At 39.7% G+C, this 71,761-nt stretch overlaps 4 protein-coding genes across 9 annotated transcripts; all 4 read right to left on the bottom strand.

Annotated features, from left to right (window-relative positions):
- Positions 1-371: 371 nt before the first annotated feature.
- Positions 372-4,585, bottom strand: LOC146312897 (progranulin-like). 2 transcript variants are annotated; one of them, XM_084738462.1, is made up of 6 exons: positions 4,504-4,585; positions 4,096-4,242; positions 3,669-3,971; positions 2,447-2,620; positions 1,319-1,465; positions 372-1,160 (listed from the first exon to the last, which is right to left on the bottom strand). In XM_084738462.1, exons 2-6 carry the CDS (start codon positions 4,240-4,242, stop codon positions 1,032-1,034), a joined length of 900 nt encoding a protein of 299 aa, XP_084594588.1. In that variant the 5' UTR covers positions 4,504-4,585; the 3' UTR covers positions 372-1,031. The 2 variants fall into 2 exon arrangements, with proteins under 2 accessions (XP_084594588.1, XP_084594589.1); XM_084738463.1 differs by having other exon boundaries at positions 1,319-1,462.
- Positions 4,586-5,186: 601 nt separating this feature from the next.
- LOC146312896 (progranulin-like) lies at positions 5,187-8,104 on the bottom strand. The gene is made up of 6 exons (XM_084738469.1): positions 7,958-8,104; positions 7,496-7,645; positions 7,105-7,398; positions 6,821-6,994; positions 6,034-6,180; positions 5,187-5,752 (listed from the first exon to the last, which is right to left on the bottom strand). Exons 2-6 carry the CDS (start codon positions 7,643-7,645, stop codon positions 5,624-5,626), a joined length of 894 nt encoding a protein of 297 aa, XP_084594595.1. The 5' UTR covers positions 7,958-8,104; the 3' UTR covers positions 5,187-5,623.
- A 1,852-nt stretch (positions 8,105-9,956) lies between these two features.
- fam133b (family with sequence similarity 133 member B) lies at positions 9,957-19,549 on the bottom strand. Of its 4 annotated transcripts, none has more exons than XM_084738464.1 (11): positions 19,392-19,549; positions 18,151-18,248; positions 16,923-17,001; positions 16,580-16,699; positions 16,460-16,492; positions 16,202-16,273; positions 14,980-15,078; positions 14,788-14,829; positions 14,492-14,584; positions 11,334-11,384; positions 9,957-10,688 (listed from the first exon to the last, which is right to left on the bottom strand). In XM_084738464.1, the coding sequence occupies exons 1-11, from the start codon at positions 19,413-19,415 to the stop codon at positions 10,593-10,595; spliced, it is 807 nt and encodes a 268-aa protein (XP_084594590.1). In that variant the 5' UTR covers positions 19,416-19,549; the 3' UTR covers positions 9,957-10,592. The 4 variants fall into 4 exon arrangements, with proteins under 4 accessions (XP_084594590.1, XP_084594593.1, XP_084594592.1 ...); XM_084738467.1 differs by having other exon boundaries at positions 14,495-14,584; XM_084738466.1 differs by having other exon boundaries at positions 14,788-14,826.
- A 4,881-nt stretch (positions 19,550-24,430) lies between these two features.
- Positions 24,431-71,321, bottom strand: cdk6 (cyclin dependent kinase 6). 2 transcript variants are annotated; one of them, XM_084738441.1, is made up of 8 exons: positions 70,108-71,321; positions 68,929-69,464; positions 62,660-62,795; positions 54,408-54,575; positions 34,766-34,875; positions 25,416-25,466; positions 24,754-24,889; positions 24,431-24,646 (listed from the first exon to the last, which is right to left on the bottom strand). In XM_084738441.1, the coding sequence occupies exons 2-8, from the start codon at positions 69,150-69,152 to the stop codon at positions 24,494-24,496; spliced, it is 978 nt and encodes a 325-aa protein (XP_084594567.1). In that variant the 5' UTR covers positions 69,153-69,464; positions 70,108-71,321; the 3' UTR covers positions 24,431-24,493. The 2 variants fall into 2 exon arrangements, with proteins under 2 accessions (XP_084594567.1, XP_084594566.1); XM_084738440.1 differs by having other exon boundaries at positions 68,929-69,284.
- Between the last annotated feature and the right edge of the window lie 440 nt (positions 71,322-71,761).

The raw sequence follows: 71,761 nt of genomic DNA, 5'->3' as shown, positions 1-71,761 counted from the left end.
AAATGCTATCAGAACAAAATTCTTAACATTCACAATTCATCCTAAATATAAAGAAAAACATTTTAAAACTATAAATGAAATATACCTTTCAAATAAATTCATTAAAAAAGATTAAAATTTGATATAGATAACTGTCATCTGTGGAACATAAATGAAGAAACTATCAAATACCTATTTAATACTTACTTACATTCCAAATCCATAAACAGATTTCTTTTCCTACAAAGATATCCAGATAGGAGTAGTCTTAAACAATTTTTAAAAAATGAATTTCAAATTAACAACATCATCGTCATTACCAAATTTTATATACACAAATGTCGATATGCAAAATCAGTTCAGGCAGCATGATAAAACAGAAAACAACACACTCACATTTTCATATGTTTTATTTAAAGGTGTCTGTATGCAGGGTTGGGTCAGATTACTTTGAAATGTAGTCAGTTAATGAATACAAATTACATGGCAATTTTCATAATTAATGAAATAATTAATTGGATTACAAAAAATGTAATCAAATCTGAATACCTTTGGATTACTTAATAATCAAACATATATTGCACCATATGCTAAAAAAAAAAGTGGACACAAGCATTCCTTAATGAATGTAACTAATCACACATTTTTCAAATATAATCTGGGTTGATTATATGTTCCTTATTTTTGTAATCTGATTATGTAATCCCAATTAGAAAAACATACAGAGATACAGAACAATTAATCTGGAATAGAAATCAATAGCTTGTTTTAATTTTCTGTATTGAGGCTGTGATGCAGTGTTATCAGAAATACATACCAAAATAAAAAAAGATGTCACAGTACACAAATTTAAGGATGATCTCAGTCTGTTTTGGTACATTCCTGTGTTCCTGAGGTGATTTTCGGCTTCATTGGAAAACAAATTAATAAAACATATCATTCTGAAAAACACTGTCAACTGCTCACTACACTAGTGCAATAGATGCAAACTTGCACTGTCATCTGAAATATGTTCCAAAATAATAAAAAAGCACAAATTTAATAACACATCCTCAGTTTGTTCTAGCACGTTCCTGTGTTCCTGAGGGAATCTGAGAGTATCCCTTTCTGCATGACAAGGAGGTGGAATCACAGACATATCCATACTCACAACAGTGCTGACCATCCGAACAACACTGGCCCTGAAAGTAAAGACGATAAGCAAGTTAATTTCAAGGTAAGTATGGTTAGAACAACGACACTCACAACTATGTCAGCTCCATCAGTTTTTTTAAATTGTGCATAACAGCCTCTATATTCATTTCTTGATTTATTTTTATGTTTGATGTACAATCCATACCAGTGGGAAGGGACAGCAGCTCAACTGGCCCTTGGCTCCTTTGCAGCAAGTTGACCCTGCTGAGCAGTAAAACTTGGAATCACAGCGAATGACTCCAGCTTCACGGTTGTTGCTCCTGGCCTCTGTTAGTGCTGTCATTGGTTTCTGCTAAAGGTTAACACAAAATGATCATTGCCTTGGCTATTATCTATTATTTTTCAAATAATAGATCTTTAGGCCCCATAAAACCTGATTTTATTTCTCGACAAAATTAAATATTCCTAACAAACTACACAACAATCAAAGTAGAATCTGCTATAACTGAGATTTCTAGCCATCTGTGGGTAGTATTAAAGCATTGTGAACACAATACTGACATATTATTACCTTTTAATTTGATATAGCTAAAGTGTTAACAAACTGCTGCCTGTTTACACATCCAGCAGATCCGGACCAACATTAGCATTCATTTGGAGTCGTGTGTTTGGCCATCTAATGAATGTTTGTCAAATATTCATCTCAACCAACTCCTGTGAGAAATATCTGTCTCTTTACTTACTAACTATTTGCTAACTGTGTCACTTCATAGAGTTTAGTGGAACAGATTAGGGTGTAACATTTCAGTAAGTTTGTTAGTACACATGAAACATTTCACATATATGTAGTCATTTGATCCATCGTAATATAAAAATATGGATTTTATTCTAAAACTATGGAAAAGACATCCTTGGGCATTATTCATCAATTGTTTTATTTATTATGAGTTTAACAATCAAAAACACAGCTAATCTGCTTCACCGGGACTTTTTACATGGTTAGATTTGATTGACAGTGGCCTGCCGACATGAACAAACCTGCAACGCCAGAGAAAAATCGCCACCATGTGAGAAAAGGTGAATTGTGATTCAGATTAATGCTAAATCCTGACTGGTGCACAGAGGCATCTCACATCACCCTTTTCCAAGTTAGCCCCCCACTTCAAACCAGTGAAAAAAGCCAGGACAAAAACCCAAAATGTAGAAAACTCACAGGTTCTGACTTTCTAAAAAAAACAAACTGTGTATTCATGTATGTTCCATCACATCAAGAGGCTAATCAAGAAAATGCATACCCCACATACAAAGGAACATTTACTGTGATATGTCCTACCTCCTGCACGGTGTTTTCCTCCTCTAAAGCTGAAATGAGAGCAGCAGGGACTGAAGACAGAGCTTGTCTGAGGATGAAAGGATATTCCAGGCCTTGCCTCACACAGTGTGTGTAAGTGTAGTCACAGTCGTAGCCATATGGACAACAGTGGTAGCCATCCAGACAACATCTGCCCTACAAGGCACACATTTTATATAAAAATCAACACAAAGTAACACCGGTGATACTTGATTTGAAGGGTTGCCTGTCATAACACTGTCATAACCATGTCATGATACCTGTCATGTACATGGAGGAGTTTTTTTAGTGTTTATGACTGTTGTCATTTGGTCAGTTATGTTGCTGAAAGTTTCCATTCTTTGATTTGTCTTTGTTATGACAATTTGACATTATCAGACTTGAAGAAGCTGTTCATGTTTATGTTTTAACATGACATTAGCTGCACAGCTAACCAAGCTAACTAGTTAATGCCATCTACAAATAACAGCAGACAGTGGTTAGCCTACTTCAGCAACAAATAAACTAGTTAACTGCTATCTGTCGAGTGAACATCATCAACATCAGACTACCAGGACCAACAGTCTGTCAGGTTAATCTGTAAGCTTAATAACCTTGGTACTGTGCTGTCATCAAACTGGCCTTATAGCTATTAATGACATCTTTATGATAAGTCCAAATGGTACTGCTTCACTTGAAGCAGAGGAAACTGCTTGTGACACCCCTAAATAGCGTACTAAAACTTAATAACATCTTAATGACAAGTACAAAATGTACCCCTTTACTTGAGGTCAAGGAAAATATTCATGACACACTTTAATGGTCTTGTGACTGTCAGTGTCAAAACCAACCACATATGACAGTTTAATGTCATGTTAAAGCATAAAGCTTAACTGTTTCTTTAAGTTGTGGTTATGTTTTCTTGGTTAATGTTAAAGTTTTAATAACAAGGTAATCTCAAATAATGTCAGCTTTGCATTAAAAATCATGCAATTGACCAATGACACTTAAGGACAACAGTCATGTTCATGATAGGTGGTTATGACAGTGTAATGACTACATGCACAACCCTTAAAATAAGGTGATACCATAACACCAACACTATTCAAGATTATAAACACTGACATATGAGTTGTGTAAGCTTTGAGTTAATGTCAGCAGTAGATAAAAAGAAGTTTATCACAGTCACATGTCTTATTGCACAAGGGTATCTGGGTCAACTCACTGGAGAGTAAAGGCAACAGAACCAGGCGCCTTTTGGGTGTCTGCAGCAGGTAGTGTGATCGGGACAGGTGTAATAGTTGTCACAGTGGACAACTGAACTCTTCTGTTGGTCTGAGATATGGTTGTCTTCCTCCTCCTGATAGGGAGACACAGGCAGAACAGGAATGATTGGTTCCTCTGCAGCCTCCTTCTTCACCATAGGTATATTAATCCAAGGCTGGTTTTCTTTCTCACACATGTGGGTGATCAGGTTACAACGAAACCCTGAAGGGCAGCAGTGGGCCAAGTCAGCGCAACACACAGCCTGAAGATGCATGAATACAGACACACAAAGAGATCAAGGAAGAAATATTCCCAGTCTTCCACACCAAAATGTTAGTTAATAACTTGAGGTCATGTTACTTTGGGTGCTGATACATGTGACTTACCTTTGGATATGGACAGCAGCTATATCCACGCTTAGTCAAACAGCAGGTGGCTAAATCAGGACAGACATTCCCATCAGGACATTTGATGGAGGACGCAAACCCCCACAAAAACGCTCCCACCAGCAAGCACAGGGTTATCCTCAACATCTGTACAAGAGTGTATTTATAGGAAGTTTAATTTGAATGAGATAAAGGTGATACAATGTTTTATCAAATAAAATCATAACTATTTTCTTTTTTTCTGTCCATGAGAATTTCTTCCCATGTTGCTGTAACTCTGCTTAATTTTAATTTGTACTAAGATCTTCCTAACAATTGAACAGTAATAATAGATAGAAGTGACAGATTATAAAGCACTATACTGACAGAGATTATACAGATTCATGGATTATTATGTATTTAACTCACCTTCTGCAGATGATGTGACTCAGCAGGTCTCACATTTAATCTAAACTGAACCACAGACACTCTTTATAAGGAAGGTTAGACCCTCCCACCGAACAGAGATTAAACTTTATAACACACCCCTGTGTCCTGTGACTACAAGCTCACAGTTGTTGACCATACTTGGAATTTAATAGGAGTGTTCAATCATTGTTTGATGCGCTCGGCTCAAAGACTAAACACAATTTCATGAGCCACACTAACCTTTGATACCACTACAGTGCTCCAGTCACAAGATCTGCCTGTAAAACCTCATTCAATGTTGTTGTTTTGTTTTTTTTTTAAAAAAAAAAGACAGTCTGAATGTTTCAAACTTTATTGTCACATTTATTTTAAAGCCACAGTGAGTGAGAAAAACAACATTTTTTTCAAGAAATCAGCTGAGGCTCCCACAAGCCTGGGAAATTTTGAGCATCAAACACTTAATTTCCTCCATTCAAGGGAATTTTTATTAACCAGTTTGTGCTTTTTCTGCATTAATCTGGTGGGAATGTCTTTATTTATGTAAAGGAAAACACAAAATTCATGCATCTGACAATTTAAAATAAAATGGAATACAGCCTGCAGTAGGGCAGTGGGGTATTTTACTTGATTTGTTTCATTTTCTGCCATTTTCCATTTTCCATTTTCTATTCCAATACATTTTCTATTCCTCTGCATTTATAGTTACTTTGCAGATAAAAGATTCTACATACAAAACAGTTGGCTCACTGTGACTTTTCCCTTTTTCCCGCCACTTCTCAAATTCTGGGAAACACAGGCGAGTGGTCTATCACCTGTTGGCATATTCACTCCAGGTTGCATGAGAAAACAGGAGAGATGAAAACAAAAATCACTCACATATTTATATTTTTTTTATTAAAAGATCTTCATATGTTTGCATGTATTCAATTTTCTGTTTCTTTGAGGAAAAAAACATTAAAAAAATTCAAATATATTAAAAAAAAATCATTCTAAAAAACATTTTTAACATACTTACTACACTAGTGCAATAGATACAAACTTTTGCAGAAGTTGAAGTTGGTTACTGAAATTTATGGGATGTCACTAAGCTGTCATGGTGCACAAACTTAAGAACATGTCCTTAGCCTGATTTGGCACGTTCCTGTGTTCCTGAGGGGATCTGAGAGAACCAGTTTCTGCATGTCGAGGAGCTGGGGTCGCAGGTATAGCCGTACTCACAGCAGTGCTGTCCATCTGAACAACACTGGCCCTGAATCAGAACAAGTCTTAGTGTTAGAAAAAATACAGCACTGATGAGTAATTTACTTCAGTTAAGACGATAAGCAGTTTAGTTTTAAAGTCTAAATATGGACATTCACACCTACATCAGCTGCATTCGTGGCACTCATGATGCAGGCAGACACATTTATTGTTCTGTGCATTAAACCATCTATGTTCCTATTTGTCTGAATACTTGAACCAAATTGTTTCCCTTCAGATCACTGCAGCATTATTTCCTGATGGCTTTAAAATCTGAAGTACAATCCATACCAGTGGGTAGGGACAGCAGCTCCACTGGCCCTTGGTTCCTTTGCAGCAAGTTGACCCTGGTGAGCAGTAAAACTTGGCATCACAGCGAATGACTCCAGCTTCACGGTTGTTGCTCCTGGCCTCTGTTAGTGCTGTCATTGGTGTCTGCTAAAGGAAAACACAAAATGATCAACACCATGGGGCCAGGATTTCAAAATCTTTAATCTAGATCAGAATTATCCTTATAGGAATAAATCAAAACCAGAAGATTTGGATCCTACAAAATCAGGAAACGGATTTGGATTAAATTTGGTGTTGAAAACTCTGTTTCTGCTTTTTTTGCTATGATAATCAATTTGTAATTTTGATATATTATTATTATTATTATTATTATTATTATTATTATTATTACTACTAATAATAATAATAATAATAAGAAGAAGAAGAAGAAGAAGAAGAAAAAGAAGAAGAAGAAGAAGAAGACTTCCCAACATTTTCACATGCATGTGTTAAAGAAATGTTACTTTGACCAACAGATGTAGGACTGTCCAAAGATTGCATTTTTTTCTATAACCCTAATCTTGCAGTATCTAAAAATCTTTTGAACACCAACACAAAACCTACAAGATCAGTTTTATCTGGGATAGCAAAATAAAGCAATTCCAAAATCTGGATAATTCTAACCCAGTTTAAAGGTTTTGAAATGCCAGCCCCTGACTATTATCCCAGCAGATAAGACCATAGCAAGAAACTAAATGAGAAACTACACCACTTAAAAAAAAGGTACATTTACTGTGGTATGTCCTACCTCTTGCAAAGAGCTTTCCTCCGCTACAGTTGAAATGAGAACCGCGGGGACTGAAGACGGAGCTCGCCTGGGAGCAAAAGGATATGGCAGGCCCTGCCTCAAACAGTGTGTGTAAGTGTAGTCACAGTCGTAGCCATATGGACAACAGTGGCTGCCATCCAAACAACACCTGGCCTACAAGGCACACATTTTACATGACAATCAGTATAGAATAGCACCAATTATAAGACTGAAAATTGAGTTGCAAGCGTTTTTATTGCACAGTGGTGTCCAGGTGAACTCACTGGAGAGTACTGGCAACACCACCAGGCTCCAGATAGGTGTCTGCAGCAGCTAGTGCCATCGGGACAGGCGTAATAGTTGTCACAGTGGACAATTGGACTCTTCTGTTGGTCTGAGATGTGGTTGTTTTCCAGCTCCAGACCGGGAGACACGGGTGTGCTTGGTTCCTCTGCAGCCTCCTTCTTCACCATGGGTATGTTCACCCATGGTTGGTTTTCTTTCTCACACAAGTGGGTGACCAGGTTACAACGAAACCCTGGAGGGCAGCAGTGGGCCAAGTCAGCGCAACACACAGCCTGAAGATGCATGAATACAGACGCACAGATTAAGGCAGAAATATTCCCATCAGTCTTCCAGATCAAAATCAGTTGTTACTAGACATATGTGACCTACCTTTGGATATGGACAGCAGCTGTATCCTCCTATAGTCAAACAGCAGGTGGCAAAATCAGAGCAGACATTCCCATCAGGACATGTGATGGAGCAGGACGCAAACTCCCACGCAAACACTCCCACCAGCAAGCACAGAGTTATCCTCAGCATCTGTAGAAGAGTGTTTTCAAATTAAGTTTAGTTTGAATGAGTTAAAGGTGATACATTATGCGCTGTTCAAAAAAAACACCATAAAGACTGCAAATTCTTTTCAGTTTACAAGTCAGATTTTGTGAATCAAAGGTGAAACTTACTGCCACTTTGTTCGTCTTGCTTTAACTTTCAGTTTCATTTCAGCTCACTGACTCACTCAAAACAACCTCACTGAACAGTGCAGTAAAACTGACTGTTTATAAAGTATCACACAAAGAGTTATACCAAGAAAGGATTTCATTGCTCTAATTTATTTATTTTTTTACTTACCTTCAGCCAGAGAAGTGATTCAACTGCTTACTGTCACACGTCTCACACTTCCTCTTAAGTTCACCACAGATGCACTGCTCTTTATATGGCAGGGTAGAACCTCCCTCTGAACGAAATGTGGATTATCACACCGCATTGGGATGGTAAGTGTTTCTGTAAATAGTTCATACTAGTTGACCACATTTGGATAACAGTTTGAGTCAACACTGTCTACAAACACACAGCTTCCTACAAGATTAAACATGGAAGACATAACAAAAATAAGTTCATCCTAGTCTTTGATATAGTTACATTCTTCCAATCACACAATCTTCAATCTTCAGAAAACTGTTCGGAACATTACACAGGTGGATTTATAACATGTTAAGTATCATGTTTGTGTATGAAAGGGGGATCATCAAAAGGTTCAGTCGTTCATAAGCTAGGACAGAAAGAGGTTCAACACTTTGTGGAAAAACTGCATGGGCATATAGTGGAACAGTTTAAGAACTAAACTGTCATCTTTTTCAGAGACGGCCCTGCTTTTTTCTGCAAGACAATTCTAGGACGCATTCTGCATGAGTTAGGACAGTGTGGCTTAGTAGTAAGAGTTCGGGTACTAGACTGGCCTTCCTGCAGTCCAGATCTGCCTCCCACTGAAACTGGGTGGTGCACTGTGAAGGGAAAAATATGTTGAACCCTTGAACTGTTGAGCAACTTGAGTTGTTTATCAAGTAAGAATAAGAAAGAATTTCGCTGTCAAGAACTAAATAATTTGTAAGTTCTCAAACACACACTAAAAGAAAAGGTGATTTATTACAGTTGTAAAATCCTGTCCCAATTTTCTTTGAAAGGTGTTGCAGGTGTCAATTTCAGAGAATGTATATCTACAAATAAAAAAAAGTCAGTTTAAACATTAGATATCTTGTCTTTGTATGGTATTCAATTGAATATGGGTTAAGAAAGGATTTGCAAGTCATTTCATTTTCTTGAGTTTTTCCATTTTCTGCTACTTTCTACTCCACTACATTTTAGAGGAAAATACTGTACTTTTTATTTCACTACATTTATAGTTACTTTGCAGAAGGGTATAAAATAATGTCAGCAAAATGCTGATAAAATATGCAAGTGGCTGGTAAATTTGCTTCACTCACAAGACAAAAAGTAATGTTAATCTATAGAGCAGCTGGTAAACTTTGAACATTCAATAGTTTAAGAAAAAAATTTGCACCCTGGTTTACAGATAAGATTTTAACTTACATAAGTTAAGATTGGCTCCACCACAACCAGCTTCACTAAAATTTTTCTTGCATGTTATGCGTGAGGAAAAAATACAACTAGATAATAATCTGCCTAGTGAGTGCCATTTTTCAATACTTAAGTATATTTATTACATAGCTTCATTAAATACACAATCATGATTTGTCAATCACTGCGATCTAAGGTCTGTTATTTCCAAATAACAAACCTTTGGATGAAATTGATTTCTTTTAAAGTAAGTAGTCAAGTAATAAGCAGGATAATGTACAGTGAGCTGGTCATTATTGTGAAATAAACCTCAACAGGAGGGTGCATTACCACAATGACCCACTCACTGTTCATAATCCATTACTTTGATGACACTTTTTCTTAACTTTTGATGCAAGACTTACTTGCCAATATATATATATTTGCAATATTCCTATTATTTTAGTGATTCAAGTACATTTACAACTAATTCATGGATTTTTTTTTTAAATTATTAGCAGTAATGGTTCCCTCTTAAGTCAGAAATAACAACATGTGGCATCTTACAGGTGGGTTGGGTATCTCGTTGGTTTGATGCCATGTACTTTTTTTGCAGTACTGCTTCCCTCAATTTTAAGTTTTAAGGAAGTAAAAGTGCAGAAACAGATGTATAACGGTTTCATATAAAAAGAGGGTAACAATAAAAATGAATCCAGTGTGTGACTGTAATTGGAGCATACCAATGTGTGGTTTGAAATAAACATCTGACAATAAAGGTTGCAACTAACAGCAATAAAGGCTAAAACAATACTTTATTAATGAATTCCCATCATTTATACATTTACACTGCAGTGTAAGAATTCTGAACAATTATCCCTTGTATAAACGTTGACTGCGTAACTGACATTTCATATCATAAGTCCAACTTCAATATGAGGCTGGCGAGACATCAGGTCATCAGATCTACATGCATGACGCAGGCACTAGCATAACAGCCTCATCTAGCAACTAGAGATGCAAGATGTCAGGTTTGAAGCCGAGAGAGTAACTCCGAGAGGGCCAGCATACTGAAGGTGAAAGCAGGTGCCGCTCACACTGAAATCTCCAAGATGAGGATTTAAAAAAAAAAAAAAGAAGAAGGGGGAATTCACTTCAGTCCTGTTGTTGAGTGGAACTCAAAGAACAATCATCTACAAAAAGCATGGTGATAAAAGTCAACGGAAGATATGTACCAGTAGTTGCCACTGAGAGGGATGGGTGCCCCCCTCTATTCCACTTCACTCACAGGACCCCAGCATTGCAAGTCTGTAGGTCTCTTGCTCAAGCGTGATGACCGGAGCTGGATGGGAGAAGTTTTTAGAAGTCAAAGGCAAAAATAACACTACTAGTAAACTGTCGGGAGGATGAGACAACCGTAAAGCTACGGTTGTTAATCGAGCTCCGAGTCTGACTGAGAGGCCGCCTTCTTTTTCTTTTTTCTGCCGTGTTTCTTGTGCTTCTTTTTCCTCTTCTTCTTGGCTTTATCCTGTGAACATAAACATTTGACATTTGGTACTTTTTGCTGAAATTAAGCATTACATTTACAGCTGGATGAACAATATAAACACATGAAGTTGGTATGTGGTGTAGCTGTCAGGAGTTGTAATGTGTCACATGTGCAAGTCACAAACAAGTCTGAAGCAATCTTAAGTTACTGTGGTGAGAATCAAGCAAACTGAGTCCCTGCTATGAGACAAGTCATTATTATTTTTGGATTCGCCCCCTCCACAACTGATGCCTTGTGCATTTGCCTCTGCTAGTCTTCCGCGTCCTAGGATTTTGCCAGGTTTGTGCGCACTGCACTGAAAATCCTCCAATCATGTTTCAAAAACAAAACATACCTGATCAATATTTAGAAAATTGAAAATATTTAATAGCTCAAGTCATTTGTAGTCATCTGTCCCAAGTCTAAGTCAAGACTTAGAGACTCTAATTTTTTAATACTGTCTTATGTGTAATTTGTACGTAAAACTAATTGTTTTTTATTTTATCTAATTGTCCTGTTTTGTATTATTGTCTTATTTGTGACTCACTGATTATGAGGAAGCCCCATGTGGACAATGAAGTTCTGAAAAACAATTTCTTCTTTGTGTACCGTAACACTAAAAAAGAAGTTAATTAAATGGCTCACTGTGATTTTCTCCTTTTCCTCGCTACTTCTTTTTTTCTTCTTGGCTTCAGCCTGTTAGAGGGAAAAGTTGAAATGAGGCCACAGAAAAAGGAAGTACTGGTTATACCATATTCTAAAAAGCCCGTTTTAATGCAACAATCATGTGTCACAATTATCTGCAACAGCAAAAGTAGTTAGGTTTTCAACAGAATTTTAACTTCCAAAACAAGTTCATATGGTCATTTGGTTCTGAGCCAAAGTGCTGTCTTCTAAACTGTTGAGCACAAATGGTTAGCATGACCAGTTTCTCTCTCCTTTCACTTCAAGTTTTAAAGCTTTTTGCTCAGACTGGCACAGGAACATTTTAGTATTAGTATCGGCCAAAAAAACAAATCATAGGCAAGCTATTTTTGCAAGAAGATATGACAGTAATAAGACAAAAAACATTAACAGAAACTGATGAAATTACTTCATATCGTTCATGAAAAAAAAAAAAAATTAAAACTGAATTTGAAATCTCCATGTTGCTGATGATTTTAAAAGACATAATGATAGATGAGTTCAGATTTTTTTTTTGATAAAACTGAAGTTACTGAGTTATGAGTTGAGACAATTCTCCTATTTCTTAAGCCAAACAAACCATTTACAAAACCACAAGATCATCTGAAAAATCCACTGACAGAAAGCTGAAAACATGGCTGTTTTTCTTAGCTCCTGAAATGATGACATTTTTGAGATAAGTGGTTTTTCACTGGACAGCGACGATAAGAAAGGGCCCAGTGCTACCAACTGACTGACTCGATGTTTCCATGCTCAATAACGTTTTTCTCCTGCCCCTTCCCGGTGATGGCTTAATTTCACCAGGCGTGGCTGCTTTGTGTTAGAACTGCATCACATCAGCCAAAGCTGATTGCTGCCATTCTACACAACGCCAGCAGCGCCTTAGCGCATCCCAGTAGTGGCTCTCTGCTCCACTCTGCCTCATACGTACGTACGTACATACATACATACATACATACATACATACGTACATACGTACATACATACATACATACATACATACATACATACATACATACATACATACATACATACATACATATATATATATATATATATATATATATTTGAAGCGTCAATCAGCACGGAGCAGATCAAACAGACAGGAAGTCAGACACAGTAAAAGCAGAAACAGTTTAAGATAAAACACCCAATGCAGACTTGTGATCAGAGACAGACAAGAATGAACTACATAACCCACAAAGCAAGGAGAGCAGGCCAAATCAAGAAAATCTGAGCCAATAGACAAGATCAAGTAGGTAAAACACTCGGCTGCTGAAACACTTCTGTCGGCACAGAAGTGGCCAGCGGAATCAACATGCAAGTGTTCACTGTTCAGACGCCACATAATGGCTTGATAGTGGCTACATTTTTAGATGGTGTTGGTTCATGTATTTTAAGACTATTCTACTTATTGATATTCTAACATCTTCTTGACCTGCTCTCTCTCTCTGTTTCTCTCTCGCTCTCACTGACTCCAGTGCAGTGTGCACTCTGCCTCACCAGTGAGGTGAACTCTTTTGCTGTCAATCTAAATGGGCCAAGCTGGAGTCACGACCCTCTTCCTGATTTAGGTTGAATGGAGGTAAAACACTGCCAGCCATTCATAAATAGATGTTTTTAAATTAGATATATATAAAAATATATATACTGCCATTCAAATCATTTATCCGACTCCACATGAAGAGATGGACAGGAAGCTTGTGGTACCAGTGTACAGTAGGAAGTAAAACTAAAACTTAAGAGCATTTTTCAACTGTGTCATGTAAGTGTGTGAAAGTTCAGGGAACTATACTGTACAGCCTCCTGTAACAGTGACAGCCAGAGGTCAATCTATGCCCCCTTGACTCCTATGAATGTGTCCAACTCAGGTTGGATATCTCCTCAGTAGACCCACATGATCTGGGTCTTCTGAAAGGGCTATCACTGCACTGATCCTGTTGTTCGTTTGGACAGAAAACAGAATGATGCTGGTTTGTATCATTTCCCTGACATTTTCATTTTTGTTACAGATCCTTACAAACCAAACCAACCTCAAAAAACTAGAGCTGATTTTTAGCACTGTGTGAGAGCTGAAGAAAAGTCTGGCAGAAATGTTATTATTATGGCATAGGGGGGAAAAAATACTCTTGTTTGTACTTATTTAAACCAATCACAATCACTGTGGGCAGCGCTAAGCCCAGGATTCAGTGATGGTGTAGAATATTTGCACATGGGGAGGCAACCCCTGGCATTAAAATAGCTAAATCTCTGCAAAATAAAGGGCACATGAACCAGTAAAACATATGTTGATGATGTTATACGACTTTTACTGATAAGAAAGACAAACATAACTTAAGCATTTCACTGCAAAACTAATAAAGAGATATTTTATCATCAGTGAAGAAGGGCAGCACAGTGAATCAAAACATTATTGAAACTGCAGTGATGAGTCAAATATCAAATCAAAGAAGCTGCATTTGGCTGACCACAGCTGATAAAAGCTGTGTGTAGCTGAATGTAGCAGAACTTTATTAAACCATTATCAAAGAAGCTTGTGGAGAGTCAATATCAGCGGTACATCATTGCTAGAGCAAAAAGATGCACAACACTAAAGCAAAGTATAGCTAGCTTGGAGGTTGGTATTGCTTCATGCTGCCATGGGGATTTAGAAAACAGCAGAAGGGTAGGAGAATTCAACAAAAATAGTCACACGATGGCAGGCTTATACCAACAGCCTACTTCCTATGAGTCAGACTAAAGGACAGCTGGCATACATGTGATTTCTGTTCCTGTGTGAAAGGCACACTCATGATACTAGTTTGTATTCTTGAGAAAACAAAACAGCTATAAAACAAAACAATCTAGCCAATCATTAATACACCGTTGTGAGTCTGATTTAACCGTTTTAACAGATGCAAATAAATTAATACTGTGAGATTTTCATGTCAGCATAAGTATCACATCCATTTGATACTGCTTCACCTGTGGTGTCTTCCTTAACCCCAAATTTAAATTAAAAGAGGAACAAAGAGGCAAAAGAGGAACAAAGAAGTGATAACATGGCTTAATTATTAATGGTATGTTTGTCTGTGAATAACATTTGTCACGTAGCATCATCATATGAGAATAATACTTACTACCTCCTCCCCCTCGGAGTCCACAGAGGAGTCTGATGATGAATCTTTATAACTTCGGTCAGCCTTCCTTTTTCTTTTACGGCTCTTGTCATCCTGACAGACACAAGAGTTACAGCACAATTATGAAGCTTTTTATAACACCTGGCTTTCGACTGACCTTGACTGGTAAGAACATGGTAGAAGAAGTGCAATAACTTTACAGTTGAAAGCATCACATCTGTGGAAATACCCACATGTCAGCAAAGCAAACACATCAAAAAGTTAGTTAATTGAGTGTGTGAATATGAGTTATTCACCTTTTCTTTGTCCCCTTCTTCCTTGATTCTTTTCTTTTTCTTCTTGGGAAGAAAAAAAACAGTATTTAGATTAAACTCTGGTCATTTAAATAACTTGTAGGACAACTGACAGCACATTTTCAACACCATAACCTGATTGTACATGCTCAAACAAATTAAGCTAACAGTGCTATTAAAAAATAATAGAAAAACCTTGCTTTCAGCATCAGATTCTTCCTCTGAGCTGTCTGATGCTCTCTTGGCTGATGACTTCTTTCTCTTCCGTTTTTTCTTCACACTCTTCTTTTCATCCTGAACACACAAATAGAAACAGTTTAACAGTGTAGTGCTGCATTACCAGTGAAAGCTGCAGCCTTTTTAAGTGATCAGTCTGAGCTTTATACTGCAAAGTCCTATTTATTTCTGACCATTTATTTAAGCCACTGGAAACCCAAATCCACAACAGCCTTCTAACCATGTAATTTAAGGTCTTGTGTAGAAACTGGTGAGCATCTAGAAGTATTAGAAATAGGTTTTAATCCATCGTTTGTGCTTTTTTCCCCCAAAAAATTGAGCAATTAATTCCATGAAACAAGCATTAAAAAAAAATCCAAACCAGCTGTCCTGCTCAAACGGATGCAACCTCTCTGCTCCCACTTATTCCACCTCAAAGCCTGCTTGCTGGACTATCACTGCCTCAATCCACAGCAAGTAACATTAATTTAGTTCTGAACTAATGTGTTGAAAAAAAAAAAAAAAACAAAGTGACAAAATAAAGCAAACTAACTAACTGATTGAGGCAGCAATAGTTCAGCAAATCCTGTGTTCTGCAATGTATAATCACTAGATGGTGGCTTCAGTTTCCCATCGGAAAAGGCCGTTTGACAGAAAACTAAAGTGGTGAATATATTCTAAATATAGCATACACTTAAACTAATATATATATTTTTTGGTAGCTAAAATGTATTTTGCTGCTGACCGTGTCTACGGCAGTTCACTGCTTAGCTTCTGTGCTGGTACTCCTGAGGGAGATATCAATCACACATGACCTGCCTACAGTCTTGAGAAACAGTTTCTACAGCAAAATGAGATATTTTTAAAAAATAATTTGACCCAGTGGCAGGCATCAAGAATAACTATATAGAAATAGGCAGTCTTTTTATGTAGGTCACATAGAGGCAACAGTAATAAACTGAGAATGTTTCATAACCAGTTAAAAATGTCTTGTTGTAGCTTTAAATTTCCTGAGGTTTTACCACACAGAAATCCATAACAGAACATCACAAGCGTACAGTAACAAACACTTATTATCAATCGGTGTTTGCAGCTTTGGATGTTTGTCTCTATTTCAGAAGCACTATGCTTCTTTATTACAGCAGCTGGCTTAAAGGTTGACAATATCTGGTAGTGCACATTGAAGTCTGTAATGTCTTACCTCGTCTTCAGATTCTGAGGAGGAGCTGCTGGAAGAATCAGAACTCGATGAGGAGGAGGAAGATGAAGAATGCTTGACCAAAACACAATGAAAGCAGGGTTCATTAGACTTGAGGTTATTCGCTTGTTTGGAAATGAGAACACAACAGTAAGAGGATTAAATAGGAGACCATCTGAAAGGACAGGCAGTGGACATGTGTGAGTGTGTGCGTGTACTGTGGCACAGCTGGCCATCAAAATACTGGAGGTCTCTCCTCACCCTATTAGATTTCTTCTTCTCTTTCTTCTTTTTCTAAACACAAAGGAAAAACCAAAATGAGTAAAAGCAAGTTTTAAGAGTAGGGTAATCCAAATGTCTGATAAAGGAGGAATATCATGCCTCTTTTTTCTCTTTCTTCTCCTCTTTTTCCTTGTCCGTCGTCTTTTTGTCTTTCTCTTTGTCTTTATCACTTCCACCCAACAACTTCTCTCGATTTTTTGCCAACTCTTTCCTCCATTTCTGTGGGGAAAAAAAATAGTTGTAAATAATCCAAAAAAGTATCCATCTGCCACAGTGTATTGCTCAGTGTTCTCCATATGCAGCTACACCTTCATCCAAATGAAAACGGTTTTGTATTACAGTTTTTAGACTGACATATCTGGACACTATGGCTATAGACTGTCATAAATGTGAAGAAACTGGTGATGACCATTAAATGTCAGACTACACAATACAAACATACATCATTCATTTTGTCCTCAAAGTCAGCCAGGGCTCGGGAGCCCTTCTTCTTCTTCTCCAGCTGTTCTTTCAACTCCTCCCTAATGAAGACACAATAAATCAGTTGAAATACACAACAGAACATTGTGTTGACAGATCTTGGTATTTTGTCTCCCCTGTACTTCTTTTAAAATTTAGGAGAACTGAAATCACATTGCTCTTAGCATATTGCAAAAGGGAACTGTCATGCTGGCAGCAGAGTGTAGCAGCTAATTAAATAAATGTGCCCCCTGGTGGTTAAGATTGGAATACAATTCATTTAGACTTAATACTCTGAATTTTATTAGATATGAGATTTTATGCAATAAGATTTGACATATCCATGTCCTTGTAAAACAGTGGAATGAAAGGATCAGAAAACTCAAAAGGCAAAAAGAAAATCAATATTTTTTCTCATCAATCTCAATTTTAATTTCTATAAGATGACTGGAAGCTCTTTACTTGCAGGTAGCAAAATTATTTATGCACTCCACTTTTTCATGCTCCCAGATACATTTTGAATATTTCATGTGAGGACCAATAAATGTAAATACACAAGTAAAAGGGTTAGATGATGAGGCTGACAGCCCAATCTGCATAATTTATAACTGACGCATTGGAGCAATGAATGAAAGCAGACCTCCAGCAGTATGGCGAGAGTACCCTGTTCTGGAATAAAGCTTATGTTGCAACTATATCTACTCAGATTCATTGGTTAAAACACTATTAAGAGAGAAAATGGACACATTTTTGCTGCAGTGACATTGAATTTGAAGAAGCCAATGTTAATCAAAATCTCTATGTAGGAAGAAGGATGCATTAAGTACCACAATGTCTTCAAACTGAGCCAATGAGAGCAAGTGTTATTACATCACAGCCAGATAAAAAATCATGTATGTCAATCAATCTGAAATAATTTATGTCCATGAGAGCCCAAACCAATGAGCTGTGGATAATTTAACTTTCACTTTAAATGTTTCTTTATTTATCTTAGCCAAGAAGATGAGTGTGAGTTCTGGCTCTTGATAGGGAGAGCCATGAACTAGAAAAACTTAACATCCTCCCAGCATTACCTGCTTAAAGTGCTATATCTAGCTGTGATATTGAGCAACATGGATGCAACATAATACTCAGAAGACAGTACAATGCAACTGTGAGAAAGACATTAATCTCTTTTAGTAGGCCAGTGAGGAGGTCTGCCCATTACTTACCATGTGGGTCGAGGTCTGCTTAAATAATCCTGGATGGTTGGTCCAGAGTTCTGTGCCGGTCCCCTGGCTCGTGCAGCAGCAATGGGGTTAATGTAAGCCTGGAAAACAGAGAAAAAGATTTTCAACATGGAGGTTATTACAATACACAGACTCCACATATTGAGAGCATAAATACCCAGTTATGCATTTTAACAGTATAAAGGCTACAACTAAAAATTATTTTCATTATCCATTAATCTGTCCATTGTGTTCGCGATAAATCGATTAATTGTTTGGTCTATAAAACATCAGATCATTGTGAAAAAAGCTGATCCCAGTTATCCAAAGCCAAGCTCGTCTACAACCCAATGGTATTCAGTTGACTGATATAGAGTATCAACAAAACAAGAAAATATTCACATTTCAGAAGCTGGAATCGGAGATGTTTGACTTTTACTGAAACAGATTATTCAATATCACAATTATTGGCATTTTATTTACTAGTTGACAAACAATCAATTAATCACTGGAGCTTTTAACAGATGAAAACATCTCTCTAAAACAGCTCATACAAAAACCCCATTGCACATTTTTATTTGAAGTTCAGGGTCTACAGCAGGGCGTTTGTATAAGACTACCACAGCTTGTAGTTAAGACTATCTAATAAACTGTTGTTTGTACCAAATACTTGGAGTATAGCTCCAATCAACCTAATTAGCCATAGTACCAGTACACTGAACATGCAATGTTGGCAAGAGAAAATATGCAGCAGTTATAAGGTGGTTAAAAGGGCATTAGTGAACTATAACTAAACTACTGGACTAACGCTGAGAAGTTTAGTTAACCATTTATGCTATTAATGTAATTGTTGTCTGCTAGTCTTTCAAGGCTGTGTAAAACACTGCGCAACATCACCACGTCAAAACATTGTCCAAAATGTTGGGAGCTAAAGTTAGCATCTTTAGCTTAGCGCTAGTACAATCGAGCTTAAGACTCGCATTTCCATGTTAGCTACAACAAGATATATCAAGCAATTCGAACCTAAAAAATGTTGAAACCAATTGAAAGACATTATTTTGAATTTTCAGTGTGACATGTTAAGACACCATTGTCTCGGCCTAGCATCAGTGTAGCGGAGACGTTACAAGCAAGTGCTAGTTACTGTGCTTACGCTAAAAGCTCTGCTAATGTTTAGCCTGGCTGGCTTATAAAATCTAACCGACCGTGCAATACTTTTTGTGTAAATGTGTAAAATAACTCACCACTCGATTGTCTCTTTTGCCCATGTCGAGTTAGCAATGAAAAAAATATCCAAAAGAGAAAACAACCATTAGTGTTACCTAGCTAGCATTGACCTAGCCACACATTAGACTTTAATAGGACCTGACTCTTCTTCTTCTTCTGTTGATGTTGGATGGTGCATTACTGCCACCAACTGGCATGGAGTGTAAGCACCTAACACTAGTACAATACAAGATAAACAAACAAACAAATAACTAAAATAGCTATCAGCACGAACTTATCATAGCTTTTCAGTCAGGTTCAAACAGATAATGCAACAAAATAAAATAAAAATCATACAATTCATAAAATAAAATTAATCTCCTGCAAAATATCACATTAATCAAAGTTTAATTTGACGTCTCTGGGGCTCAAGTCTCTTCTCTCAACCACTGTCCCTTCTATTTATCTCATTAAATTACACTTTTCATTTCTTACTAAACTCAACTGCTCTATCAGTTATCCACATTTTTGTGGCTCATTTACAAATTTATGTGATTCATTTCCTTTGATTCCATTGTGTATGTCTGTTGTAATTCTCTTGAAATGTCTGTTGTAACCCCAACTATTAATATCACAAAAAATTTGTGTGCACTCTTAATGAAATGACTCTGACCTCTTCAGTTTACATGCTCAGTACACATTTTATAATGAAACAGACTGGTGACATAAATTCAATTACATATTTTTTAGTTTTTAGTTTTTATAGTATTCTCATACTGGTATGACGCAGAAGCATAGTTTTGAGAAGAGACTGTGTCAGATTGCAAGTATTCTAACAAACTATACTGCATCCAACATTCCCTCAGTCTAAAAAGCAATACATATTATTAAAATACACTCAATAGAACAATTCATTAATTTGTCATAAATGAGTCCAAAACAACATTCACAAAAAGCTGCTTTTTATTCTGGTGCAACACAATAATAAGACACCAATGCCATGATTGTGTTTTTCCTAGTCTCCATTTCCATATGCTAAAAACAAAATGTGACACAGGAACATATGTGTAATCTGATTTATATGATGGACCAAACTATGTTGGTTTCAAAACAGTGAAACAAGCTCAACAGTGGATTTCAGTTTTATGTTATGAGATTGAAATGTATTCAAACTGGTTAATTTATGAAAAAGCAGACAGTGATTGTATCAAGTGTAATGAGACTAAAGCAGTCATTACTTAAATTGTAAACGTCTATGTCTAAAGTGTTTGGAGCTTTCATTGCATTGTATGCACCACTGATACCAGATATGAGTTGCTGTCATATAGAAAATTCACACAGTGCTTAGTTGAGCAGACAATTATACATGGGTCTACATTGCGTTCGCCATCTAGCAATTAACAGTTGGCAAAAAACAGTTCATACAGGCAGTTTTTTCAGACAGTAATGACTACAGTAACATATATTTGATAAATAAGAATGACAGTAGACTATAATGATCAATGGCATGATCGTGGAACAGCTTGAAAGAAAACCTGAAGGAGTTGTGATGTGGTCAGTTAGTAGCCCAGGGATGTGCAAACTGTGCCCGAAAGGTTCGGACGTCCATAACAAGAACCTGAGAAAGTTAAAGAGTGTGTCTGTGTTTGTGTGCTAGCAGCACTACCTGTTAAGAAAACGTAAACCAGTGTTAAAATATGTTACTGTTCTGCAAGAACTACGAAATACATAGAAAAATACAACTCTGCATAACTTGCTTTTTCCTTGCTGGTAAAAACTGGACTTGAATACAAAGGGACATGACTGTAAAATAAAGCAACAATTGTACACAAAATATTTGTGCATTATTTCATTATCAAAACCACTGTAAAATTCTTACGTCACTCTCAATCCAAAGCAAATGAAATACAACAAGCACCCACAGAGCCCACCCAACATTTTACTTGACAAAATACTCTGCCGTACGACATTCCACTGACCCTCGCTAACTCTACATCTATCCATTTTTAACGACATATCTATGGGCTGACGATGCACGTATCAAAAGTTTTCTATCATTACAGCTTGTATTTAGCGCCCTATACTGTACAGTACCAATGCCTATCCTTTATACATTCCTCACACTGTCAAACTATTCTTACACAGTTCTATAATCATCTAAACAGTTGGTGTAATTCACCATATTCACGCCGCGGCCATTTTCCTCTGATGTCACTTTTAAAAGGATAATGTTGTGCTGCTGTGTTTCAGGTTGTAAATCATATAAATGTACAATATTTGACAAATTGCTTCCGGATTGATCAATAACTGAAAAGACAATGAATAGTGAAAATTCAAAGGGACACTGGACCATATTTCAAACTTAAACAAAATATTTGATAATCCACTAGCTTACAGCTAACATTAGCACTAACAACCTCCTAGCTAATATCATTTGATAGTATTACATGATAAAATAGGCCAGATATAAATTAATTCTAGAATTATTTTAAGCCTTTGCTATTATATCATGTAAGACTTTTAAAAGGTAATGTTAGCTAGGATGTGGTTAATGCTAACATTTCTATTGTTAGCTAATGGATTATCAAATATGTTGTTTTACTTTGAAATAAGTACCAGTGTCCTTCTGGACACTCTCCATTATCTTTTCAGTTGCTCATCAACTGGGAAGTGGGGACGATTTGTCAGATCTGGTATATTTACACAACATAAAATCTGAAACACAGCAGTAAACAATCGTTTTGACAAGAAGGAAAAATGAGTGCGTGAATATGGTGAATTGGTGTAAGAATATTGTATGCCCCAGCATCTTAAAAAAAAAAATCAAGTAACAACTTGATGAAAACAAGTATATAAGACTTGTCAATAAAATTAAACTTAAATACAGAATATTGGCGACACTATTCTGTGCCAAATGTATTCATGTTGAATAGTGCTGGTGGCACTTTTTCCACCTATTGCAAGCCTGTGCATTACTGTATCATTTGAATAGTAAATAATAATTGTATTTTCTAATGATAATAGCCCATGATGGCAGACTAGAAGCAAGTCATAAACATCGAGTGAGTGGCAGGAACATTTCTATTCTTTTATCATTGTCTCAGCACTGCTATCAGCCCATTACGACGATGAGTTCCTTGAAGAGTGCAGAAACCATTAGAATCCCGCTACTGGTCTGCAGTTACTCATGACATCCTCAAGGTGGCAGTAATATAATACACACAGAACTGGAATGATAACGACATGGCAGTGAGTGGCTGGCTTGTGATGCCTTGTAATGTTTCAGTAAGGTGGTGTGTACATGAGCGTGCTATATGTCAGTGGTAGTGCACACACTAAATGTTGCGTACATGTCTGTGAGTGTGCTTGTACTGTGTGTCTGCTCACTGCATGCATACATCCACAGTGAGTGTAAAGGCAGGTCCACGCTGTCCACCCAGGCGCCGGTGTGGTCCGCTCCCCGAGCCACGGGGTCCTTACGAGGCCTCCGTTTCATGGCCTCTACAGTCCGTCTGCCCACTACTACCAGTCAATCTGAGATGCAGGTCTCTTTTTTTGCATTGTTAACAGTCAATCATCAACATTTAACAACCTAAAAGCAGCAATTACAATCCATCAGTTCATGGAAGGAGGATAGCTTTTGTGCATTTTTTTCAGGGGGTGAGAACGTCGGTGTCATCCTTCTCGACACAGTCTTCACCCTCTCTTCAGGAGTACTTTTCTGGACCTTTGTACACCGACTATAAAAAGTATTATTTTGCAACCTTGGTCGAGTTCATGTCTTGTTTTTGTGTACAACACAGAATCACGGGTTGATTAAGCTTTTTTGACACTGATATTCAGACAAAATGCCTCTTTTAAAGTCAAAGAGAAACAAAACTCTACAAATCGATCTACAGAAGTATTACCCCTCTTAACAACAACACACTTCATTTATCACTGGTGCAGCTGACTGTTTAAGTAAGTTGAATAGTGAGCAGAATGAGTTTGATCTGTATGCAGTCAAGATGTGATTTTAGCTAAATGCACATTTGGCATAAACTATACTAAGAAAACAAAATGAAAACCAATCTATAGCAAGGTTATTGAAAAGTACTAATCAGTAAAAAGATACCAGTAAAGTATGAAGGCACTGATTACGAAGCACGTGTCTACAGCAGGTCATCCTCAATGCATTGCTGAGGAAGACAACTATGAGGTCTGTTGCCTGGGTGTGTTTCTCTCTCTCTGAGTAACTGGCAAAGACAAAGCCACTGTTGAAATACCTCATGACATTTCAGCTTGCATTTGCCCAAAGGAATGTGGGAATAAGAGAAGGCTCCACAAGGGGATGACACCAAATCAAGCTTTATGATGTACTATTATACTATACCATCCTATTTAGTGTGCCACAAAAAGATTTAGTTATGTCCCATTTTGCAGTATGCAAGCCAGCATGCCTTTCTGGATATTCTGACCCACAATTCTTTGCAAAGCGGAAGATGCATCATATTGACTGAGCAGCCAAGAGAGCACAACGGATGACAGCTCATTGATGCAGATTTCAAAATCATGTAATTTTTCTTTTACTTAGAATTTTGTGCTCTGGACTGTGACAGATAGATGAGCAAGAGCAAGAGCTCAAGGCACATTATTGTTATGAAGTAGGATGTCTTCATTTTATGCATACTATATGCAGTTCAGTATGCAGTACAGTATGTACTTTGTAAGGGTAGCTGCAGTATGAACCAAGAGACAAAAAGAGGAGGGAAAAAGAAAAAGTATGAGATTTGGAACACAGCTTAAATGCTTTGCCAAGCTGGCGTTGGTAGCATCATTCTGCAGCAACTGATCTTTGCAGCAGAAAAGCTGATTACGGATTTAACCACACAGACTCAAGGCTGTAAATGATGCCACAGGTGCATCTACTAAATATTTACCAGAGGTGGTGAATACTTCTGTATCAATAACTTTTTGTTTTTAAAGATTTGTTTTCACTTTGACTTTTAAGATTTATCTGTAGATCAGTGTCAAAAAAGGTTAATTAACACAGACTGATTTAACACTGTAAAAACAATAAAACATGACTAACACCAAGGAGGGGTATGCAGAACACTTTTTATAGACACTGTATGGGATGATTAAGGGTGAAGGAGGACGGTCAGGCAGTCCTCTCCTCCATAGTGGGCTTGTTGCTGGGGATGGGCTGGGCTGCGTACACACTTCTACTGTGGCTGTCCACGCTCTGAAAGTAAGGGTGGCTCAACGCGGCAAAGGCCGATATCCTCCTGGAGGGGTTGAAGGCGAGGAATTGCTGCAAAGGAGACAGAGGATGAGATGATTAAGTAGAAATAAAGTATATATGGTTAGACACCGCATGATGAATTTGGACTGGTTTGGACAGAGGCCCGTAGTACCCACCATTAAGAGGGCCCGTCCTTGCTCGTCCATGTCTGGAACCAAGTTTTCTATTGGCTTAGGGGGCCGGGGTGTGAAGGCACTTTGTGGTAGGGCCACTTCCTGGGGCCAGTCTTCTGCTGAAGGTACCCCAACAACACTGTGGGATGATAACGGTCGTCAGTGCCTTTGCCAGCAGTAATAGGCAGCATTCATTGCATTTCAAGTTCAAATCTTTGCTAAAATGATCCTAAGGTTGGTAATGATATCCATTCTTGCAGAGCAGTAGAATCTACTCAGAGAGGTTCTTCATTAACTACAGAAAGGTAGTGGTGTGCACATCCTTTTCTATCGTTAGGCTACACAGTATGCAGCTATGGATCCCAACCTTTTTCCTTAAGGAACCTCTTATAGTGACCCAAAATTGGGGTCGGGACCCCAAGGTTGGAAATGATATGTCAGATGACAGGTTAAATGATGGCGAAATAGAGACTATCTACACACTGGATTTAAGTTGACAAATTTTGACTTGCTTCTGATGGATTGATTTCTATGTTAAGTCCAACAGAGGTTTGAGAGCTCTCTATTTTCCATGGTTGTGCACTTATTGTCAAGAAAATATAACATATAGGACTACACATAGGTCTCACAGGAGCTGTGAGAGAAGTATAGCCAATAATACTCACTCAAAAATCTTTCCCAGCTGATCAACATCTGAGTTTCCTCGAAATAGCGGTCTGGAAAAGAGAAAATAAACACAGTTTAGTTTGATGTCTTCATATTGCTGCTCAAAAACCACTTAGATATAAAGAAAAGTTCAAATGCATTTTGGTTTAAAGTGTAAAGCATTTATTATGGTCTTAGTGACCTACTTTAGAAACACTGCAGATGAACAGGCCTAAGATATAAGCTATTGGCTCGAGGCGAGGAGGAATGTGTGACTCTGATGTGAGCGTCTGAAGTAGCCACACACTCGCAGCTACATCTCATGTTGTTGGGATTGCGAAGCAGTGTTGGTAGTACCACTGAGGAGGGGAGGAGGGAGGGATGAAAGGAGGGAGGAAAGCGGTAGCAGGGCTGCTCCTGGTTCCTGTGGCTTTGGGCCGTCTATGGATGTCCGTGGGCGGCCATGCCTGCCCTGGCACCCACACAAATTCCAGTAGTCATCATCAGCACAAGCCTGCCGGCTGCCACACAGTACAGAAAAAGCCTATTTATCCCTTGTGTGTGTGTGTGTGTGTGTGTGTGTGTGTGTGTGTGTGTGTGTGTGTGTGTGTGTCTGCTTTTGCTCTCTCTCTGTGTGAATGTGTGTAGGAAAGTGGGCGGGAGAGGCGTGTGAAAGAAAAGTTTGATTATTCTAACAGAGAAAGAAAGAGGTATGGGAACTAGACCTTCCTGCTGAAGTTCCTCTGAAAGGAAATGAGGAGGTTCTGCTGTCAAAGAGATGATTTTCTCCTCTGAATGTGTCACGTCCAAAACATAGACTGTATGTTAAATAGTCGATGGAGCTTCTGGGTCTCAAAAGTGAAGCCAACACAGAAGTGCCCTACACCTGCATTATTTCTAATGGCCAACAGGGGGCAACTCCACTGGTTGCAAAAAGAAGTTGGACTGTATGTATTCTTATGGCAAAATGACCCAAATTCTTACTTAATTTATAACCTCAATAAACAATTTCCTTATGAGTTTATGGTCTCAGTCGCTAGCTTCAAGTTTCAAAAGCTGAGAAAACTCCTCAAAAATCTTGTATTTCAAATCTTTCAAAGCAAACTCAGTGAGTAAATAATGCCAATTTAATATTTTCAATTTAACCACTTAATTTTCAGGTTAATACATAATGACAAATTGGGTTCACAGTTCACAATTGTTTTTGAAATACTGACTTTTTGGGGTTTCTAAAACTCAAAGATTCAAGTTTATCTGAAGAAAAACAGTAAATTATCTCAACAAAAGATTATAGGCCAGCAAAGCTTTCTTTTAAAGTGTATAACATGATGTTCATTTTGCAAATTGCGGTTCTCGTTGGAGCAAAATAGACAATAAAGCAGGGTATGATTTTGGATGAGGCCATGCTGGTCAAATATCAATCATGATTTTGTTCCTGCATTGCCTAGAACTGTCAAATTAAGCAGTGTTGATCGAATTTGGATCAGTATTCTGTTACAATATTGCCTGTTTCTTGCCTCAAATGTTTTCAGAAACATATTTTAGTGTACTGTTTAGCTGTAACATAGGAAAGATTGCGACCGGCCGCGCCACGATTATTTCTTGCTGAAGGGACGAGCTAAAACCAAGCACCGACCAAGTCACAGTGTGTCATCCAAACGCTCTCATTGCACGCTCTGGCTGCAAGAAACCAAGATAGCAACCCAAACAATGCCAGACTCGGAGCTTCAGTATAGTAGTCCACAAACCAATGGGTGACGTCAATGTTGGTTCACACTTAGCCCAAACTTAGAGAAATACGTAAGATGAATTGGAGCCATACACGGTATATTAGATAGGTCAACAGAAGCGAGTTATTTCTCTCCATGCCCTCCTTCCGAGCGTAATACAACTGCTACATTATATTTTGACAAACAGACATTAACCCATTTGGCGAGCATTCAGCATTAATTTGAACTCTAATAAACATGAAACAAACAAGCAGACGTTTCGTACCGGAATAGAAATTTCATAGGAGAACACGCTGACAGAAGCACCGTTGTCGAAGAAGCCAGTAATTCAACTTAGCATGCTTCTTTAATCTCTGATGACATATGACAGTCATTTTATGATCTAGTACAGTAAATATATTACATATTTTTTAAAAGATAAAATCTTATAGGAGGAAAACACAGACTAGTCACAGAAAGAGAAAGCTTCTTTTTGTTATGTTCTGCTTTTATAAGATGATCAGTCACCAGCAGATGTCAATGTAACGCAGGATATTGTCACATAGGTGTGCTTGCTTGCATGTGTGTTTGCATTCTGTATCCAGGCCTCAAAACAGTTCAAGTGCACCCCACTTAACTGAAGAAGTCAACAGACTGGCCAGCCACCATGTGCTCCCTGTGTTTTCCCACTTGCAGGAAGCTTTGCATAGCTCAACACCCACACTTTCCTACCGACTCAGACACTAGGAAATTAGTCACACAGGGGTATTTTGTACATTTCTACAGTGACAGCAAACTCTCTGTCACATGCTTTAGTTCGGAAGTGGAATTGAGATACAGACTTTGTTTCAATTATTCACAACTGGCATCCTTAACTAATGGATGTCTCAGTGTTTCTTTAAACATCTGACTTTGAAAAGAGGATCATTACCACACACGCAGGTCTTTTCAGGATAAAGCGTTGCACTGAGGTTTGAAAGCCATTTTAAGATCAGACCAAACCAGTTCTGACTGTTGCAAAAGAAGAAGAAGAAAAAAAAAATCACCTACAGCAAAGCCATCGTGCCAAAACAAGTAGGGCTGATAATTCCAAGAGGTCCATTTTTAAACCTAGAGTGGTTTGTTGGTTTGTTGGAGGGGGATAACTGGATTCACAGAGAGCTGGCCACTGGCATGCACACACACAGTCAACAGTGGAGTGCAAAACGCACACTTACACACACGCAAGCAAGTACACAAATGCATGCACGCGCAAAAGGGATTGTTTCCCACTCACAGATCTGCATGTGCACTTATATTTATATGTGCTCACACACAAAGGGGTGGCAGTAAAAGAAGGACTGAGACTGGGTTGGGACAGGCAGCTGAGTCACTCTTCCTTTAGTGCCAACATGGCTGTGTGTCCCTCATTCCACTGAGACAACCTCTGGAATGTGTGTGTGCATGTTTGCACGTGAGCGCGTCCATCTGTCTGGGTGGGAAACGGAGAGGTGTGTGTGTGTGTGTGTGTGTGTGTGTGCGCTTGAGTGTGTGCAAACCTTTGCCGAGTTTGGATCTACTGTACATCTGAGTGTGAGAAGCACAAACGCACGTGCATGTACAGTAAGGTTGTTTCTTTCAGGATTTATCAATTGCGTTCCAAACTGTGAGAAAGTCAACACGGATGTGGGGCCTCTCCCGCTCCATTACCACAACGCGTTCAACCTTTTTCGATTGGACAAATGTCAACAAGCAGGCGCTCTTTCTCTCCTCCATTCACTCGAACCATGACTCACCCCGACGCTATCCCAGCCATGCAGATGCAGACTTGCATGATATTTGCTCAAATTCTTTTAACAAGTTCCCAACGATTCTTGCTACAGTAGCTGTTTTATTGTCAAACAAAGGCATGTTTGATGATGAAAGTGGAAAAGACAGTGCCTGAGGGGGGGCTTTGAAGTTTCAGGAGTCATAAGGAAAATGTTTTGTGGTTGGATTTGCACTTTTTTGACCTGCAAACAGGTCAGTTGTTTTTTTTTTTTTACTGACCCACTTTTCAGTGGAGCATTCTATATCTATCTATATTGCATCCTCCAAAACAACCAAACTCCATAAGTGAAATCAGTCATTTTAACGTGCAGAACATAGGAGTTGCTGGTCTACTGCAGCCTCTACCTGTTGGTTTGTTTGTGTTATTGTGCGACTTTGGTAAACACAAACAAACGTTTTAAAGCACTGAAGTCACACTGTAGATGTGCACCTCCAGTGTTCTGTGATGTAAAAATTACTCATTTCACCTACGGAGAGACAGAGTGATACTTGGATTATATAATGGTGGTTTCCTGTCAGAAAAGGAAAAAGTAAAGCAGTGAAAATATTCTAAATATAGTGTTGCTGACCCTGTTCACAGCAGTTCATTGCTTAGATTCCATGCTGGCGTCCCCCTCTGCTTCTCCAAACTGAAGGTGTGCGGATCAGCATCTACTGTAGATAATAAACTGATTATCGACCAGTACCTCATACGGCCCCACTTCAAATAATGCTGTCCCTTTAAATCACCAGTGGCAATGTCTGGCCCGTTGTACCCGAGCTGTCAATGATTCTAATCTCCAATTCAGCAAAATTGCAAACCAATAAACAGTGTTTTTTCATCCTCTCTTGTCCTGCACTTTGCCTCGATCACGCCGCTTTCTCTTGCCTTCTTTCACTGCTTCTCCCAGGTGCCCTTTAATCTCTAACAGGTGGCCTTTTAAAAAGCCATCTTAATCACCTGCAGAGAGGGAGAGAGTGTGTATGTTCTGTTCATGGCCATCAAAGGGCTCTGCCTTGCCTTCCGCCTTAAGGCAAAGTTGGACAGGTGCCAGATTGTGAAAACACACACACACATATACACACTTAAGTTTTTTACAGCTTATTGTGTCAGGGTGAGAGAAGAAGTGCCTTAACCTAGACAACACACATGCACGCATGCGCACACACAAACTCACTCCTATCAGACAAGGTAGGACTACTGCCAACCTCAGGCTGTGCCCACATTTAAAGGAACACTATATGGAACATGGACATAACTCTTCTGCACATTTTGCTCACATGTAACTGCTACTTTACATTGATTCTTAGTTATTTACAACATATTCTTTGGTGCATAGTTTTACATTAATAAGTGACACAGCCATGAAATACACATTAGCTTCATGCTGTTTGTGATGCGTTAACACATGTTGAGTATGACAGAAAGTACATTCAGCTGCTGCTCACCCTCAGTAGGTCAAAGGCTTGACTGAGGTATTGGGTGCAAACCTGTTTGTCAATGCATTAACCCTATGACTAGTGCGCCGTACCTTACTGCAGCCATTAGTCGATTAATCGATTATCGAATAGTTGGCAACTAATTTTTTTTCGCCCTTGACTAATTGGTTAATCATTTCAGTCATTTTTCAAGCAAAAATGTCTTCTTTAATGTGAAGATTTGGTTTGTCATTTGTGACAGTAAAGGGAGAGTCTTTGAGTTTTGGATCGTTGGTTGGGCAAAAGAAACAATTGGAAAACATTACTTTTGGCTGTGGGTAACTGTTGAGCATTTTTCACAATGTTTTGACAATTTAAGGACTAAACAATTATTCAATAAATTGTGAAAATAATCAGCGGATTAATCGATAATGAAAATAATTGAGTTGCATCCCTAGTTGCACATAAATGTACCCAGGTGAGGACCATGTAGTCGCTCCCACTGGGAGTCGTGTCTCTGTCTTACAGCTGAGGTCTGCTGCCTCTGTGGTTCTCTATTCACTGTTCCACAAGATTACATATTAACATACAGTTGAGCTTTCACTAAGTTTTTGTTCCACTGTATGTACTTCTTTTTTTATATATATATTGTTTGTTTTATATATTGTTTCTTTTAAGTAATTATTTTATGCATTTCTACCTTCTTTTAAATGTATTTATTATATGGATTTTCTTTTTGTTTTCTTTATGTGAACCACACGAATTACTCATGCACAAAATGTGCTTTATAAAGAAATCTTGATAGCTATACATAGAACTGTAAAATTCCTTTTTCCACTTGCTAATAGAAGTCACACAAATTTTATATCTGGCTTTTTAAACACCCATGTCAAATTTTGGAACCAAAACATTTCCTTAGGGTCTGAAAATAGTAAGAGCACTTAATAAATTTTTATCCTGGAGTATTTCTGATTATGCCTTTGCATCCAAGCAGGGCTACGTCTAATGAATTACTGTTTGGTCCATAAAATATCAGGAAATCGTAAATACTGTGCCACTTCCTACCGCCAACTTAAAGCTCCTAAATGGCTTGTTTTGCTCTGCCAACATTTCAAAACCCAAAGAAATTTATTTTACTGTCACACAAGATGAAGAAAAGCAGGAAATCATCACAACAAAGAAACTAAAATTCAAAAATGAAGGGCATTTCTGCTTTAAAAGCGACTTAAATGATTCAAATATGCTATATAGCTCAGTCATCCTGTCCGTGACAAAGATTAAAACAGGTAAAACAATGCGTGTGGCGAAGTGACAGCTGAAGTGTTTTTGTTACATAACTGAGCCACATATGGCTATAATGGATTATCAGTGGTCGTGTTCTAAAAGCAGGAAACGTGGGATATCAAAGCAGCCCCTTGTCCTTCACCCTCCCCTTTGTTAGCCCACCCTAATGTATTTGAAAACATTTCTAAGTATAGATCATGTCTGACGCTATAAAAAAAACGCCACGTGTTACCACTTTTATAGGAGGCCACCAAATGAAGCTTCAACACATGACTTGGAGCACACATGGATAAGATGCATGTTTTAAAGGACAGAGTGGGGTCAGACACAACAACACAGTAGAATATGTTTTGTTTCACAGCTAAACTAATCAAAGATTCACAGGAGCTGGTTGCACCAACAGGATTTATGCCTGGTCTTATGCTAAGTTGGTCGTAGCCAAATAGTTACACCAGTTGCACCATCTAGGCTTAAACCTTCGTCTCAATGAGACCTGCTGTAAACCTGGTCAGAAGCAGGTGTAAAGTCAAAATCTGGGCTGATTAATACACATATGCAGTCTCTAGTTGAAGACGCCTGCTATTCTGTGCCATGAACACTCAAAGAGTTGTGTTATTCAACAGAACTGTGTGGAAAATTTAAAGCAATACAGGTGAGAAATTAATTATATTCAGTTAGAAATAACTGTACGACGGTTTTTAAGGTACTAATGTGGCAGACCCGTATGGGCACTGCAGTGGTGTGCGTCAACTCACTGCTGGAGAGAAGAGAGTGAGAAATTGCCACTGGTACTGGAGTATCGAAGCATTTAAATTATTCAGTAACAATATTAATTGAAATTTTTGGACAATGCCACCGCTTATTATTCATTTGACTGTCTGTATTTTCTTGTGCTGGCTGTTATTTTAGTGGAAGAATGTCAACGATGTATTCTTGCGACACATGCCGCTCGGCAACAGCCACAGCCTTGTAGGCATTCACATGAACACGCATTGCTAAGACCAGGTTAATTAGTTAAGATAGACTAAAATTTGGTTGGTGCAAAAGACTGGTCTTAAAGACTGTCGGAGCAGTTAGGATCTCCCGTCGTCCATGTATGGAAACATCTTCCTACATTATGTTTCTCCACTCATTTACTTGCCATCTGACTGCACACCACATGAATAAATGTCACCCACCACCGCTAGAGCCTATATGTACGCTCCCACGTGCAGAGTGTGGGTCGCTGTGTGTGGCTGTGCATGTTGGGGTGTGAGGACGGTTGGGGAAGGAAGCATAAATTACAGGCAGGGCTGCTCCTCCTGGCACCCTGCCCTACCTCAGACAGACTGTTCTTATCTACTGTGAAGCACACCATGACAGGCTGGTTAGACCCCCAGTTTACAGTTTATGTCAAGACACAGTTCATGGCACATAAACATTCATATTAGATTGACGCTATGATGATGAAACGTGTTTTTACGCTTTGGAAAAGTATTTTCCTTCCAAAGATAGGCAGTTGAACCTTTTTTTCAGAAAAAAAATGGTCCGTTATTAGCTTGGCTCTCCAGTGCGCAAAGTTCGTTAGACCACAAACTGACAAATACCTATACCAAGAAGCAGAATCTTGACTTGCATGCTGCAACCACAGCAGGCAGCCCATCATTACTGTAATGGTTTGATAAGCCAACCGAAATGTGATTGCTCGCTGCTCGACACATCTGACAGGTGTCATTTGAGAAAAAATGTCAACTTTAAGAAACACCCCAATAACTGATTCTGTAACAACAGCTGCTCGTTTTTCTGTGGAATAACCCAAAAGTAAACAGGTAACGCAGAGAAACAGAAAGTTCTCTTCTTCTGTGAAATTCTTTCGGAGTCGATCAAAACATTCAGGTGATCATCAGCCACAGATCTTTGGATCAGTGTTCGTGCAGGAAAGAAGAGATAGCAGATGGCTTTTAGTGATACTAGCTCCACAAGGGGAACGAGTCACAAGGATATGAGCATGTGAATGTGTGTATACAGTTACAGTATGTGTGCATCCCTGCCGGTTATAATCTGTTTTAACAGTAAATGTGCTGACTCCATCAGTAAAGAGGATAGGTTCCCACTGCATGACCTCCGATGGCTCCTATAATCAATGTAATTTTCTGACCAGTCACTCCAGTGGGCAACACATGGTCAAACTCAACCGTCAGATGCTTAACTCAAATTTTAGACCTCGGTTTAATACCACTACAATGATGTATATTATTCTCTTCAAAAACATTTACAGCCTTGGGTAACTTGTATCCTGCAAACTTAGAGAAATGAAAACAAAAACATTTTATGCATAAAAACGAGAGTGTTTCAGCGTTTCAGTTGACAGTTCCACCTGTCCAGGTTGTTGCAAGCCGACTTACTGAAATAATTTAAATAAATGACACAATAAATGTTACCTGCTCTTAGTAAATGCTACTGCAGTTGCAGGCCCCTCCACACCACCATGTGGTAACCACTTACCTGCAAAAGCACTTCCCCAGAGAGCAAAGTGTTTTTTTCAGAGCAGCTCGGTGAACGTCAAAGCGTCGGTACAACCCACCCAAAAGTCCACAACAAGTATATTAACTTGCAGATCTCTGTATATGAACATGTTTACGTTAAAGTTAGGGGGAAATAAAACATGTCCATCATGTAAATAATTCCCAAAGAAAAGGGTTTCAATCATTGGCTCCAGCATTTGGTTTTCAAGTAGAATGTATTGTGCTTTCCTTGAACCTGGCTAGCGCTGTTGTACAGGTCCAGGTACTCATGGGTACTCAGACTGAAGATTTTCATGATGTCCGTCCTCTTCTATTTGATTGGCCAACACCAGACTCTTACCGCTACAAGTTCAGCATGGTGAGCTGAGCAGCAGAACAGAATCTGTGTTCACCTGGGCAGAAACTGCTTCTTACCCCTACCAGTACAGTTGAAACCGCTTCACCGTACTGAAATGACAAGAGGTGGCGAGTTGCCGCATGGCGGTGTGAAAACGCCTTAATGATCAGACAAGAATAGTGGTGTTTTTGGTTGAAAGTTATTTCTTGTTTTGTGTGTGATTGGACGTTGCTGACATGAGATCGTTGGGCCACTTAGCATGTGGTCGCTGGTTTAAATCGCTCCATTTTCACAAATTTAAGTGGCTCTGTGTTTTCCGCAGCTCTCACCTTCTCCTGAACATCTCAGCAAAGATGCAGCCGACACTCCACAGGTCCACCGGTGTGGCGTAACTGGACTGGAGCAGCACCTCGGGGGCTCTGTACCACAATGTCACCACCTGTAGCGTACACACACAGAAACAGGAGGTTAAACATACAAAGACACAAAGACGCAGCTAGTTTCTTGCACGTAGTTTTACCTGCCAGCAGCACTCAGTGCCCTGAATGTCACCATCTATGGGGGTGGGGGCTCACGCCAACACTCTCATACACACAGGGTTAATATTTCTCTGCCCCCATCTTGAGCTTACGTAAGACATGAAATCATATCTGGCAGGACACGTCTCCCTGCTCCTGTTTTGGTGTACCCACATCACAAAGTCTTTCCACAGCAATCCAGGGACACACAATACTGTATATATACATTGCGTTTGTGCGTATACACATGTAGCAGTACCCATTACAATAACAAAACAATATAAGAGGTGATAACGGGTTGAGTATCATAGATATTAACCACCACACCCACACCCACCCTCTTGCAGAAATAGAAAAGAAAAACACTTCCTGTCTTGCATCAAGCAACCCTGCACCCACCTGAGGTCTTACAGCAGCCATTTTGTGCCACTTCACACTAAGCATGGTTTCCAAATTTGTCCCTGTAACTCTATTGAGACTTCTTCTGAGTGTGTGAGTGAGTGTGTGTGTGTGTGTGTGTGTGTGTGTGTAGCCATGGCCTGCAGGAAAGCAGCAGCATTGTTAACAGCTACAGTAGGGAAAGCCTCCAGACAAAACTCAGTGACCCCTAGTAAGAGAGTGGACTGGTTCCAGGTGCTTTCCTAAACTCCAGATTTTTCCAACAGCTTTTGGCTGCAGTCTCCTCCTCAGGCACTGCAGAGCGCTTATCGGGAGGTCGGAGGCAAATGTTTGTAAGCAAAAAGAGTGCGGAGTCACCTCAATATCTTTATTAGCTGTCTCAAACTCTGTGAGGGAGTAACTTGGAAAACGAAACCTTGAGCTTTTTAGATGGTGTCCACATGCCTGTAGGTGTAATATGAGAGCAGTGATCTACAAAGGCTGTAGATAGCCAAATATGAACTATTAAAAAGTGAGTGAGGTCCTTGCTTATGTGCTCAAGTACCCCCTAAAAAGTTATTTAGAGTCAGCTGCCAAGTAACTCTATGGTTTATAGACTTTTGACAAGATTTCTTTCACCAGGGAGGTTAGAGGAAATCAGTATCAGTGATTTTAATCCTGTCCGAAAAGCATGCGTTTGTTATTTTTATCCCTGTACTTCAGTCAGTGCACTTGTTTGTTCTTGCGTAATTTGAACTCGTGAAAAATAAGTTATGTTTTAGTTATGTTAGCGGTGAGGTCTGGCCTGTCAATCCTGCATTCTGAGCCAGATTAAAGTATTTCAAAAACTACAAGATGGATTGCTATAAATCTGGTTAGGGATAAGTATTGAGAACTGGTACCAGTTTCTGACTGGTCGGAAATACAAATGATACTGCTATTGGTATATATGCAATGTCACATGAACAGCTAACAGGGCTAGGCTTTGGTACCAAAACTCTGCCAATATGGATTTGGTTCCTATATGACCAGCACCTACTGAACTGAATCACAACGTAGATTTCAGTTCCACATGCCTGAGCTGTCAGCTGAAATACTTGTCCTCTTGTGTGCACATTACAGATCATTATTGATATCAATAAAATCCTAATGATATGTGTAAAAGTGATTTAAGAATTCATTGTCCCCAGAGCATGAACCCTACTGGGTTCATCTTCTGAACTTTCCTCTGGCACCACCACAAGGTTCACATGAACTGCTGTAAAATTTGTTACAGATATTTATGGTCCCCAGAGAAAAAGGCCACATTCAGTCTGAATTAGGTTTTTAGGGGAAAAGCCAGCCGTCCCATTCATTTTCAATGACAGTCCATTTAGGTTGCAGTAGTATGGCCACAGGGCATGCTACATAAAAAAAAGAAATTACAGTGCCATGTGGTTCAAGCAGAGTCAAATTCTGGAGAAACACAACCTGATGTGTCGTTGTGTTATCTATTTTGTGTGCCAAGCTTCAACATCTGTGTTCATTTGTGTGTGAGAGAGAGCACGCATCTGTGGTCGTGCAGGTTAAATCTGACAGCAGTGAGGAAGCGTTGGCAGGGAGAAAGCTGGTGAATCAGACAAATGAAACGTCATTTCCTGATTATTTCACAGCAGCCTTTTTAAGCTCAAAGAAAAAAATTACTGTGTACCCCCGACAACATCTGTCTGAATAAATCCAGCTGAGTTTGGTGATCGCGTAAGTTTTCCCCCGTTGCCATAATCAGGTCAACGTATCCAAAATACTTTCATTTATGATCAATTACCTGCAAATCCAAAGACATTTTCATTTGCAAAGGCTAAGATGATGCACCTGGTGAATATGACCAGCTACACTTCGGCATGTTAGCACTGTGACTGAATATTTGCATGCTGATGTTGGCATTTAGCTCAAAACACTGTTGTGTCTATGTTCAGCCTCACAGAGCCTTGGATATCTGAGACAAACAAAGTGACCAAACATTACCCAAGCTGGAATGCTTAAGCAAGGCAGTCAACAGAGACCGATAAGAGGAATAAAAAGTGTGGTCACATTTTTGCTTCTAAACTGAATGACACTATTAATAGAGCCGGGGGTTACATTTTGCAGATGTGTGATACTTTCTCATCTCCTGCTTCCTGCTTCAGTGGAAATAGGGAGGAAGTTGAGGCTAGTTGGCTGTGATGTGTTGGCGGAGACACGTGACCAAAAATGAGACATATGCTCAAAATGAGCAGACTGTTGGGGTCATTGAAAATTTTTAGAACAGTGAAACCTCAAAGAAAAGCATGAATGGAAGTTGCACAGTTGCCAGTATAGTCAGGCAACAAAGTGTCATGGATATTTTTTCAACGTTGGAAAATTCATGGGTGCATTGCTTTCATTCTTGTAAGAATTATTTCTAACTTTCTTTGAGTTTAACTTTAGGTTTTCAGCAAGTAGTTAGTCTAATATCTAGATAGAGCACACATGTCTCCATTTTCCCTCTACTAACCAAGACACAGCATTGCTGAAGCCATCAAACACACAAACACCAGCTGCTGTTTTAAAATGTAGATGGATGCATAAATAACAAATGGCCAAATCAACATCTTTCTGCAATTCTTGCAGCTGCAGGCTCAAATGCATGTGACTTCAGTCTGCTGCATGGAGTCTGTAGCCCTGCAGAGTCAAAAGCCAGAGCTTGCATGAACACAGATAGATGTAGAGCCTTCTAGGAAGAACCACAGACCTAGAGCTCGGGGTATATCCGCCTCAGTGCAATACAGAGTTATTCGAAAACCTGGCCACAACTGCAGATTAAGGCATATATATCACACATGCATGCACTCACAGACACACCGGAAGATAGTTTTAAGGTTTATAGCAATCTGAAACTACACCCTGACTACTTGCACTGTAGGAAACCGTGTAGTGATGCATCTATGGTAAGGTGGTCTTTCATTCTATCTTTGCATTGAATGATAAGACTGATGTTATTGTACAATTTTCTTTTTTGTCAATGAATATTATGAAAAAACTAAAACCAACAATGCATGAGTCTGTCTCGCAACACTTTCCAACTTCCCCCTCTGTCTGTGACAATCAAACCGAAGCCCAACTCATTTTTTTAAAAGTTTCATTTGCGTGGTGAGGGCTTGTCGTTGACATTTGTTGGGCACTATTTTCAGCTTAAGACTACTAGACGTTTGTTATGCTGGTTGGTATTTATAGCACCCAGAATAGAGTGTCTGTTTTCATTATAATAAAGGAACACGTAATCCAGTGCAACAGTGTGGCTTATTTATTTTTAACAGTTATTGGACAATAATATAAGTATATTGTAGCCTGGCAATCAGAAAAATCTGCAAGCTTCATTTGCTCCGGTCGATCTGGCAAATCACAACCGTTTATTTTACATGAGACAGGTTTGATATGATGACTGACAGAAGAGCATCAATGGTCCAGATTTGAAGTCACCCATTTTGAGCACAACACCCCAGGCTCATGTAACTCAGATAAAACAGTCATATTAGGCAGTGCAGACCAAAGATGGATGAAGACTCTGTTACTGCATTGCCCATTTCTCACCCAAAATGTTGTCAGAAACAACAACTTGCATGTTTCACTGCTATTATTGTTGTAAGTTTTTACAACTTGCATTTTGGTCTGCACCTCTTAATCACACCCCTTGGAAACTGATAATGAACCGAGTTTCCAGACTAATTTGAAAACTAATGTTAGCTGCATTAGTCTCACCCTCATTAGTGTGTGTATGTATACTTGGGATAATAATAGTGCAAACTGGCAAATACGTTTCAATAATATGTAACAAAATAGTTTGCTAGGGGTCCTGACCCCCTTGAAGGCCCATTTTATATTCAGTTTGTTCTTGGTTGATAAAATACAGAATATGTTCACCGATTTTTAAATTGAATGGGATTAAAATACGTTGCTGGTTTACTCTGTGATATTCTGCACACATCATTTCATCCAGCTGGCAAGCGCGGACCATCAAACATTTCTGAACAAAACCATTTTCTGAAAGCGTACAACTATTTCTTTATTTGACCTGTTCATCTCAAATCATTAACTCTGCCCCTCAAATGGCCCGTCGCACACCTCAGATCCTCAGTTTCAGGGTGCTCATTTCCATTTCCAAACAAACAGTCCACTGTCAGCAGCACTGCTTTCCACTCAGCAAACCTCCTCACCCATTTCTCCCCAACCTCCTCCCTCTCTCCTGCAATCTCTTGTTCCTTCTCCATAAAATGCCTCTCCTCTTCTGTCTGTTTCTCTAAGCCCATGAGTCTGTAAAACACACATGTCTGAACTGCAGTAAAGTCTACGTACAACAGTTGGAGAGCCTGTAATATCCATGAATGCGTTTCGATCACGCACAGCTTCACGCTCTCCATAAAACACTCAAATGCCTCTGTATTAAGCAAGTCGCAAGTCTGTTATGCTAAATATCTCAAAACTACTGCTCTGACAAAGGAACGTGCTCTGAGTTCCTCCTAATAACAGTTTTAATGGAGAAGATTATAACAACACACAGACTGTTGTAAAAAGAAAAAGGACATTCCCCAATTGCAATGTTGTTCTGTGCTTTTCTTTTTTTGTCCTTTCCCTTCCTCTTCTTCCGACCACGTTTGCATTCCTTCTTCCTTAGTCTCTCTTTCTCACCCTTCTCATTCTCTGTTCTGCTTCACATATCCCTTCACTACACACTCATGTAGGCATGAAAACAGAGATACAGACACACAGTATGTAGGACAATCAGACGCAGAGAAAGTGAGTCAGCCCTGAACTGTACAATACAGTGTTTTGCTCTTAGGTCAGCTGCTTTGCATTTTCAATCTGTCTCTCTGCCTATCTGACACCACTCTTCCCTTCCGCATGGTAACAGAAAGCCAGAGGAGGTCAGATAAAGCTGAGGGAGAGAAAAAAGAGAGTTAGAGTGTGTGAGGCTGACTCCAGATTAAAGGACAACATTCTGGGAATTCCTCTCTGCTGAGAGCATCCTCCCCCTCACCACCACCACCATCCTCCTCCTCAGCCCTCACTGCAGATCTCCGCTCCGGGGAGGAAATGGCTTCCCCTGCCCCAGAGGACCTCCAGACCTCCTGGGCCGCACCTCCAAGCCTGTCTGACTTGCAACATCCGGACCTGTGCCACTAGTGCACTGTGTGTGCATGCACGGCGGAGGAGAATGACAATAGGGGTGCATGCATGTGAGCGCGGGGGCGTTTGGTTTGTGTTATGTGTGAGTACTCGCACGTGACTGCGTGAGCACCTGCTTTTGCCTGAATTCACATGCTTTAGTGCCAAGTGTTTTTGTGCATGTGTGCAAATGTATGCAAGTTATCTGCAGCATGTGGTTGAAGTAGAATTCTATTACAACTTTGGTCAAATAATTCTTCCTCAGAGATGGATGAGAAGATCAATAGCACTCGAGCGTGTTAAATATTCAGCTTCTGCCAGAGGAGACACCAAGCCTAAATCTGTCAAGTCGACCTTCTATCACTTCTAAAGCTAACTAATTAATGTGTGATACATACGGTTTACATTTCGGGTATAAATGATCCTCTAAGTGAGCTTTAATATGAGTGGTATCAATCTTCTCATCTTGCTATTTGTTAGTTAAGTGTATTTCTCAAAGTATCGTGCAGTTCCATTAAACTGCTGCTGTGTTGACAACCTGTTTGATCACCTGTGCACCATCAGACTAGCTGGTTACAGGAATGTTGCCGTGTTTCCAGAGCTACGCAATGAAGAAGTATAATGATCCATAGATAACCTGCATAAATAATACACAGTTTGTGACTGGAATTACTCTTTGACCAGTGCCTAGGATTTAGTGGCATCTAGCAGTGAGCTTACAGATTGCAAACACCACTTCTCTTACTCCCGTTCCAAGCGTGTAGAAGAACTTCCAGCTGGGACCAGAGACAGTGTTTGGTTTGTCCGTTTGGAGATACTGTAGAAACATGGCAGTGCAACATCGTGACCTCTGTGGAAGATGATTCACTCCCTCTGCAGATATAAAGGGCTCATTCTAAGGTAACAAAAACCAATGATTGCTTTTTTGAGATAATAATAAGTAAAGAAAACATACTAACACAAGAGTGAGTGCTGTTGTACGGGTGGGATTTGGTTGTGTACAAGCTCTATTTATTGGTCAACAGTAATAAACAGCAGATTATGATTTTTTTGTTTATTTCATGATTTATTTGGCTTCACTAACACAAATAGTTCTACAAACAGTTTTACTCTTGCTGTTACTTTTTAAAGTAATGACACCTGAAAACTCGATGCAGAGTTGCAGTGAAAAGACGGGACAGACGCACGTTGTCTGCAGCGCATCTCTGTGAGGCAGCAGAGTCTGAAAAGAGGAAGAGTGACTGATTTAAAATCACCTCGGGAGAAATCCCAACCATGATTTTGCCCATTTTCACTGGAAACAGATCATAAGATTGTGAGATTTATTGAAACACTGGCAATATTTGCTGTCTTAGCCTCTAAACAGCTCCTGTCTGCTCACTGGTGCAGCTCTATGTCTGCAACACAGTGTGTCTGTTTTGACTGAATATTACCTGTGACTTCTCACCAATCAGATTGTGTTGTGGACAGAATATTGAACCAGACTGCAGAGTGTAGTAGTGTATTATACTGAACGGTGTGTGATTATCTATTGCATGTACTATAGTATGGTATAATACAGTTTTATATTCAAAGTATAGTGTATAGTATTATTTTAATGACATTTTTATTATGTATATAATTGTTACTATACTATATTTATAAAATGTATTATTATTATTATCTTATTATTATCATCACTATTATTACATTACTACAGTGATGACTCCAGACAGAAAGGGAGATCAAAGTGCATTTTTACAATAATTTTACCATAATCTCACCTTTTTTTGTTTCGTGCTGATCTGAAAAATGAACTGATCCATGACTGGACCTTTAAATCATGGCCAAATTACATTTGGAGTTGTTGGGAACCGCATTCTTCATCCCTGACCCCCTATCCTCCTAAACTCCCACTTCCACCATGACACAAATGTCTTCCTGTCCCCTCCATGTGGACTTCCGAGGGGGACCTTCACTGTGACCTGATGCCATGAGGATGACTGAGGCCGGGGCTTAAGGGTGCAGTGCCGGAGGCACTGGGGCTGATGGAGCTTGGCCGGGGGCCCGTGTTTACATTCCCTCTCACTGAGGAAGCCCATGATGAAAGCGCACCACTGCACACACAGACACATACCATCTACACACACATGCACGCTCACAGACAAGCACTTTGGATGCACCGGAGGCCAAATAACTGCTGTAATTGAATCAATAACAGCGTGATTGGAGGTTTTAACTTTCAGCAATTACCGAATAAAGTGGAATAAAAGTTGAAGTGCAGTTAAGTCTCACAGGTAAATGGCTCGACTGTTTCATGCTTTCAGTCTTAAGCTAGAATTTGATTACATTCCTGAAAGCAATCCACCACAAATTAAAGTCTTCCTACGTGAATCTGAGGAAGGAAAACGGATAAAGGCTGCAGAGTGTATAGGCAGGCCACATATGGGAGAAGGAGAGCGGATGTTATAATAATAATACGAGCAAAACTATGCAGTCTGAGAGTACAGTGGAGCTGAGGCTGTAATGTTGTGTCTCCAGAGAGGCCCCATTCGAAGTTCTAGCAGTCAGCCATGTTGTAAACACCATTATTTCACTCCTCCCTCACTTTCCCTCTTTCATTCTTTCTCTTGTTCTGCAAAAAGGACAATTTACAGTCGCAACAATACAGCCGCACCAGGCCAAGAAAGGAAATAAGGAAGGAGAGAGACGATTTAAGAGAGAGATGAAGAAGGTAGAGGCTGAGGGAGGGAGAGACAGAGTTACAGGCCTAGAAAGAAAAGTGCAAGAGCAGCACACAAACTGTATACAGTAAAACAGAAAAAAGGGGCACTACAACTGTTGCCAAAGTATGCACAGTGTACAGGAATGCAGCATGGGGCCCTCGGCGAGCGAAACAAAGACAGCACAGTCAGTGGCTCTCTCTCCCCAGTGCTACCACATCCGCACATCATTAGCTGGAAAATTCCTGATATATGCTGTAATTTTTTCTCTTTTTTTTCCTCCTCTTCCTCTTTGCCGTTTGCTGGTACAGACACGGCTTTAATATCCAGATGCCGGTGTGTGCGGGTGTGTGCACATGCACTGCACACGCACAGATCAGTAACCCCTTTTCCCCACATGGAGCATTACCAAGAGACCATCAACAATTAATACAGTGAAGTGCAAACGAGTGTGTGTGTGTGTGTGTGTGTGTGTGTGTGTGTGTGTGTGTGTGTGTGCATGTGTGTGTAGGGAGGTACACACAGGAAAACTTAAATAAGGCTTGCACTGTGTGAGGGCGTGCATCTATGTGTGTGCAAACATTAATAACAATGTGATTGTCTGTGTTTGAATGTGTGTATGTGCAGTATATCCGTGTTCATATGTGTGTGTGTGTTAACTGTGTGTGTTTGCTTATGTCAAATTGGGGCCAGCCCCTTCGCGCCAGCCGGCTGCAGTCAAAGCATAGAGGATGACTTTTCCTTTTTTTTCCCATGCAGAGCCGTTTGAGGAGATATCTAAACATTCCCAGAGTGCGCTGCACGTGCTCTCCTGCGTGCAGTGCAAAAGGGTTTTTCCCCCCCTCCCTCTCCCTCTCCCTGCCACTGCCTGCCTGCTTGCCTCTCTGTCTGTCTATCCAGAGTAGAAACACATTGTCTGGCAGAAGGAGAGATTCACAGCCACGACTGTCCAGTTCATCTTTGGTCATCACTCAGAAATTTCAGTTTTATTAGCCTCACTTCCTAAGCTCTTTTGTACTGTTAGTGACAGTGTGCGACTGATGCCTGCGTGGATAACTTTAAAGATTATGGGAGTCATGAGACTGCACACTGTAAAAAAAAAAAAAAAAAAAAAAAGACATTTACCTTTAATGTTATTTATATTATATTATAGTTAGATTTTTCAGTCTTTTTCATAATAAGAAACTATACCTGCAAAATACAGGAAAATCACCTTTTTCAATAAATCTGTCTTAAAAGTAACTTTAAAGCTACTACATTAGTTTTTAACTGGTTATGAAGGTTTTAATTACAACAACATACTGAAGCCTCTATATGACCCCACATAAATTAACAAGACCATGAACGAGAAGAATTACTATTCCTACATAGTTATTCTTAACACCTGCCACTGGGTCAGACTCTCTGTAAAATCCAATAAAACGAGTCCATGTTTATATTTTCCAGGTAGTAGTAATTCTACGTTAGCCAGTTAAAAATAAGCAGGAAGAGATTTTTAATTTCATTTTGTTTCTGATGTTAGTTTTCTGTGGTATGGCGGTTAAACTACTGCTTTTGTCCAGAGGAGACCTCAAAATCAACAAAATACGAAAGTCCCTTGCAGTAGCTTTAAATTCAATCAAACAATCCAATGCTTCATAACATGACTGTACAATTTATTAATGGTTCTGACCGTTAATTTAGTAAATATCAGTGTAAAAACACAGGCCGTTTAATTTAATTAAAAATAAATTGTTTTACATTTTTCCTATTCTGTGTGAATTTTAAAAATAAAAAAATATTTTTTACACATTTGTAAATTAAAAGTAAGCTCTTCATAAAACCTAATGAAAATCAATTTAACAGAACTGTCCTATAGTTACTTTCAATACATTCAAAAAATACAACAACTGCAGCGCCCTGTTGCAACCTGTGCAAAACTTCACAGTAACTTGCCATTTACAAAGAGAAATGTATGCTAAAATATGTTTTCTTAAAATCATCATCATCAGGCTTAAAACTTTCATATTTTGTTGATTTTGGAGACCCCTGTAATACTAATATCAACTGTAATATCCACAGAAATAAAACTCTAGAAATAAAAATGTCCTGCTCCTTCCTTTTAACTGTCTACTGTGTGACTGACCATAACTTTAGAATAACTATATAGAAACAGATGATCTTCTTCCTGATGGTCTTGTTTGTTTATGTAGCTTAGTAGAGGCATCAGTAATAAAATGAGACCGTTTCATAACCAGTTAAAAACTCTTTGTAGCAGCTTTTAATAACGTGGGAAAATCTTCATCAAGATGCATGTGGTTTGCCAGCTTAAAGACATCTCATCTGCAACATCATCACCATCTTGTAAGATTATCATAGCGAGCAACAAGTGAGAACACACCAATCTAGACTTTCCCCTGACCCTTAACTCAACATTCATACAGTCAAACAAAGGCCCACAAATGGGAAACACAAATCAGACTGAATGGAGTCCGACTGCTCTTGAAAGCTTTGTATTGTAAAAGCCTGTCTGCTGTTTGAGCGCGGGCAGGAAATCTGGTTTCAATTTGTTTAATGTCGTCTGAGATATGGGTGTCTTATTCTGGTAATCATAGTGGGAGGGCTATAAGCAGAGGGAACTAGGGGGAAGAGTTGGGAAAATACCTTCCATCAGGTAACAGTTTCACTCCTCTGCATGTCACCAACAGCAGAGTTTACAGGAAACAATGACGGTGACAAGAAGATAGTTTTCAAAAAGCCAATAATACTAGTAATAATAACTGGTTCATGTGTCACATAAAAGGAAACTTAGAAGCTATTTATTCACTGAAAGAGACTTTACAGGAACAGGCTTAGAGGGTCATAAAATTCCCTTTGGCTCAATAACAGACTCACTTTAGATAAGCTCAGAGGCAAGACAAAAAAACATTTTCACCACTAATAAGCTTATCTTGTCATCTCCTGGATATTATGGCAACCTCTTGAGTGTATTTTGGGTTGCAGCTAGAAAAACTGGAGTTCAGCACCAAGTGTTAACATAAAAGTCTGGTGGCATTCCCCATGAGTTTTCCAAATCTAATTTGACGGGCAACGATATGCGCATGATATGCATGAGTGTGGAAGCTAATGGGTTTCACGGGATCATCCTGTCAGCTGTGTGTTACAATAGCTGCCAATGTGTGGCTGGTGTGGATGAAAAGACGACCACGGTCAGGTCACTATCTTTAGAAAACACCTGACCTACCCTCCTCCGTCACTTCCAGAGAAGGCGTCACAGCATCAGAAAGGATCTTACCTTAGCACTTGGAAATGCAGATGGAACTGAACATTTCTAATTTAATTGCTGGATCTAAAGCGGATGGATCATGAGAAAAGATCCAGATTTCCCGTGTGCAATGTCGCAGCAACGGCGCTTTTGGTTTTTCCCTCTGTAACTGAGTAAGTTCAGCATCCAAGTTATTTATTCCTAACTAAAAATTTCATAAGTCAACCTTGTTTCTATATAGCTGGGGGATACTTTACTTTCTTGTAATTCCCAACAGCTCCCCAGTTTGCTTCCAAACTTCATCTGTTTTGATGCTATCCCTGCAAAAAGGGCACTGTGGATCACGGAAGATGTACCGCTTCTCAAAATTGTAAAACAGTCTCTTGTCATCCATGCCGACTGTTGACTGGAGACTATTCAGAAACTTCTGTTTTGATTTTGACCAAAGACAATAGGCTGAAGCAAGTGCGTTTTGTAATCATAGAACCAGACCAAGCGTTTTTTCATGTCGCTTAGCCTGATCACTGATGCACAGAACAGGTTAGAAACATCCTCATTAGGAAAAAATGAAACTGATCTGATATTCCCTCACTCACGTCCAGTTAGGAAGCAGTCTAAGAGTTATTTCTTAAGACCTCTTTACCAAGCTGTTGAGAGCAACTTTTACAAAGGAATGGAGAAAACTTGTGCTAATCACTAACCGACTAGCCATGGCGTGTTTGTACAAAGTACAATCATAGACATATCAGTTGCCTAACTTTGCTGTGTATTAAAAATGAAACTGCCTGAATGTGAAATAAAATTCTAATTGATACACATGAGCACAGGATTAAATTGGATTTGGGTATGAGTGCATTTCAGTTGTGTAAACCATCTCTAGTGTTGATGTTTCCATCTGCTGCTGCTGCTTTGATCCTTATTAACTCACACTCCATCACAATTTTAAGAGTTTATCATCAATTGTTGATGCAATAAGGTGCAATGCCTGAAGCAAGTTTTAGTAACTTATGAGTCCTCTGGGGTCACCAACTTCTCTCAGACTTTGTAATTACTTTTAGACCAAAAGCCTGAGAGTCCTAAAGTTAGCACTCTCCACAGGCCAGTTAGGAGCTACTTTTAGCCTCATGATGTTTTAGGAATGTGTCCCTTGACTTTGATTGGATAAGTCCAAGTCAAATGATGAAAGCTTCCCCTCTTACTTGTTAGAAATAAATATTTGTACCAGTATTTAGATGTTAATAAGTCACGTTTTAACACTGCATTACACAAAGGAATTTCAGTATCACTGCAGACTGGGTTGTATTTTGCTTTGCATTTATTCTAGATTCAAACATTAAAGAAATGTTTGTGCTGAAGCGCTTCAGGGAACTAAAGCGCTTCAGCAGAAATGGTACCTCAATGAGGTGGACAGAAAAAGACCCCTCTCCACTCTTTTCTGGCATGTCAGATTAACCCATCAGCTTTTCCCATCTGCCCGTCACTCAAGGCAGTACAATGAGCCTGTAGCCAGACTGGGGTCATTAAAAAACCATCAACAAAGCAACGGACCTCCAGGGACTGCCAGGGGCAGCCTAATCTGGACCCCAGTACCAGCCCAATGGGTGGTCTCCCTCCCTTTCTCTCCCTCTTTCTCCCTCTCTCTTTCGGGGAGGGTGAAATATGTGCAACATGGTAGGTGGGTGATGCCGACGGGGCCATCAGTCACACGCAACCATGCATGTGCAAATGTACCCAGACTCCATCACACGTTTTCTTTTTTTATACAGACGCAGAGACTACATTTTCTGTTGGGGACATATTAAGGGACCGTTCCGCCCAAAATCAAAAGTACATGTTTTCCTCAACACTGTAGTTCTATTTATCCATCCAGATTGTTTTCTTGTGAGTTGCCAAGTTTTGGAGGTATCGGCCGTCTGCATTCTTTCTAATATAATGGGACTAAATGGCAATCAGCTTCTGGTGCTCAAAGTAAAGCTGAGCTACTTTTGGCTGATACTGCAATTGTGATATGATTTGCGATATGAAAGGGAATTATAATACTTATGTCATTATTTGCATTTTCATTTTTAAAAAATTAACATGATAATGGTGTAATTTTTGTGGGGATCTGGACCAAACAAAGAAGTCTGTTTAAGTCTGTAGAGAACATAACGTGTAGAAAAAAAAAGTTCTACAAAAAGTTGTCCGCCATGCAAAATGTAAATAATAACAGAATGCTATGATTTGCATTTAACTTTTGTTCAATTTAGTAACAAAGAGAAGATATTAAATGGTCAAACTATTTTTTTGCATAGACACAACTGCATAGACAAATACAAAACTGCAAGGAGTTTAGGGATTTTACCATCTCCAATCCATAATATCATTAAAAGATTCAGCAACTCCAGAGAAATTTCAGCAGAAAACCAACACTGAATGCCTGTGAACTCTGACCCCTCAGGTTGCACTGCATTAAAAACTGACATGATTGTATAAAGGATACTACTACCAACGTCTCCAAGACCAAGCTCATCTGAGATGGAATAAAACAAAGTGGGAAAACTGTGCCGTGTCCGAGGAGTCCACATTTCAAATTGCTTTAGGAAATCATGGACGTTGTTTCCTCGGAACTGAAGAGGAAAAGGACCATCCAGACTGTTATCAGCAGTAACTCATTATAGGGAATCATGGGTAACTAACATCTATGAAGACCCCTACTGGCACATACATTGTCTTTGAGCAACATATGAGACCATCTAGACAACATCGTATATCAGCAAGAATGGGAAAGAATTTCACTTTCAAAATTTGAACAATTAGTGTCCTCAGTTCCCAAATGCTTCAATTAATTACAAAAAACAATAGTTTATCAATTTCAACAATAATTTCTTGTCTTTGTATTCATGTGGAATATAGGTCTAAATGGATTTACAAATCATTGCTTTCTATTTTACCCAGCAACCCAATGTTTTTGGAATTTAGGTGTGTGGTTTGGAGCTTTAAGTACCACAAGCTGAGGGCCATCTAGCGCCATTATATTCAAGAGAGGGCAGGAATCTCTACAACCGTTATCTCTAACACTGCAACTCCCACCAAAACAATCTAGATGGATAAAAAACACTAGATGCCAGAGGAAAAAAATGTATCTTTTTTTATTTTAGGGGTGAACTGTCCCTTTAACAACCCAGCATGTTGCTAGGTGAGAAAGCAAATTCATCGCATAAAAGAGAAGTTCAAGCAACGCCGTTAAATCATCAGCAGAAAGTACGAGAGCGCTACTTTCAGTTAGTGACACGCCGGGGGGGGAGAGAGAGAGAAGCGAGGGACTGTTTTTGACAACTTTATGCAAATGCTCACTTCAGCCATCTTGTCATTCTAGAAGTGCTAAATGAATCACTTTGAAAGTGAGAGAGAAGTGTCTTGTTCGCTTAAGCAACAGCAGTTCTCCAAAGCCCATCTGTCTGCCAGTAACGGTGGCATTAGGTGACTAAATAAGCAACTGCTGCTCTGTTGGGCAAAGGGGAAGATCCTCTTAAACGCTGTGTGTCTTAGTGTACATGTGTGCTGCATGCAGTGTAGATTATCTGCTTTTATTAGCAAGAGGAAATACTGAATGGATGAATGGAGATTGTGTGTGTGTGTGTTCATGTGTGCGCGTTGGACTGATAGGGGGATTCCAGACACAGGCACATTAATCTAGAACCGAAGATCCCGTGCTCACGTTGCAGCTCTCCGCTCCAGCGCATGTGTGCACTAACACGCACACACACACACACACACTTACACACAACCTCCATCTCATTTTTTGTGGCCCAATCTGTACAACCAAGAAAGGAAATGAGTGTGAGAGTGTGTGTGCAAACAGATTCACATTCATGTTATGAGCCTCCGTGTGTGTGCATGAGTAGTTTCGGGACTTGTCACTTGGCATTCATATCTAAAGGTGAATTCCCGGGTAAATATTCTAAAGAGTCCCCATCAACTCATATATGACATCAACTCAAAGACAAAACCTCCAGTGAAACCACACACACACTGAATATTGTGTAACGCTATGTAAATTCTATGGTTGAGTACGTCTTCCTCTGTGAGTTAAACTGTGTATTATCATCGATCAGAAAGATAAATTACAGAAATTAACTGAGAAAATAATAATCTTGTCTGAATCATAAAAATTACCCCTCATAATAATACTGAGAAATTACGGTTTAGGGCCTTGACAACAGTCACACATCAGTCAAACAGATAACTGACAACGATCTGCCGTGACATTTGTAACAGACACTTATCAGAACATCCTCATAACTGACATCTTAATTATGAAAGTGCCTGTTAAATTGTTAGGATATTCACTTTATTAATAATCCCCTCACTGCATTGCATTGCTTCATCAATGATCCTGTCATAGATTTCAGTTATCAGTGATCAAAAATCTAAGTCACTTCTTGTAATGTGTTGCCTGGTTGGACCTACTGGCATTTGCAAGACTGATTTACTGTTCATATAATGAGTATAAAATAATAAGAATGGTACAATAAATAATATGACAATAAATTCAGAAGTTTTTTTTTTAAAACAGCCCACAATGACTACTTTACCTAGGGTGCCAAGAAAAACAGATCTATTAAAAGTCTGCAGCAAAACTTGTTTTCAAGTAGTTCAATACAGAATTTCTCTTCCTTTTCCTTGTGTGCGGTTGACTGTAGGGATGTTAATGATTAATTAATAATTGCCGATAAGAATTGAACCAATTAAAAAATGTTTCAACCAGGAAAGAGCTGCTGTTTCAAGCAAGAGCCTTATTCTTTTATTATTCTCTTCATTAAACTGTTTGTTCTACATAAATTAATCTTTCACATTTTTTATGTACTGCAAGAATTGCTAAAATAAATCTAAACTGGTGGAAAAGACATAAGTTGTGTATCTTATTCATTATTAATGATTATTCAATTACTGATTTTTGGCATGTTCAATTATTGGTTAAGAAAAACACACAAAATTTGCAACCCTATAGGCCATCAAGAGATTCACTGCAGCCTGAGTTCATGCTGTTGCCAACACTTTAGTGTTAACAGTTACTCTGCACAGAGTAACTGGTTTTCCACCTCAACCAACAACATGTATTCATCAGTTCTAGTTGCCATGAAGGGAGAAGCACCTGCTTGTGTCCACTGGCTCAGCTGCTTGTCTCTTTATGTGCAGTGACAATAGCAGAGACACATGTGCAAGTCAGTTCTGATGCTGAGAGCAGAAAAAAAAGTTTGCATTCTTTGGGTTGGATGTTTATATTTACTTTATATGGACAGATGCTGCTGTACTGGTTGTACTGGGTGAGCCTGACTCAAGTTCCCCTGAACTTTGCTAAATTGGCATAACCAACGTTGCATGGCCTTAGCCAACAACCCGCATCTGGTTTCATCCTGCTTCTCATCGCTCTGATGCCTCATCTGCAGATTAGGCGAGTAACATTAAGTCGTCTGTCCATTGTAACGTGTTGATTAACGTTTGGCATTTCCGTCTCTACTAGCAGTGCACTCTGACACCTCCAAAGTGAAACAAACAAACATGCTTTATTTGAAAACTGACAGGAAATCCAGTGCTTAAAACCAGTCCTCCATTAATCTGAAGTACAATATAATGATGATATCCAAACCCGAATTATCCTACAGGGTTCAGACTAGTCAGGCTCATCAGTAAAGAAGGCATGGGTGCAGTACATCAGAAAAACCTTCTCTTGCTAAATAAAGGCTTATAACGAGGTACTTAGCTACCGTTGCCGTGCACCTTAATCTTAAAAGTCTCATCTCTCCTGATTTCAAGCTCTTCCAAAGACTCCTTTCAGTCTCTCTCTCAACTTTATCTGGTCATCAGAGCCCAGAGCTCAACAGTTGGACATCAAAGTACCGACAGTGGGAAGGGAGGGGTGTCTGTCTCTCCTCGTCTGTCCCATCCCTGTCTGCAACAGCCACTGAGGGATTCCTGAGACGGACCACGGGGGCCCTTGGCTCTCACTTTACACAGAGAAACCCTATCATTTGGCCCAGCGCTGCAGAGCTACCCGCTGATGCCCTGTAAGTGCCCGCTACATCACATTAGATGCTTTTCATCTAACTCTCTGGAGATGGGACGCTGGTTCAAGGCGGTGTGTGTGTGTGTGTGTGTGTGTGTGTGTGTCTGTGTGTGTCACTCAATAAGCCTTGATGAGACTGACGGCGTGAGTTTGAGCAGCAATCCAGACTAACTTTGCCACTGGTAGCGCTGGTGATGCCAACTTTCGCAGCCAGCTGCACCGCCAGATAATTTGGTTGCACCTTTGTTTTTGGTACAGCACTGTATTAATCTATGACCTTGCATGATTAATAATTATTAATTATTAATAATGCTAATCATTGTTGTTTATGCTTCTTTGTTGGATTACATTTAATTAAATGTATGCTTAAAACACTGCACACATGAAAAGCAAAAAATAAATAATTTTATGTGTTAAAAATGTAAAAAAAAGACACAATTCAAAAATTTGATTTCTCAAAGAAAAGTCATGCCAGTAAAATATAACAGGGAATGAACTGTGCAAAACATCCCAGAATCAAGAGATATCTTTTTTAAAACTCGTAAGAATCGTATATGGAGCATATTTGTAATTTTTTTTGATATGCTTTATACCAGTTCAAATACTAAGCCAGTATTTGCCTCATAAAGTGCACTGTGTCCAGATACATCTATTGTTGGATACACATTAAATAAAATCTGGATAGGCCCTCATGCCATATAGAGAACTATGTGGACTCAGAATATACTAAAATGGTGGCATACCATCACTCTTTGTCACTGAAGCATGTGCACGGCATTCAAAATATGGCATCAGTCATACCCCAAAAATATCATTAACTCCATATTCTGATAGTGGCAAAGTGGTCGCAATGCAGAGGTAAGATATGCTAAAGATATGACATCTTACACTGCTGTGATCGAAGAGTGTCCACCATGGATTTATCATATATGGGTCAATGTTTGACATTTCCGAAAAAAAAAACATTTTTGGATTCTGGGGTACTTTGCGAAATATTGATAACTGTCCTGAATTCATGATGAAGCAAGCCAGCTACTTCAAGTTATAGCTAGTTCCCAGGGCATTAGAAGGGACCTTCATTGAAGATAACTAGCTAACATTAGCTTAATAACCACTGCACAGGGGATTTACAAATGCTAGTATTAACCCTTTTTGCTTTAGGTTTCATTTGCGTGTGAAGGTTTATTTGTTCCTCTTTGTCTCTTTTTGGTTATGTGTGGGTTCACTTCATAAGAAAAATATCTAAATTTGTTCCATTCTCTTTATACACTTATCAAATTACCCTGATAGATTGTTGGTTTATGCATCTTTTATCTGCATGGAGATCTCAATGCAATATTAAGAACGCAGATGTAAAACTATAAAGTGCTTACTAACTGGGGCTGCACGATTAAAAAAACCCCAAACATATTGACCTTATTTTGACAGCTATTGCGCTTTCGTTATGAATCACAATTAGTGTCAATGATAATTTTTGCATCACAATTTCCATTTTCCTTGAGAAGAAAAAAATCATGGTCTTGTGACATTTCTCTCTGCAGCACTACAGTATTTCATCATAATGCTGTTTTGTCTCATATTTTTTCCTTATTAAAAATTGCAGCTTCTGTGGCTTGGATGTTGCACCTGGATATATTGCCATTTTGATCGTTTTTGCTGAATTGTGCAGCCCTATTACTTATGTATACAGGCTCCAAATGAGACCAATCCATCAGGACATTATGAACTAATATATTGGATCATGCAATATTCCCCTGTCCAAGTCTATTTATGCCTACAACCCAGTTAAAAACATCCTGCGACCCACTTTTGGTTCTTTTTTAATCAGTTGGGATTGGTTGTTTGTTTTGAGTGCCTCTGTTGTGACAAACTATTGTATGAGTCCCGCTGAGTTAAGGGATATGAACAAACACAACTCACCACAGAGGTGAGCGCCATCTGGAAGCTGTAGATGCGGGCCAGGCCGAAGTCAGCCAGTTTGATCTGTCCTCCGCTGGTGACCAGGATGTTCTGGGGTTTTAGGTCACGGTGAACCACGCGGTGCGAGTGCAGGAAGTCCAGCCCCTGGAGCAGCTGGTACATCATGTCCTGTAAGACAAGAAAAACAGATAGAACAAAAAAGAGGGGAATTTTGTAAAAACGACAAGGACACAGTCAGAATTAATACAGTGAGGGTCATCTGAGAATGAGATATTAGAGTCATGATAAAAATGACACTGATGAGTGTGAGCTTGAGCAGCGACCAGACAGCTGAAGTTTGTTTATATTTTCCATATGTGGATCTAAATGATTGCATCTCACTGGATGAATCTGATTTCCAAAATAGTTTGGCCTTAAAGGGATATTTTGGGTTACTTGATGTGTGGTTGTGTGAGGTACTTATCGATAGTTAGTGTATTTCCTACAGTAGATGCTGGTGGACAAGTCTCCAGGTTGGAGAAGCAGAGTTCAACAACATACAAACACAGCAGTTTTGACAGCTTTTGACCTGTTAATCAGGGAAATAGTCTATACATGTCTTACACAGACATGTATGTGAACAGATTTCATAATAAGCCGATGCATTTATTAGTATTTAGTTTTTGAAATGATGCTGAAATCACATCTTCTATCATAAAATTCTGTCATCGGTTTGTTTGCTTTCACATCACAAAAAGAACCGCACCAGAGTCACGGCGGAGTCGTACCAACTGTTTGGTCCACACCATGGTTCGATTGACAGCTTTCACACAAGCTCAAACAAACCAACAGCACCACACGGACAAATGGACCACAGTCTGTGTTAACTGAACCAAACAAGGCAGATGTGAAAATGGCCTTAAATAGCATTTGTTGCTGACCCTGTCCAATATCGGGGTGTTTTTCTTGACAACAAATTGACTTTTGGATCCCAGGCTGACTTAACTTCAAAAAAGGTCCAACAAAGACTTTATTTCTTGGGAAAAATGAAATCCTTCGGTGTTTCCACTGAGATGATGACACACTTTTACAGAAGTTTCATTGAATCTGTTTTAACCTTCTGTATTATTGCTTGGTTTGGAAGCCTTAATCTGTCCTGTAAGAATCAACTTCAGATCAAGCTTTTGGTCATTTATAACAGACTGGTACTCAGGAGAGCTAATGCCGTGCTGGCCTGTCAGGACCACCCACTCCAGAGGGAGTTTGAGCTATTGCCCTCAGGTCGCCGTTTCAGGGCACCTGTCTGGAGGACTAAGACCCAACATCTCTTTCATACCAAGTGCCATAGATATGCTCAATAGCAACTAGCACCTTGACAGCAGTCCTACATTACGCTGGCACTTTTTGCACACCTGCACTTAGGCATTCTTGTGTATTTGTACTTGTTATGAAATTTCCAGTCCCTTGTATTAGTATGTGCTTTTTTTATGTCGTGCATCCTGTTTATTGCTGTTGCTGTTGACGACGATGTGGCCCTTTTGTATTGTGTTTTTCACGTAAACTCTAGCTGCACAACAAATTTCCCCGAGGGGACAATAAAGATAACCTACCCTAACCACAGCACTTCATTGCTTGCACGTAATACACTGACTATGGATAACTCACTTCAAATAATCCTAACCATCCTTTTAATTGTCCTTGTTAACTGTCAAAGACAGATGGCTGCGCAACCCCACAGCTCTACACTGACATTTGAATTCACTCCTCTGTTAAACCGGGCAACAAAAGGCCTGAATGACAAGACCCTGCAGTGGGAAGTTAAGTATAAAGGCTGGGACATTGTGGCACGGGGGGAGTTAACTAGACGAGGTCTGTGTCTTTTCTTGTCGACTGTAGCAGATGTTTGATAACTGACACACACAGGATAGGGGCAGAGAGAGGCCCCGCTCTGTACAAGCATGGATCTCTGTTTCTCAGCAGCTGTCCTGCTCGAGTTAATTGGCACTCATTCTCTTTTTATGCCCAAAAGCTGACCTCAGTTAGAAATGGTCATAGGCACTGCACCCATAGCACACAAGCAAAAGTAAAACTGGTGTGAACGGCACTGAGCTATGTTGGGACCAGCTTAGACTTGTTCTTTTCAAACGGAAAGAGCCTAAAACAGGTCCCGCACCTGTAAACAAATAAGTCATTACATGGGATTGTGGGCCAGGTGGTTTTTGGCGGAGCTTTGGTTTGGATTGTGTGCTCAAATAAAGTCTTGGAAGAGTTATTTCAGGTTAAGGCCTAAAAATAGATCAGACTGACTAAATATTGAGTGGAAGAAGATAAAAATGTAAGTCTCCATATTGATTTAGTCTAGTTTAGGACTGCAATTAATGATTTTCATTGCAGATTAATCTGTTAACAATTTTTTTTTAATTTATCAATTAGCTGGTTGGTACAAAATGATGAAATATGAATCAGTGTTTCCCAAAGCCCGAGATGATGTCCTCAATGTCTTACTTTGTCCACAACCAAAAGAAAAAAATAGCTTTTGCTTCTTAAATTATTCAAACAGATTAATCCATCATCGAAATAGTTGGTGACTAATGGTTGACAGCTAATCGATTAATCATGGCAGCTTTCGTCTACTTAGAAAACCAAATGTGGCCAAGGAGACTGAGAGGTTAGGAAGAGAAAAGAGGGACTTTTGTGAGGTGAAATGCCTTGATGCTGGTGGTGGTGTGTTACATCGTAGCTCTGTACACCCCCCTCCAAAACACACACACACTCCCTCCCTATATACACACACATGCCCCGTACACACACACCCCCCAAAAAAACCTCCGCCAAGACCTCACAAGTGACATGGACCTGAGCCTGCAGCTCTATTCACTGGCCGACCAGCTGGTGAGTGAGTCAAAGGGGTCTGCACACTCAAGCAGAAAACATTAGCAAACGGCGCGGGGCTGGCTGCTGTGCTCGCCATGGAGGAGGAGACAGGGCGCCCCACACAATACTGTGTAGATGGGGAGTGATGTGTGTGTGTTTGTATACACTCACAAACTGAGTGTCCCCCTGGGTCTGTCTTAACGTAATATGTGTTTATCTTAATTTCTATTTGTGTGGATTTGTACCTCAGACTGTGTAAGGGTGCATCAGTGGGTGTGTGTATGTGTGTGTGCAAGCATGCACGTGTGTGTGTGTGTGTATGCCCTCTGACCAAGGGCAGGCAGGATGCATAAACAGACCTTCCTTTCTACATCTCCATCCAGCCATGACCCAACCAGGAGGGCAGCAGACAGGCAGGGCCATAGGAGAGCGGCAGGCAGTTGGTTATTTTGTGTGTGCGAGTGTGTGTGTTGGGGGGGGGGGGCTGACACAATAGCATACCCCCCCGCACCAGTTCCTCTCTGCTTTAAATAGCCATTTCGCCGTGCTGCTTCCTTTCAGCAGCATTTCCTAGTAAACACTAATTATCTCAGAACTGTGACTCTTGGACAAACACACAAACAATCTTGGCCCCTGTTGGCCTGAGTGCCATTTTCTCTGCCATATCAATTACCCTCACAACAACGGAGTCATGAAAAATATTCCAGCTATGTTCAATAGCACAACTTGCTGCATTGCAAATAGGAAAATAGGGATGGTTCAATACCACATTTTCATGTGCAGTATCAATATAGATACCACAACCTTGAGTATCTGCAGAGACATACCAATCTGATGCGTCTTCTCCCCCTCTCTTATACAGCTGTTAATAAAACATTCTTATGGATGCACTTTGCTTAACCATCTAAAAAAATGCTCAAATAAATATTCTACTAAAGAAATATATGATTTTCATTATCAATTAATCTGACAATTATTTTAATAATTTATTGTTTAGTCCATAAAATATCAGAAACTTTGATGATGAAACATTCTCATCACGATTTCCCAGAGCCCAGTATTGAACAAATATACAAACTGAAGGGATGTCACAACTCTCCAAATCACCAATTCAGTTTATTGATTTATACAGAACTTTTTTTTTTAGCACTGATGATTATGCCTATCAAGTATTTTTGTAAAGATCAACAGAACATTGGTTTTATACCCTGACAACTGCCATTTACATTTTTAAATTTTTCTTTACGGTCTATATGGTATGAAGTGTGATATCATAGCCTGTATGCTACACTGCTTCATCTCTTAAGTGTTGTTGTTTTTTTCCATCAGACGTGCCAGATGTAGGTAGAAGGAAACAAAATCTGTGAGAATTGCAGGTTCTGCCTTTCAATTCCATTATTAAAGTTCAAATCTCATTTCAATTGATTTTCTATTTAATAAGGAAACACCTTAAATCAAGTGTGGAAATTAAAATGGCCAAAATAAAACTGCCATAAAGTTAAAGACCACCTGTGTCACACGGAGCAATAGTGAGCCATCATGGTCTCACATCTTTGTCTCACAGGCTGAAGGTTGAGTTCAGCAGCAAGAAAACTCACAGGAGTTGCTCAACACACAACTGTCTTCAACTGGCAGCACTTCAACAATCAAACAACTTGGCCAGGAGGAAACAAAAAAATCACACAAAAAGGCAACAGATCTGACCCTGAAAAAACAGGAGGAACCAGGAAAAAAGTAGTCAGCCCTCTGCAAGATGCAGTCAAAACATGGCTTTCTGAGTGCGCCTCCTTTTCTGATGCAAATGCACCAGAGACAGCCATATTGTTTATTGTAGCTAGGCACAATATGGGACATCTGCCGGTTAGCGTTAGTGTAATTCCCTCCCCATGCTTCATTAACCTCCCCCTTTATGGGCCCAGAGAATGGGAGTTGTGGAAGCTTGGACGGTGGTGGCGGTGGCGGAGGAGGGTGGGTGAGACCCAAGCGCTGGCCCGGCTGAGGAGCACTGAGGCTGGGGCAGCGCGGCCGCTTGATGTCCTTCCAGCTCATTTGATTCCTGGAGGAGGACCTCTTTCATCAATGACCATGTGGTGGGTCTTGAGTCTGAGTAAGGCTGAGTGGGTGGTGAAGGGTGGGGGGGCTGGACTGGACAGGCTGCAGCAGGGTGGGGTGTCTGGTGCTAGGGGCAGAAAAAAGTATGTCTGTTCTTTTTAGTTTAGGGTCTTTGGTTGAGGGTGAATGTTTTTCTTGGTTTGGGGTATTAAAGGGAATAGTGGGCATTTAATCAGACTGGTACAGGTGTGCTAAATGTGGGACTGCTGGACTGGGATCCAGTATCTGGTGTCATCTGGTATAGCCAGGGGCAAATTAAATCGCTGGGAAGGGGGGCAATTAGGGGGTTACTGTGCAGTGTCCACTGTCCTAGAAATAACAGGGGATGGTGCCTGTGTCATCTTGTCACTCCATCATTGTCCTTTTGTCCCCTCCAGGCTCCAGCTGTATGGATGTTAGGAGAAAGCTAAAGAAGGAGGGGTGCCTTTAGGGGTCAGTATGCTTCAAACGAAGTACCGGTCTGATCGTTGAACAGCGTCGAAATTAAAACCTCCTCCCTCAAACTTTTCCAACGTCAGAACTCAAGGACTACGTCTAGAGCTGGGTACTGGTACATAATACTTTCTTGGTACTGAAATAACCCTGTGCCAAGTAGTATAAAATACTACTTAGTATTTAGTAGTATAAAATACCACTTGGCCTGCAGCTACAGCTAGCAGCTACACAGTCAGTAGTGGTGAAGCTGAGGGTAGCTTATTTAACAGAGAAGGTAGTTCAGCGTGCCAAGATTTTTTTTTTCACAACTTCCTTCACTTCTCGTGGGCACAATCGACTGCAACACCATGAAAGCCTGAGGAGATACTGTCTGAAAGTTTGAGTCCCCATTTGAATGATCACTGGGTCTCACAACTTGCAGGCAGTTTTTTCAGCCCGCCCTCAAGTAAGGACATTCAGAACAGCTACTAACACTTAACTATTCACACTTTAGCCTTCAGATGTGGTTCCTGTATGACCTAGTTCATTTCATGAAAACCCCAAACCATTAGCTATTATTAATCGGTCAACTGATCATTTAGTCTACAAAATTCAAGAACAGAGAAAGTTTTCAGAATCCGAAGAAAAATTTAACTTGCAATGATGCAGAACATTAACATAAAATCAGTAAATCCTCACACTGAAGAAGCAGTAAACCAGTGTTGCCCAACCCTGGTCCTCAGGGACCCCCGTCCTGCATGTTTTAGATGTTCCCCTGCTCCAACACACCTGATTCAAATGATCAGGCTGTTGTCAGGCTTCTGCAGAGGCTTGATGACGAGCTGATCATTTGAATGAGGTGTGTTGGCGCAGGGAAACATCTAAAATATGCAGGACGATTCATTTGTAGATTTATTTTCTATTGACAAATTAGTCAAATGACTAATCGTTTCAGCTCTAAAGACAGGGTTTGGACAGCTTTTTTACTCAAGTACTTTCAACATACTTAAACCAAACATTTCCAGATTCTTGAAACCTTTATCATCAATTGTTACTACAAATGCAATTGCAAGTTCCTTTATAATAATTCTTTTATAAGGCCGATATTCAAATTCAAGCATATTCCTAACCTTGAAAACATAACGGTTGAAATTAAGCAGCTTCAAGACTTAATACAAACCCTGTAGAAACTATTAATAACTGTGTAATAGTTGTGTATAAATGTCTAATAAATAAATGTTACAATGTCACTTTCATGGGCAGTCAAATGGATGCTTGCAGTACAAGTACAGTATTTGGAGCCTAATGACAAGATCAACACTATCATCATCACCACACTGAGATATCCATAGAAACTACAGTACCACACACTGTATCAGCTTCAGCATGAACCCTGGGAAAGCCTCAGGTGTGATCTACTTGACTCGTCTACGCTTGCACAGCATCCCACCAGTGTTACAGCTTGACACAAAACTTTCACACATAAACCCGGCCTGAGGGGTGAAAACCAACGGTTACTGTAGCTTCCAGAACTTCTCTGTTTCAAATATGACACTTTAAACTCTGAGGCCCCACTGTCCAAAAATAGAGATGTACCTCTCGAATACTGTGCACGATACATTTACAGACCTTGGGGTGAAACACGATAAAGAGATTTTTAAAAAGATTTGAGTGTGGGAAAGATTAAAATGAAGAGAGACGGTAACAGAGTAAAGCGGTTGGTGACACATCCATTTCCGACCTTTTGGCAGAGTGTAAATGGAGCCTCAATTGATTTATTTAATGAGTTGGAGAAATTAATAGTGGTCAAAGTCGGTGCTCTTGGGGTGGGTTGTACCAATGAAGGTTAATGTTTAAACCCAATTAAACCGTGGTCGAAACCTAGATTAAATTTAATTCTGTTGTGCCAAACTTTTCAACGCCAATTTTAAATGTGATGCTGTGTTACCTTTGAGGAAGGTTAACATGTAAAATGGCTATACTTTTGAGAATAATTGGTTGGTTTGGTTGTTTTTTTTTCCAAAGGAGGAGAAATTAGAGCTTCTCCTTCCAGCCATCATGAGTAGGCTAACTAAATCTTTTATCTAGCTAGCAAACAATTTAACATTTGTTTTTACTTCTTATGTGGCTAGCCAACAATGCAATGTTAAGTCATGTTTTTTATTGTTACCACTACCTGACAGCACTCAAATTATTCTTTTATTTGGGTGAGCAAGCAGCTCCATGTTTATTCAGTTTACATCACTAAACTTGGGTTTTTAAAACTGAAACTTGTTTTGAAATTGTGCTGCAGAACTGTGCTTAGTTTTAAATATGGATTTACTCAATTTAAACCTAGTTTGCTAAACTCCGATTAGTGCTATTCTTGTGGAATCCAGTCTTAGTTTCCAAACATAAAGGGAAGATTTTAAAGTCTAGTTTCACACACATTTTTTCTCCATCTGTACTACAGTGTAAACTTGGAGAGAGAGGGCAGAGTGAAAATAGAGAAGTCAGGGAGCCTCTAATTTGGAGCCCATCTGCCACATGTGCTGCCCTTCAAAACGCTCCGGTACCTCTGATGTTGGAGGGAACTGCACTCTGTCCTCCGTGTCTCCGGCCAAGAAAACTCACTCAGTACCATACAGACACGGCTGTGGTCATGCAATGCCCAAACCACAGAAGATTAGCAAATAGCTTCCTTTATAATTCAAATAGAAACAGAGTAATATATCAAATTAAAGTCTTACATATGTTGAAATGTGTTTTAGAACTATTATTAATGTATTCCTCGCCGATGTTTTAACTGTAAGGTCAACAGATCTCCATTAAAAGACTCCAGTTTGCAGCAGCTGTCTTCCCAAGTACATGTAGATAACAATGGCGTCAGTTACCTTGATGGTCTCAGGTGGCACTCCGGGGTCAGGGGCCTTCTCCAGGTAGGTGGTCAGGTCCTGATCCACGTGCTCAAAGACCAAAGTGAGTTTGGTTTCTCTGTCAGTTCGAGAGACTGTACACACATCAAACAACCTAAAACAAGAGAAACAGGTGGGAGGAGATCAATACAATTGATCTAATGGGGTCCAATCTGCTCAGCAAACTGCAACAAGACTTCTGACTGAGACTGAATCTCTTCTCTGTTGTTATATGGCTGCATTGTTTCATTTAAGAGTTGAATGTAGGGCTGGACCTAATATAGGGCTGTGAATCATTGAAAAATGTCTGATATTGCCATTGATACCTTCTCTTTGATAGCGGTACTTTGAAAACACTTTTTTTTTTTACCCCAAATCTTTACACATTACGGTACAATTACTCATTTTTAATGAAGAATGACGATCCCCATCTCTGGATGCAACATAGGGTTCTCCTGTACACCAGTTATTATTAGTAGATCTTGATATAAGCATGCTTAATGGCTTACCATCAATGGTATGCCAAGCCATACTTTAACTCATCATTTTTGTCAACATAAACATACTTTATGGTGCTGTTAGACTGCTGTGAATACTCTGCTGTTAATACAGAGGGAAGAAAACTGTTTTAGGACTGCAGTGAAAATGTTTTGTAAAAAGGCTAAATGGCAACAATTAGGGATTATTTCATTAGATGGAAACATGTTATGATTTTTTTTAATCTTTTTTCAATAAAGTTTGATTTTTGGACAATGCTCTGGAGTTATATTTATGTTTGGATCACCTGAGTTGGAAACAATCATATGCAGCCACCATTAGAATCCAGTTATACAAATAGTATAATCCTAGTTGGATGACAGTAATCTACACATATAGCAAAGGTAAAACTTTGCAGTGGCTTTTCAGTAAGCGGCAACATACTTTTATGAACACTGCTATTTTGGTTCCATTGTGCTAAGCTTTTAAATTTACGCTATACTACATCCATTTTACTCCTGAACACTCAAATATAGTGTAATTTAGTTTACTGACCAATCAGCATTATCACAGGTTCATAAAAACACTTTACTATTTTGCTTTTACAATGAAAACAATACTAAATAAACCCTAAAAGTTCAAAATTGACTGATTTTTTTTTCTGAATTAAGATTTTTAACTAACATCTGATATCTACAATCCGCTGTCATTAACGAGTAAGGAGGAACGTAAATAAAGTGCATTTTAAAGCCAAAGGGGAGTGATCACAGATACAGGAACAGGTACGTCAAATGCAAGTGTAACTAATGACAATAATGACTTATGAGTTCCTGGAACACCATAATGTAAAGGAGCCTCTTGTAGATGTAGTGCTGCTATTATGCATGTTTGACTCACTGGAAAGTTTCTGCTATACTAAACAGAATGGGACCTTTATTAGTATAATTGGAAATGGCTGCATATAACTTACTATTTCATATCAATATGGCTGCCCTGAAGATGTGCCAAAAGGGACACAAGGGACACGCTACATTACATTTTTCTTATACTAAGATATAAATTCAATTATGAAAAAAAAATCCTATGAAACCTCAACAGCAGAGAGTGCAAAATAAATGCTTTGTGGCTGGTAAACATCATCTTCTAAAGATATTTTTCATGGCAGCATATTGATATGAACTAGGCTTAACACAGGTGTTAACAATGATACTGATGAACCAGAGTCTAGACTCTCAACATCTGGAAATTTTTATGTTACAGGAACTTGCGAGAGAAGCTGAACGCGCATGAAGAGCAGAATTATTATGTGCTGCAGGAAACCCTGATAACATTGTGTCAGGTTACCCCAAAAAACCTCCTTCTATGCAAAGCTTCAAGTCCATCAAGCCCCAAACACCAGCATTTATGGTTGTGTTTCACTAGGCAACAAACTAAGGCCAAGAATCCAGATTATGTCGGCAGACCTGCCAAGGCAGGCTTTGGTGAAAAGCTGAAAAAAGCTATCCAGTATGTCCTCTTCAAAGAGCTGGGGACCACAAGCAGCATTCCTCAACCGGCACTATGACAACTCCTGATGCTCTATGGGAAGTTGAGTGGACCCTGGCTGGAGCTGCTGCTCTGCAGAGGCAGCATCTTTCATCACAACAACACAGAAGACGAAGGACGCCATGAAGGATCTCCCATTAGACACGTCATTTTGGAAGTACAGGTTACAAAGTAATGGGTTACTGTGATCATAGCGCATTTAAAGGATGGTATTATTACCTTTAAATGCATGTGAAGCAGATTTCTGGACAACGGATGATGAATATCCAGGCCTACACCTTCTCTTCAGTGTGCTGGTCATTGTTTACAGTCTACAGTATAGAAACTTGAGATGCAAGAGTGGAGTTGGACAGTCAAAAATACAAGGGACACAGACGCAAAGCAACACGTCTCTTGTGAACGTCTGCAGCACAGAACATCCAGTATAATGAGCTGAACCACGGACGCCATGCAGCTCGTCTCTCTTTTTTATTCGGTTGACTAATTTGTCTCTCAATATGCGTGACCCTCAAACAGGAAAAAACTACATCTTTCTGTGAAACACATGAGTATAATCTGTTTTGATTGACTGATTGATTGATCGATTTGATTAAAATAAATAACTCATCACAGCAGAGGCAAAGCGATGCAGGAGAGAAGCCTTGCGGGTGTTTTGACTTTGATTATGTGTATCCATGACCCTGCAGTTAAAAAGATCCTGTTAATTCAGAACCAGTTATATTGCCTGCACTCCCAAACCCTGCACAAACAACTGCATTATTATGAAGTATGCCTCTTCATATACCCTCACAAAACACAGCTGGCATGAAACCACAGCCCAGAGAGACGGATTTGAGTGAAGCGGGTGAAAACCCTCGCTCCGCTCACCTGACGCACTGCATCTGTGTCCATGTACTTCAGCTGCAAGACTAATCTCTACAAACCGATATCTGAAAATGAAAGCAGATAATGATGCAAAAGCTGATCACTGTCACATGGGTTTCAAGATTGCACTTTGGTCAGTGCGTTCTGCATCTTATGCTTTCCACATGGACTGTCTACCTGCACTCAACCAAAGCCCGCACAAATGTGACTGGTCAGTTCTACTCTTGACTACAAACCGAAACCAGAACACTATCAATAACAAAATCTTTTCCCCAGCCTACAAATTCTGCATATTCACATACAGATACCCGTTTATAGGGATTCATGTAAACGCAATATAGGATTCCAACAAAGCTTCCAATCTTAAAAGGCAAAGACTGATGGGATTAGAGTTAATTTTGACACCTAAGAGACTACATCTATGATTATTGCTGAAAATATGATATAATAAGTGTCACATCAATATTCAAAACAGCTTCCAACACATGTGCTGCTACAGTTCAAACTAGCTAATCTACATAAGCCGTTTAAAATCGAAGCATGGAAAGAAATGACTAAATCTCTCCGGAAACTCTTTCATTCCTATCCAACGAGGCACCGTGTGTCCTTGCCAACACCCTTGTAATCAGCGGACTTGGAAAACGCTGTGGAGTCAGTGCAGCAAGCGAGAGGCGATTCATTCAAGGTATTAGTACTGTGCATGATGTCACAGAATAGACGGCGCCCTCCTCTTGAAGCGCTGGGGTTAAACGCCCCTCACAGCTCGATTGTCAGGCTACAATGGGGGCTCTCAGCAGACACTGAACATATGGAATGAATAATGGGCCTCATTACAAACATCCAGGGGTTGCCTAGAGTCACACAGAAGGCCCACAATGCATCCCTTCCTGGCTTGAGCTGCTTGGCTACGCTGGTTGGCTAAACTGGAGGATGGTGAGGTTCCTCTGAGCTGATGGTTTGCACTCTTGAACCCATTTCTTGCAACGCATGCTACTGCATATTATCCAAACCGATGCTTTCACAGCCATGTGTTCAACCACTAAATGCAACTAATCTAAGAAAACTTCCCAGTGACGTATCTGTCTTCCAGTGAGAACAAACCCCATTGTGATCCCATTAAGAGAAAACCATTATCCTCTATTATTCATTGATACGCTGGGGAATTATTGTCAGAGGCACAATGGCACTAGCCATGCTCCTGAAACATTCATTTAGAATTTCCTCTTCAATCCCAAAGCACTCAATATTCCATAATAAAACAAGTACCAAGGTCAGACCTTGTCTAGTGCCAACATATGACGCACGCAGTATCTGACGACTGACCTCTGGGTGAACAATTCATTACAAAACTGAAAGAAATCCTCCTCTGAGTGCAGAACACTGAAAAGGGGCTCTGTAACTTGTTGATAAAATGGCCGCAATCAGCACAGTAACTGAGCTGAGAGTGTGTCACAGCACACATTTTGAATGACACACACCAGCATGGGACATAGAAAATGCATCAAACCTGTGACTTGTTTTTAATTGGTCTATGTCTAAAATATTTAAATATTTAAATAAAGGTGATTATCTTTGAGCTTGGCTATTTTTAATGTTTGAACAGAGATTCATTGTTGATCTTGGGAACCCATTCAGAATAAAAAATTGTGAAAATTCTCTCGGTGCAGCTTTTCAAATGTGAATATTTGCTGTTTTTATTATTTTCTCACAGTAAACTGAATATCTTTGGGTTTTGACTATTGGTCAGGCAAAACAAATTCATGATGTTAACTTTGGCTTTGTTATTCTTTAATCAACAAAACAATTAATTGAGAAAATAATATGCACAGTAATCAAGAGATCTTTTTAACGGTAGCCATACTGACATGAAATAGCAGGGGAAACACAGGTGTTACCAATGATTCTAATCAACATCCCACTTAGTGTAACACAGCCTTTTGAGTGAACCAACATGCACAACAGCAGCACCGTGACTCTGTTTGACCTGAATGGAACGAAGGCTTCATTAGTATCATCGGTAACACCTGTGTCTACCCTACTATTTCATGACAAAATGGCTGCCATGCCCGGTAATTACAGATTGACTGAATATATTACCAGAAAAATAATAATCTTTACAATTAAAACTAATGTAAGACACAAAGATCTTGCAGAAAGGTGAAGACCTAATCATTATAAAATACAGTTTTAATGGACACTTCATACATTTGATGTCTGTTCATTAAAACTCATCTGTTCTGTCAAAGTGTTCTTGAGAAAGACACTGACCAACCTAAACACTCTTCTACTTGATCAAATTTAGAAATGTAGTTAAGCCCTTATTTAAATAGGTGGCCACGTTGCAATCGTGATTTTTAAGCACTTATACATTAAAGGTATAAATTAAAGGGTGCATATGCTGTTCTACTTTATTCTGCAAGCCAGTGCCCACCTGTTTGTAAGAATGTTTTTTTGGTGCTGCTTTTAGAAAGAGCTGAGCTGAAAAGCTGAGTGGAGTTATACTTGTGCGTGACGTGGATCAGTGTGACCTGATGTATATTAGTTTATGCCAGAGTCCGCGTTGTGGGGGACGAATTATTCTGTATTCTTTCCTGAGAATCAAAAGTCAAATTAACTCTCTTGCAGTGTCCTTTTGCATTGTTATTTTACTCTTTTTTTAAGCCACCATAAGGCAGGAAACAAAGTCTCTGAAAGTCCCTATTTTTGAGTTCTCACGATTGGCCAGCATGGCCAGAGCCAACCAATAATGATGGATCAGAGGCGGGGTTTCAAAGTAGAAGGGATACTAAGGAGGCACACAATAATAAAATAGCCCTGTTTCACACAGTGCAGCCATACTGATATGAAACAGTAGGATAAACAGGTTTTTATCAATGATACTAATTAAGGTCCAGTTCAATTTGGCTTAGCAAAGCCTTTCCAGGGTGCACAACAGCAGCACCCTGACTCTGTTTCACCCGAACAGAACCTTAATTAGTGTCACTGATTCACACCTGTGTTTATGCTACTGTTTCATGTCAAGATGGCTGTTCTTAAAATGTATATTATGGTCTGAACAGGTGTGCAACTTCTCTTTACAACCAGCCTGTTCTTATACAACAAGCATTTTCATTACTGTCAGCAGATTAAAGCAGAGGACTTCTTCTGCAAAAAACAGTGGACAAGCATGAGTGTAGACATACCCTAAAGGTCATATGAGGCAGTATGGTTGCCACCACAGACCCTCAAAAAGGAAGTACTGAGTGTCTGTCTCATACACAAATTGTATCTCACACTCTTGCTCCCCCTCCTCTCTCAAACACACACACACGCACACACACTCACACACACAGGCGGGCTACCCACCTCTCCCCCTCACTTACCTGACAACATTGGGGTGCTCGAAGGCTTCAAGCTGCCTCAGTACCGCCACCTCCCGGATGGTAGAGAGAGGCATCCCCTCTTCCTCCGTCTGGACACGAACTCTTTTTAGGGCTACAAAGCGTCCCCCGTTCTTCAAATCTCTCGCCTTGTACACTTTCCCATAAGCGCCTTCTCCAATCTCGGCCACAGGCTCATATTGAGTACCAGCACTCTCTTTGTCCATTTTTGCTGATTTTTTTTTTCCTCTCTCTCGTCTCTTGTTGAAAATATTGCGGGGAATCCCGGCGAGGGTGACGAGCCAGAGAGTTTCTCTCACAAAGGCATATTCACAGAAAAAAGTTGGCACATGCAATGCCTAGATGACAGGGAGACACAGATGGAGGAAGACACCATCTTTGTCAGATTTGGTCAAAGTGTGCTCCAGGTAGGCAACAACAGGACTGTCATCATGTTTTATTCCGACTTATCAACACAAGAGCCCCGCTGCGTCCTGCAACTTCCACTCCTCCTCCTATTACGCATAGTCCTCCTACCACTAACACAAAGTAATGTCAAAAAAATAATTCAAATTAACCACATACATTTAACTTCTTCTTTTAAGCTGGTGTTGCATTCAATAAACTGTCTTGCGCTTTCAAAACATTCACCCCACATGCAGCGTTGAAGTTATATGTTCATGTGGGCTGTCTTAAAGGAAATTAAACAAGAAAATTTAAAGAGAACACGCAAAAAGACAGCACAAAGCTCACATAACAAGCTGTTTTAAGCTCGCAAATTTACCGGCTAACATGTTTCCCTGTCTTGTTGTATCAAAGTATTTGAGGGGCGACACAAAGTTGGCGAGCACGTGGCTGTCTGTTACTGATTGCATTGTCTGAACTTCCTACAGCAACAGTCCATTTAAAACACTGTAAAAGTCACCTTTCACATTTAAAATCACTGTAAATGTGTAAAACAATGTGTTAGCTGAGTTTTAATTATGTTTTCATGAGCGTAGGTAGCTTCCTGTAATTTTTTCTAATTTAATTGTGCGTGCACTCATATAAATTATAATAAATTCCTGCAAGGCGGGGATCTGCGCGTTTAAGTTTTTAAAATGTTATTTGGTTGTAAAGCAACATTTCTAGCCTCATAAAGACATAAAATTCTGCATAAATATCCACATTTTTTGTGTTTACCTTGGTTTATGTTGTCAATAAAGTGTCGTAACGTCGGCATGTCCGATAAAATGCTGAGTGAGGAGGCATTCGTGTCTCGGATAAAAAAATGTCCTGCATCAAAACACGCATCCCTGTCCACTGTCCTCCTCCATGCGGGGGCCACACAGGTAGTTGGACGGTGCAGGCTCCTAACCCCCCATCCCTCAGACTGCACCAGCCCAGGCAGAGACACTCAAACAAGGGAGGAGGAGGTGGAGGAGGTGGAGGAGGAGGTGGTGGAGGGGGGTTGTACGAAAACTCACACACATGCACACACACACACTCTCACTGCAACTTTGTGGGTGGGGGGTGTGGAGGGGATGGAGAGGGGGGGGGGGTCATAGGACAAAGGCAAACGCGTGATACAGCCCTCCAAAAACCACGCTCTTCTTTGGATTTTCTCCTTTCTTTTCTTCTTCTTTTCTTTTTTTTTTCTTCCATATATCCCCGGATAGGCCTATGCAACTGCAGCCCCGCTCGCCTGTGTGAGCTCCGTCTCTGCCTGGCTTTCCCACGCCGGCTGAATGTGGCCTGACCCCCTTCAGAGAGGTTTGACACGGAGCGGGGACATTTCCGCATTCCTCCCCGACTACAAAGGCACACCGCCTCCTTTTTGCTCTCCCTCGGCCTCCTCGGTGCTTTACCATTCATAGTCCTCTCCGCGGGTTTTGTCTCCCGTGTCAAACCCGGGAGCACCGCAGGGATCGGAGAGGGGAGAGGAGAGAGAGGAGGTTTATTGGATGGACGGCCACACTATCTATCTCCCTTCAAACCCATTGAGGAGCTCCATGCGGCAACAATGCGCCAGCGGGGATGCGATGTGACAAACTCGCCTTAGATGGTCCTGAGGGGTCAGGTTCAAGGCCCGGTGGCTTGATCTGTGGCAGGGGGGCACTCTTCTGCTCGGGTGGTCGTTTGCGAGGCAACAGGCGTGATGGCCGTGTGGGCTACTAGATGACAATTCTTTTTTTATTTTGAAAATATGGGAAACCATCAATCACCTCAGGTATTATTTTGAAAATATGGGAAAACGTCATCTCGGGTTTTATTTCGAAAATATGGGAAATCTAGTATTTTGTTACCTTTTTTTGTGTCAAACCTTTTTATTTTGAAAATCAGGGAAATCATCAATCATCATCTTTACAGTTTTGTTTGTGTTTTCTATCTGTATCTTGTTATTATCACCCCCTCCCCACACCCACACCTTAACTTGTAAATATTAAAATGCGTTGTACTTTTCTAGTACTTCGTTTCTTTTTTAGTGACAAACAGCTTATTTTGGAAATATGGCAATTCATCATCCTCATCCCAGATTTTATTTTGAAAATACTGAAAATGATTAATCATTGTCTTTACAGTTTTTGTTTGTTTGTGTCTGATCCTTGCTTAACTTGTAAATATTTTCTTAGTACTTTTCTATTATTTTGTTACTTTCCTAGTGTTTTTTGTTGTTGTTTCAGTCCTAGTATTTTTGACCCTTGTTGCTGTTTGCTTGCTTGTTTGTATGTTTACAGTGAGATCTGAGAGAAATGGCATTTCGATCCCAATATATTAGCCTATATCAGTATTGGGTTAGGGTTAGGGTTAGTGGATAACTTGTTGTTTGATGCACCAAACTGAAAACTTTTCTTTG

This window comes from Lutjanus erythropterus, chromosome 16 (assembly GCF_056507025.1).
Source record: "Lutjanus erythropterus isolate fLutEry1 chromosome 16, fLutEry1.hap2, whole genome shotgun sequence".
In the NCBI taxonomy this organism is placed as follows: Eukaryota; Metazoa; Chordata; class Actinopteri; order Lutjaniformes; family Lutjanidae; genus Lutjanus; species Lutjanus erythropterus.
The sequence above is the reverse complement of the archived record's forward strand: the minus strand, read 5'-3'. Positions and strand labels throughout refer to the sequence as shown.

Bases quoted from the DNA above. Each gene is read 5' to 3' on its own strand.
- LOC146312897 (XM_084738462.1), bottom strand. From the start codon at position 4,242: ATGTTGAGGATAACCCTGTGCTTGCTGGTGGGAGCGTTTTTGTGGGGG. The intron at 3,972-4,095 runs GTAAGTCACATG...ATGCATCTTCAG, and splicing joins GCTGCTGTCCATATCCAAAG to GCTGTGTGTTGCGCTGACTT. The intron at 1,466-2,446 runs GTAGGACATATC...GTTAACCTTTAG, and splicing joins AGGAAAACACCGTGCAGGAG to CAGAAACCAATGACAGCACT.
- LOC146312896 (XM_084738469.1), bottom strand. From the start codon at position 7,645: ATGCTGAGGATAACTCTGTGCTTGCTGGTGGGAGTGTTTGCGTGGGAG. The intron at 7,399-7,495 runs GTAGGTCACATA...ATGCATCTTCAG, and splicing joins GCTGCTGTCCATATCCAAAG to GCTGTGTGTTGCGCTGACTT. The intron at 6,181-6,820 runs GTAGGACATACC...GTTTTCCTTTAG, and splicing joins AGGAAAGCTCTTTGCAAGAG to CAGACACCAATGACAGCACT.
- fam133b (XM_084738464.1), bottom strand. From the start codon at position 19,415: ATGGGCAAAAGAGACAATCGAGTG. The intron at 15,079-16,201 runs GTAAGACATTAC...TTGTGTGTTCAG, and splicing joins CCTCAGAATCTGAAGACGAG to GATGAAAAGAAGAGTGTGAA. The intron at 10,689-11,333 runs GTGAGCCATTTA...TTATGTTCACAG, and splicing joins AGGAAAAGGAGAAAATCACA to GATAAAGCCAAGAAGAAGAG.
- cdk6 (XM_084738441.1), bottom strand. From the start codon at position 69,152: ATGGACAAAGAGAGTGCTGGTACTCAATATGAGCCTGTGGCCGAGATT. The intron at 62,796-68,928 runs GTAAGTGAGGGG...CTCTTGTTTTAG, and splicing joins GAGCACCCCAATGTTGTCAG to GTTGTTTGATGTGTGTACAG. The intron at 24,890-25,415 runs GTGAGTATTATT...ATCATCCCACAG, and splicing joins CAGCTGGGAAAGATTTTTGA to TGTTGTTGGGGTACCTTCAG.